Source organism: Dasypus novemcinctus, chromosome 14, assembly GCF_030445035.2.
Source record: "Dasypus novemcinctus isolate mDasNov1 chromosome 14, mDasNov1.1.hap2, whole genome shotgun sequence".
NCBI lineage: Eukaryota > Metazoa > Chordata > Mammalia > Cingulata > Dasypodidae > Dasypus > Dasypus novemcinctus.
This window is the reverse complement of record NC_080686.1, coordinates 15,233,876-15,305,964: the sequence shown is the minus strand read 5'-3', so window position 1 is coordinate 15,305,964 and position 72,089 is coordinate 15,233,876. Positions and strand designations below refer to the sequence as shown.

Below are 72,089 nucleotides of genomic sequence, written 5' to 3'. Positions count from 1 at the left end.
GAGCAAAAAACCAGAAGAGTTGGCTTTTGTGATAGGAACTTACTAGGGTAAAAGTATACAGTTCTGAGGCAGTGGAAATGTCCAAATCAAGGCATCATCAGAGCTGCTGTCTCATCAAGGTTGGCTCCTGGCGGTCGTGGACTTGCACCATGTGCAAGGCACAACAGTGGCGTTCAGTCTGGGTCTCTGGCCTCTCCTCCTGGCTTTCTCCCCAAGCTCAGCTGTGGGTGATCAAACACCTGGCAGGTTTGTCTCTTCAGCTTTGAGCTTCTCCGTGGATGCCTCAGGGGGACCTCTATCCATGCCTCTGTGCTTCACCGACTCCAGCCTCTGACCTCTGGGACCTCTCTCTCAGCTTCTTGGGGCTTCTTTGCCTTTCTGCCACTGCAGACAATTCTGGAGTCCTTTCTCACGTGGCAGGGTAAAAGTGGCAGCTGTTCTTCTCTCCATATGTTTCTGCTTTCAGTTCTCCACTTATATGAGTCTCCAGCAAGAGAGGGGAGACCCACCCTGGGTCACGCCTCACTGACTAGTCCAGCCAGGGGCCCTAAAATGACCTAATCAAAGTGATCTAATTCATGGGTCCCTGAACTGAATCCAACCCAAAGGCCCCATATTATAATAGGCTTCCATGTCAGGCATGGGTTCACTTAAGAACACAATTTTCTGGGGTCACAAAAGGACTCATACCTGGACCCCCCTGCGCCTTTCACCGAGTACCAGTACCTGTTCCTTGCAGAGTCTATTCTGCTCGGCATCTATTTTGCCATCTTCCAGAATGTAATTCTCTCATCTCGCCTGTTGGAATTCTGTCCTTTAAGACCCTCTTCCTCTATAATGTCTTTGAAACTGTTTCCTGTTCAAAAGATCTAAACCTTAAGTTCACACAGCAAGTATTCCCACAGTTTTGTGAAAACATAAAAAACATCCCTGACAAAATCAAATATTACTGCAACTTGTGTAATAAAGGAATTTTATCTGCACAACCCAAATTCTCTCTATTGAAAGCCTGTTACTATGCCATCTGCCCACTTAGTCAGCACTATGTGGTGAGTAGTAATTTCTTCCACATTATTTTAGTTTCCTAAGCTCCTGAAAACAGATACCAAGAAATGGGTTGGCTTAAACAATGAGAATTCATTAGCTTATGGATTAAGGCCAGGAAAGTGTCCAAATTGAGGCACCATCAAGGTGATGCTTTCTTCCCCAAAACCAGCTGCCAATGATCCTTGGCTCCTGTGTCACATGGCAAGGCACATGGTGGCATCTGCTGGTCTGTCTTCTCTCTTCCAGGTTTCACTGATTTGAGCTTCTCGCTTCCATGACTTCCCATCTCTCTCTGTATTCATTCCCGTTTATGAAAGTTCCAATAAAGAGGATTAAGTACCATCTTGAATGAGATGGGCCACACCTTAACTGAAATAGTCTCATCAAAAGATCCTGCTTCCAATGGGTTTGCATCCCCTGGAATGGATTAAGTTTAAGAACATGTTTTTCTAGGGTACATACAGCTTCAAACCACCACACACATGAATAATGAAGATAAGTTTTTGTTATTTTGCATATCACCACGGAAGGAGGGGGAACAGGCCACTACTGTTTAATATTTTCTTTGTAAAGTTACTTGAAGCCACTTTTTTTTTTACTGAAAATTGTTAGCATGGGAAGATGTCAGATGGAGAGGTTATATGGGATTTTTTTGCTATATATGATTTTGCTATCCTCTAGCAAGTAAAATCGCCATATGTTGGGCATAGTAGGTAACTGTTATCATCATAAATACACATACTGAGTGGCCAGAGCTAACTTTTTGACCATTCACAGTGTTTCTGGATAGTATATTGCTGCCAATTTGCAGATGCCCATTCGTCTAGCTGCTAAGTAAGAGAAATCCTATCCAAAAAGTTGACAGAACCACACACTGTCAGTTGCTCTCTTCTGCACTTTCTCTGCAATGGCACAATCTAGAGACTAATTGTCAATTGCATATCGGCTATGAAAACTAGGATTTTTAAACTTCCTTTCCGATGTTAATTTTTTTCTTTGGTCTTCAGTTTCATTGTTGGAAATGGTTTCTAAAGCATTTAAGAGCAGATTTCTAAGATCTTTACAGTAAGGAGAAGGAATTGTTGTTAATATTTACCCCCTCTCCCCCTAGATGGCTCCCTCATCTGTTTAGCTCCTTGTTGTTTCCTTTTGGTCATTGTTTGCACTCATTGTCGGCTTGTTGATTTTTTGTGCTTGTTGTCTGCTTCTTGTCTGTTTTTTCTTTAGGAGGCACCGGGAACTGAACCTGGGACCTTCTATGTGGGAAGCAGGCACCCAACTGCTTGAGCACATCTGCTCCCTATTGTTAATATTTTGACTAGACTATCTTATTCAGTAATGATTTATCTGTCCTTTGAACACTTTCTTCTCCTTTAGCATTCATCATATTGTAACTTGTATAAGGTTGATATTATATTGTCTGAATTTAAATCTTTCAAGTTGGAGGCCCAGAATTACTCAGTTTCCTGTACTCTATAGTTTGTCAAAGTCACTGTGCAGAGCCTATGATGAGGAAAAATTTTTCAAAACTGAATTTTTGATAAAGGAAATTTGAGGGTGCTTTAACATTTTTACTTTAAAAGTCAAAGAATTTGGATTTGGATTTGTCCCCAAAGCCAAACTACACCTATCATCCTATTATTCACTTCCTCCCATTCTGAGTCGGAGCTGATTTCTTAGCATTTGGTTATGTCTAGACAGCACAGTATTTGCTGTCCTACCTTCAAGAGCAGTGGTTCTTAAAATGCGGCTTCCAGGGCCTCAGAATCAAGTGGGTCACAAGTATAATTCCTGGCTTTTATCCTAGATACACCCAGTCTCTGTGGGTGGAGCCTGTGAATCTGAATTTCTAACAAGCTCTTTGTGGATTTTCATGTACATCATGGTTTGAGTGGGAGGAAAAAAGTGGCATAGCAGAATCTCCTGGAAAGCTTCTTCAAAATAGAGACAATTGCTGGCTGCCCTCTCCAACCCCAACCAAATTTCCAGCTTGTTAACTCTCTGTCCACCCTCTCCCCTTCTCTTACAGGTACCTCAGGTTTTACAGCTCTGGGACCCCATTTTCCAGTAGGTTTTGAAACAAGCACCCCTGGGTCTCTTAGGTTCAGGAACACGGCCCACAGAGGCCCTTCTAGGAGTACAACAAGCACTGTGAAGTCCTGCGGTAAAGTGAAGACGCAGCACCACTCAATCTTTAAAAAATCCAGCATCTACTTACGTCTCATAGAAAGAGCTATTTTTTTTAAAAGATTTATTTTATTTATTCCTCTCCCCCCTTGTTGTTTGCTGTTGCTGCCAGCTCTCTGTGTCCATTTACTGCGTGCTGTCTGGGTCTGCTCATCTTCTCTTTAGGAGGCACCAGGAACCAAACCCACAACCTCTCATGTGGAAGAGAGGTGCTCAGTTACCTGAGCCACCTCAGCTCCCTGGTTTATTGTGTCTCTCATTATCTTTCCTCTTTGTGTCTCTTTTTCTTGCATCATCTTGTGGTGTCAGCTCACTGCTTGCCTTCTCCAGGAGGCACTGGAAACCAAACCCAGGACCTCCCATGTAGTAGGCAGAAGCCCAATTGCTTGAGTCACATCTGCTTCCCAGAAACACTATTTTTTTTTTAATTTTTATTTTAATTTTTTTTTAAGGAATCCACTTTGAGAAGCTTTGTTTAAACAACTGCATGTAGCTTGGTGCTATCTCAACCTCCAGGAAACGTGCAGGGAAGAGACAGCCCAGCCTGACTAAACTAATGGAGAAAGGAGATAAGAGGAAGAAGAGCAGCAGGGTGGGGGTGTGCAGGAGAGGGGAAGCTCCCAAGAAACGGGGACACTCTAGGCAACTAACCTTCAAAAATGGGATTCAAATAAAAGACATACTACTGTTCAGTGCAAAAATAAATATTGAGAGATAAATCTGGTAAACGGCAAGCCATCCAGAATTTAACTGCTTTCCTGAAGAGTGTGTCAACTGTGAACGTTTTGTTCTGTTGTTAATAGTTGGTGTTGGTTTTTTTTTTTTTAATATATGAGTGCTCAATTTTGCTTTAATTTGACAGGATCCATAATTACTATTCACTTGTGCTACATGCCTACTTCGCTCTTGGAAGAATGTGTTTTCTTTATGGTAAATTATGCGAGTCTACTGTTAAAGAAAATATTTTACCATATTTATTAAGCAGTAGCTATTTGTAAGAAAACAAGAAAACAAAAATACTGAAGACATGTAAAGCTTGAAATCCCAATATTTCCTGCTGCCGGATTTGTAAAACGTTCATCCATAGTGTAACATTAGTTCCTGATCATTTTCACAGTGAAGGCTTGGGTAAAGCGCTGGTTTCTGGCTTGGTTCTGTCTTGAAGCTTGGACCTTGTGGGCCCTGGAACAGGCACCTCTGAGCTTCAGGTGACTCAGCTGGACAGTGGGGAGAGGAGCCACCACAGGGCTCTTGTGAAGATGGAAGGGGATGCTGTGTGTGAGGTACTCAGTGTGTCCCCAGCCCCCGGGGCTTGTGAATGTGTTGGCCTCTGGTTCTCCCAAAGCATTGCAGGTGGGTCAGAGCAATGAAGGGCCTGGCAAGGTGGATGCCTTTTCTCGAGTTCAGAACTTGGTTGAAGTTTTTTTTCTCCTGGGGTACTGGAGCCTAGAATTGAAACCGGGACCTCATATGTGGGAAGCAGGCACTCAACCGCTGAGCCACATTGGTTCCCCTGAGTTGTTGTTGTTTTTCTTTATTTGTTTGCTTGCTGTTTGTTTCTTTTTTGTTTTTTTAAGGAGGCACTGGGAATTGAACCCAGGACCTCCCATGTGGGAAGCAGGCGCTCAACTGCTTGAGCCACATCCCTTCCCTCGGTTGAATTTTGAGGGGACCCTCTGTTGCCAGATGATGTGCTTGCTCCTCAGATGGTAGAAGCACAATGCACACCGGGTTTGGAACGTTGCTGTGACTATCTTCTATGGTATGTAGTACATTTAAGAGCAAAGTCTTGTTTGAAAAAAACGTAGGATTTATAGTTTGAATTTTAAGTCGGAAAAATATAAATAAATTGCTCCTATGATTGATGAAGTGTTAAACTAGCCACTCTATGGAAAAAACTTCATAGCTCATGGTGAAATTAAAAGACACTTCAGATTCAGAAAAAAATATATAATTGTATATGTCAGGGTATGTGGACAATAAGTAGTAAACTTGCTTATCCCATATTTTGGTCAAGTTGGGCTCAGTTGTTTGACTGTATGACTGCAACCTCTCCCGTCCAGGTTTCTACACCTACATATATTTCATTCTTAGAAAAAATCTTTTCTGTGGGTGCTTATTCTATTTTAATATATAATTAAGTATTTTAAATTAGTTTGGTAAAAAATATTTAACATATATCTGGCAGTAATTATATATACATTTCAAAAATGTTCAGTGTAAGGTATTTTTAAATATACTGGAAAGCTCTTATTGTGCAAGGAATTCCTTCACCTCCTATAGGGAAGCAATATATTTAGAAAATGTTAGACTAAAATTATTATAGAGGACTACAGGGAGTGGAAAAAAGCTTTCTTGTAACTGTTCTTTGCCTTGCAGTCAGGTTATATAAGACAAATACAATTAGGACACCATTTCGTCCAGCATCTACCACCACCCACAGGACAAAAGCCAAACCCATAGCCAACTTCGCAAACCCAGACCACCCGCTGCCTGTCCCCACCACCGCCCAGCTGGGTCCAGCCCCGGGTCCCCGGGCACACTGCGCGGTACGCGCACCGTGCTGCGGAGGCGTCAAGGCGTCCTCCCCGAGAATGACTCCCCCCCCATCTGCCCAGCAGATCCCGCCACCGCGGGCTCAGGGCCCTTCTCTGCGCTCCCCCTCCCCCCATAGTACTATCCCCGCAGCCCCCGCAGCCCCCAGGACACACACCCTCCACCCCTGTTCTCTGGGGGTTAATCTCATCGTTGCCCGGCCCACACCCATCTTGTTTGGATGGCCCTACCGATGTCGAAACAAAACGCAGCTGTACCCCTTGTGTGTCTTAACTCGCCGGGGGATACGGTGGGCTCCTCCGCCCTGGGCGCTGATGTGTAGCAATCTGCAGCGCCGGGCCCTCCCGTTCAGGTAAGGGAAGCCAGGTGTCCTGAAAGCAGAACGGGCGCCTGTCAGCCGGCAGCCGCTGCTGGCCCAGGAAAGGCTCTTATGCAACCCTGGCGCCTCCCTACCCTCTATGTATGTATGTATGTATGTATTTATTTATTTATCTATCTATCTATTTATTTATTTATCCCCCCCCCCGCCCTGCTGTTTGTGCTGTCTGTGTTATCTTCTCTTCTCATTTTCTCCCCTCTAGGATTCACCGGGATTCGATCCTGAAGACCCTGATGGGGAGAGAGGTTCCCTGTCAATTGCGCCCCCTCAGTTCCTGGTCTCTGCTGCGCTGCACCTTGGCTCTCTCCTTGTCTCTCTTCTGACGGTCATCATCTTACTGCGTGACTCACTTGGCGCGGCACTGGCTCACCACGTGAGCATTTGGGCCAGCACTGGCTCACCATGCGGGCAGGGCTTTCTCTTCTTCTTTTTCACCAGGAGACCTCAGGAGTCGAACCCATATGGTGGGCGGAAGCTCTCTCACTGGAGCCACATCTGTTTTCCCCAACCCTCTTTTTACATTGAAGAGTTCGCTTTAGTACATTGGGTCATCATGCAGGAAAAAAGGAGAAAACAAAAAACACAACAAACTAAAAACTGCTGCTGCCGACCTCTCTGTATCCTTTTACATGATTCTGACATTTTCAGGATTATTCTTACTTTGTTCTTTTTCTCTGACCATTTCTTCTTTCTCACCACCTCTTCTTCAGGCACGCTTTAACTATTTTCATTCCCAGGGTTCCCTTCTTGATCTGTTGGTCGAGTTCAGGATCCTATGCATTTTCTTAATTTTAGATATTGCCTGATGCTACTGTCTTAGTTTGTCAGAGCTGCTGTGACAAATAGCACTCACTGCTTGGCTTAAACAACAAGAATTTACTGTCTCACCGTTTTGGAGACAAGAAGTCCAAAATCAAGCCATCAGCCAGACCATGGGTTCTTCCCAGTTTGTGGTTGTAGTGCTGGCTTGCTGCAGTCCCTGGGCTCTGGGGCTTGCATCTCCTCCTCCTGTCACATGGCCACCTCTCTCTCTCCTTGTGTCTGCTCTTCTGGCTTCCACTGGCTTCCAGCTTCTTCCTGAGTGACCTTTTCTAACTCACTTTATCCCAACTTCTTCTGATATATACGACTTCAGTAATGTGGATTAAGGTCCATCCTGATAATGGGCCAAAACCATATTCAAAAGAACATCTCCAAAAATTCCTATTCATGTATGAGTTCTCACCCACAAGAATGCTGGTTAGGATTAAGAGCATGGCTTTTGTTGGGGTACGTGATTCAACCTACCAAAGCTACTGATAATGAAATGTTTATCTCTTTTCCTTTTCTCTTCCTCGTTCCCTAAATTCACACATTCACTATTTGCTGAATAGCTCCACCCCAGGAATCTCAGACTTGACTTTTCCCCAACCCATCTTGGGCTTCTGACTTCAAACCTGCTACTTGTCCTTAATTTCTGATCTCAGTAAAGGCAGAGTTTTGCTTCTTAGAGACTATGCTTACAGGGTGGTGGGAATTTACTACTGAGTAAACAGCCTTCGTGGGTTTTCCAGTGGCTCAATTTGTTGCTACAGCTTCTGACTGCCTAATACAGTAAGAACATAGAGAGGGCTGGCTCCAAGTGTGGACTTCTGAACACCTATATGTTTTAAATATTTTCTGCTACTACTGTCCTAAAAAATCCCATTTGTCTTTTTTAGTGTCTGTGAAAATGATAATTTTTAAAAATCTGGGAAGGGAATTTTTCTAGAATAACCTGAGAGCTAAATAAATCATTTTCAGATCAGCCTTCATACAGAAGGGCAATTGAGCTGGGGTTTGAAACCAGAAAGAAATCTATTTTGCAAGATGATTTTTATATATTTTTTTCAAGTTCTCTGGACTCATTTAATATTTTGTTCTTGGGAAACATGTATTGTTAGTATATTGTTAGAATTTTGTCATAATATTTTATAACATAGGATGTGGGAGGGAGTTAACAGGTGATTTTGTTTGTCTACCTCAGATTGAAAAAAAAAAAAAAAGGAACTTGAAGCATACTTGGAAGGGTTTGGTTTGACAGAATTTTACCTTGACTGAAATGCCGAGCATGCCTGCTGAGTTTCAGGAGGGAATACAGTGTTCGGCTGGATTTGGAGTGTGATTCAGTATGGCTATATTTGAACTTAGAAAAATTAAAATAGTTTGCATGTGGCCTTTGTAATATCAGCAGTGACATATTAGAGGCACTGTATGTTCCAAAAATATGTTCTCTCAAGCTACAATACTCTTTTAGAATTCAAACACTGAGTGTATTAAAAATCATCACACACACACACACACACACACACACACACACACACTTGCTCTGTCAGCTGAGAGGGCCCAGAAGCAGCAACAACCCCTAGTGTCCCGATCTTGTTTTTAACACCATTCTACAACTAGGGGTCCTTGGAGAGATGTCTGATTCTAGGGCTGGACAGGAAATAGGCAAAAGGAGCCTGGAAGATTTTGTGGTTTGTAGTACCAAAAGTAAGGAATGCTCCAAAAAAAAAAGCAAGCAAATTCCACAGGGATAAGATATGTCAAAGAGGCTCAGGAGCCAAATGGCCAAAGCTAGAACAATTCGAACAATTTGAGCAACAAATAAACTAGTCTTAGATTATAAATCAAAATGTAGAATAAATATCCATGAGACCATGCTGGCATAAATACATACCATAATTGAATAAATGAAGTCAAGAGGTAGAGAAGAGATAAATCTCCCTTGCAGAAGAATTCCAAATAATTTATGTGGGTACTCTCCTCTCCAGGAAGTGGAGCATAACTCTCCTTCCAAGGAGTACAGTACGGAAAGGGGGAAAAGGAGTAACCTTACAGCAGTGAAACCTGTGGTGGTTTGGAGCTCTATATACCCAGAAAAACATATTCTTAAGCTTAAGCCATTCCTGTGGGTATGAACCTATTGTAAATAGGACACTTTGATAAGGCTACTTCTGTTAACGTGTGGCCAAGCCCAAGCAGGGAGGGTTGTCATCCTGTTACAGGAGTCCTTTATAAGCAGGGTGAAATTCAGACAGAATGAGGGAAAGCCACAAGGAGTAATGAGAAGTTGAAATTCAGTGGAACCCAGAAAAGAATGGAGAGGCCAGGAGGGACTGCCATAGGCATTGTCATGTGACAGAGGAGTCCAGGTCCAAGGGTGACTGGTTTCCAACCTCAGAATGCCACAGTCTTTGCAGAGGAAGCATCACCTTGAGGATGTCTTGATCTGGACAATATCCTGGCTTCAAAACCATGCACCACTGCTTGAGGCACTGTTTACTGTGGCATTCAATGAAATCCTCGTGAGATGTGTGTAAGCATAACTTCTGGAATGACCTCCTGACTTACTTTGAAATCTCATAGCCATGAAAACTCATTTGTAATTAATATTTCCCCTTTTGGGTCAAGGTCTTTTTCCAAATGCATTGCTAGTTGGCGCATGGTAATAATCTCTCAGTGCCAGGGAGGCTTATCCCCAAGAGTTATATCTCACATTGGGGTGAAGGCAGTGCATTTATATGCTGAGTTTGGCTTAGAGAGAGGCCACATTTGAACAAGAAGGAGGTTTTCAGGAGGTTACTGTTAGGCAATATAAGCTAAGTATCAATTTTGCCAAAACAAGGCTCATAAGTACAACCATTAATGCCCAGGATCTGGCATATTGATTTGTCCTCCTTCACTAGGCACTGCCCATGTACTCTAGGGATTCCTACCACTATATTAGAGAATATAGTAGGACTTCCCAGGTTGGGAATTCAATATTCTTTTGGTTATTGTATGGGTATCCACCCACTGAGACAATACCCCATGACCACTTGAACATATTCATATTCTGTATAGGCATGTCCCAGGTGCAGGGGTGCTCCTGAGGGCTCTCTAGACATCTAGACACTATAGGCAGGGCAGACAACCTCAGGAATTCAGCACTCTGTCAGTGGGTCTTACAGTAACAGAGTTAGACTCATTTATAATTTTCCTACACATGGCTCTTTGCCCCTTTTATTTGAAGCTATAATTATTACATATAATTATTACATATACATATATACATATGTATATGCCAGTTGAGCCCTGAATCTCAGCAGAGTTGTAATACCCACTCTCTAGTACATTGGACTTGCCCAGGACAACTAACAAAAGGATGATGATGGACAACACCCATCCCAAAAAGCATAGAGTATCTACAACTGTAAGCAAGATAATTCCATCCATCTGCCCCATGGGATCTAAACCCCCTCTCAACTGGAAGCACAATGGCATTACCATACTAAAATCCTCAAGATTGAAGAATGATCACACAAAAGGGGGGAATATAATTATGGACTAAAGTAGACTTAATAGTATTCTAGCAATGGAAGAACTTGTAACATTGATATAAAGGCAGTGGTCACCAGAGGTTCTGAGGGAAGGAAGAGGGAAGAAAAGATGTAGCATGGGGCATTTTGGAGGCTTTAGAATTGTTCTGAATGTCATTGCGATGACAGATACAAGCCATTATACATTTTGTCAAAACCTATAAAATTGTGCTGTGCAAAGTGTAAGCTATAATGTAAACTATTGACCATGGTTAGTTGCAGTGCTTCAATGTGTTCATCAATTGTCACAAATGTACCACATTAATCAAAAATGTTGTTAATGGGGAAATGTGTGAGAGGGGGTGGATATATGGGAATGATACATTTGATACATTTGTGATGTATCATTTATGTAATCTAAAATAAAAATAAAATTGAAAAAAATGCACTAATAAATTCCCATAGTTTGACTTGATCAATTTCCTGGTATTTTCTTGGGCACCCCAGTTAACTAATTCACTGACAAAGATGACCTCAGCTAGGTGATCAAAGTCAAAATTAATATTGATGATCATATTGATTGTAGGTTTCTTGATGTGATGTGGTGAAATGGCACTTTACCTCTGTGGTCTTCCTCCCACAGTACATCAGGTTAACCATGAGAAAAACACCAGGTAATCTCAGTTGAGGCACATTCTACAAAATACCTGACCAGTACCCCACAAAATTGCCAAGGACATTATATTAGTTTCCTGGCTGCTAATACAAATACCATACAAAGGATTGACTTAAATAACAGGGATTTATTGGCTCACACTTTTGTTTTTTGTTTTTATTGTTATTGTTTTTTTACCACATGGATAATAGTTTACTCTGTAGTTCACACTTTCCCCCAGTATATTCGATGGACTATGGCAGGCTATATAATGTCCAGCATCTGATCCTGCAGTATTATTTAGGACAACTCCAAAGTCCCCAAAGTACCCCCTCATCACATCTCTTCTTCCCTCTCCCTGCCCTCAGCAACTACTGTGGCCACTCTCTCATCAATGATACAATTTCTTCTATTAGTAGTCACAAAAGCTTTATAGTAGGATATCAGTAAGTCTACTCTAATCCATATTTTATTCCTCCATTCTGTGGGCCCTGGGAAGGTGATGTCCACTGCACCTTTATATTGGGAGGGGACTTAGATTCCACATGGATGATGGATGCAATTCTCCTGCTTGCAATTGTAGGCACTCTCAGTTCCCTGGTGTGGTGATTGACCATCTTCACCTCCCTGTTAACTGACCTGTGTAAGTCCAAATGAACCAGAGAGAAGGAGTTGCAACTCTGCTGAGGCTCAGGGCCCAGCTGGCACATGGACAGTGCAGAGATTCAAGTCTCCTGAATATACACCAATGCTAGCATCAACCAAAGGTTCATTAAAAGTGACAGAAGAGGCATGTGTAGAAAGGTCACATCTGAGTCTAGCTTCTTCACACTCAGAGACACAAATTCCAAAGTAGGGCCCACTGACATGGTACTGAGCTCTAGAGCTATCTGCTATGCCCATATCTCTGTGGGTCTCCATAGCCCTCAAGAGAACCAGTACCTGGGGTTGTATCCACTTTGACTGTTTCTGAGGTCCTCCTGAGGAGTACATAGGTGTGACCCCTCTGATGACCTCCTGACACTTTTTTGAAGACTCTTAGACATATAAACTCATTTGACTTTGCCATTTCCCCCTTTTATTCAAAGTCAAAAAGCAGTTTTTAATTCATGATCCTGCATGTGGGCTGAGATATTCTACTGGTCTAACTTGACTCTTTTATTCAAGGTCTTTTTCTATTTATGTCACCAGCTGGTGCTTGCTAGTAATCCCTTGGCACCAGGGAGGCTCATCCCTGGGAGTCATGTCCCATGCCAGGGGGAATGTAATATGTTTACATGCTGAGTTTGGCTTAGAGAGCGGCCACATCTGAGCAACATGGAGGTTTTCAGGGGTAACTCTTAGGCACCCTGCCGCTTTAGTTCATATTTCAGGCAGACAGACTCATAAGCATAGTCATCAGTATCAAGAGCTCATTGTGGGAAAATCCTTCATTGTTGGTCTTTGCCATTATACTTTGGGGATGGTTGCTGTTCCACTGGGGAATGTGACAGAGCTCCCCTGGCTAGGAACTTAGCACTCCCTCAGTTGTCATTTGTAACTTTTATTTAAACTTTTATGTCCCCTATATACATGGCCTGGAGAACTTCTTCCCAACCATGTGCCCCCCCATCAATAACACCCCACACCAATGTTCCTCCCCTGCCATAGTTGAACCTCTCTGTGGTCAAAAATGAAGCCTAATATATTGCCAAATTCAATTAATAAGAAAACGAAATATAGTGATGGATTTAAAGATTAGAAGTATACACACTAATTTAGAAATACCAAGATAAAGTAAAAATAAATTGGTGTATTACTAAAAATAAACAATATTATAAAGATTTGTTTTTAATGTTTTGCCTTTCATCACTGTAATAGGTGTTGCCCTGTATGTACAGTGGCAAGGCACTTTCTTTCATTTCTTTCTTAGTGCCTACATCCATTCCTTTTTAAATTTTTTTTTCTAATTTTTAATTTTGTCTTCAAAAAAGTTTTAGATCACAGTAATTCACATATACAATATAGGGGACTCCCATATATCCAATATCAAACCCTTTCCCCCTTCCGCATCAATGATCTTTTTACATGTGCATGTTATATTTACTGCAGCGGATGCACAGATTTTGAAACATGGCTTTCAAACATGCTTCCATTTTGGTTTCCATTATGGTTTATATTTTAGACTGTACAAATTTCTAAATTTTTAGTTTCCTGATGTTTTATATTATGGTTTACATTTTAGCTTATAAACTTGTATACATTTTTTATGTATGTTAACATGTCCTATATCCATTGTTACATGATCTTGTGGAACACTTCCATTACCCCTCAGTTGCCCTGCTTCCATTTATTCTTTACCTCTCTCCCCCTCCCCTTGAGACCCACAGTGACAATTAATCTTCACTACTTGAAGGACCAGATTTACAGATACTTGCAACAATGCTGAGGGCTTGACATACTAGACTGCCCTAACCCATTGGGAGCCACTGATTCTCTTGAGAGACACAATTCTCTCTGTTTGAGAACATCAAGTCTCCCCAGGATGTGGGTACAACTTCACACTCACGATTTAACACACTATGACAAACTGAGCACTCACACACTCCCTAGCAGCCTGCCTCCATGCCAATTGCACCCCCTTAAGCACCTTAAACATGTAATCCTTCCTTATTATATTTTCTAAAGAGTTTTCTCAACCTTATGGTTTCAACCATATTCCGGAGATTCTCCCATATTCAACTCTTCCCCCTGGTCCTCCCTGCAATTCCTTGGACCATCTGACCCATCCTCCCAACCCTAGTCCCCCTCAACCTCTCAAAGGCCCAACCAATTGTATCCCTATGCCCCCATCTTATCTCTTCCCTGTACAAATACTTACCTCCAGCTTATCATAGACTTCACCCATGTAGATGTCAGCTTGCAACCTTTTCCCCACCACCCCCAAATTCCTTTAAGCCTATCTTCCAGTCTCTAGTTCTCTGAGACAACTTGGTTTGCTTGTTTCATATCAGAGAGTCAAGTAGTATTTGTCCTTCAGTGCCTGGCTTGCTTCACTCAACATAAGGTCCTCAAGATTCATCCATGTTATCACATGTGTTTGTACTGTATTACTTCTCATAACTGAGTAATATTCCATTGTATGCATATACCACATTTTACTTATCCATTCATCTGTTAATGGGCATTTGGGTTGATTCCAACTTTTCACAGTAGTAAATAATGCTGCTATGAACATTGGTGTGCATGTATTGGTTTGTGTCCTTATTTTCAGTTCCTCTGGGTAAATACCCAGCAGTGGAATTGTTGGGTCATATGGCAAATCTATAGCTAACTTTTAGAGACACTGCTAAACTGTCCTCCAGAATGGCTGGATCCTTCTGCATTCCCACCAGCAGTGGATGAGTGTTCCCATTCCTCCACATCTTCTCCAGCACTTATAGTCTTCTGTTTTTTTTTGATAGCTTCCAGTCTTATGGGAGTAAAATGGTATCCCATTGTAGTTTTGATTTGAATTTCCCTAATAGCTAGGGATTTTGAGCATTTTTTCATGTGCTTTTAAGCCATTTGTATATCTTCTTTGGAGAAGCATCTGTTCAGGTCTTTTGCCAATTTTTCAAATGGGTTATTTGTCTTTTTATTTTTGAGATATAGTAGTTGTTTATATATGCAGGATATAAGTCCCCTATCAGATATATGGTTACCAAATATTTTCTCCCATTGGGTGGGCTCTCTTTTCACTTTCTTGACAAATTCCTTTGAAGTGCAGAAGGCTTTAATTTTAAGGAAGTCCCATTTATCTATTTGTTCTTTTGCTGCTCATGCTTTGGGTGTGAAGTTCATGAAGCCATTTCCTATTACAAGGTCCTGTAGATGCTTCCCTACATTATTTTCTAAGGTCTTTATGGTCTTGGCTCTTATATTTAGGTCTTTCAGCCATCTTGAGTTGATTTTTATATAAGATGTGAGATGGTAATCCTCTTTCCTTCTTTTGCATATGGATATCAAATTCTCTAGGCACCATTTGTTGAAGAGGCCATTCTCTCCAGTTGAATGGGTTTGATGGCCTTACTGAATATTAGATAACTGTATATATGAGGATCTATATCTTGAGGGACGAAACGGGGTCCCTGTTATGGGACGAGTGGGGTCCCTGTTGCGGGACGAGTGGGGTCCCGTTGTGGGATGAGAGGGGTCCCTGGTGTGGGGAAGAAAGCCTTGTACAGCCGCTGAGGCTTCCCTCAGGGGCTCCGAAGGTGTGGAGGGTGCATGACCCAGGAAGAAGTCGTGGAGACAGGCTGATGGCACAAGTCTGGTTTATTGCGGAAGGGGATGCAGATTTATAGGATTGGGGAGTGGTGTGGTGGGTTCTGATTGGCTAGGGCAAATGCTGTTTCCATATAAGGCAATGTTCTGGCATTGGGCTAGTGATTGGCCAGTAGAGTATGTGCTAACTCTTGATAGGCTGACACTGTTACTAAGCTGATAGGTGGTTGTAAGCTGTTGCTGGGCAAACAGCATACTAAGAGATTAGGTTTAAGGGAGGGGAGAGGGGAAGTGAGAGCTGGGCTAGGCGGGAGATAGGAAGGGGGAGGGTGGTGCCGGCTAGCCGTTAGCAGCAAAGGCCTAGTCAGGCGTGGTCACCTTGTCTAGGCCCAGTGGGCAGAGGCGGTGTCACCTCTTGCCGCACTGTTTGCCACTGAGGCAAGCCGGGTGCCCCTCCTCCCACAATATCTGAACTCTCAATTCAGTTCCATTGGTCAATGTGCCTATTCTTGTGCCAATACCATGCTGTTTTCACTACTGTAGCTTTGTAATATGTTTTGAAGTCAGGTAGTGTGATTCCTCTGATTTCGTTTTCTTTTTCAATATGTCTTTGGCTATTTGGGGCCTCTCTTTCCTTTCCAAATAAATTTCATAGGTAGTTTTTCTAGTTCATTAAAAAATTTGTTAATTTATATTGGAATTGCTTTGAATCTGTAGATCAGTTTTGGTAGGATAGACATCTTAATAATATTTAGTCTTCCTGTCCATGAACAGGGAATATTCTTCCATTTATTTAGGTCTTCTTTGATTTCCTTGAACAGTGTTGTGTAGATTTCTGTGTATAAGTCTTTTACATCTTTAGTTAAACTTATTACCAAGTATTTGATTACTTTATTACTATTGTAAATGGTATTTGTTTCTTGATTTCCTCCTCAGATTGCTTATCATCACTGTACAGAAATGCTACTGATTTTTGTGGATTATCTTATAACCTGTGACTTTACTGAACTCATATATGAGTTCTAGAAGCTTTCTTGTAGACCTCTCAGGGTTTTCTATGAATAGGATCATGTCATCTGCTAATAATGAAATTTTGACTTCTTCCTTTCCAATTTGGATCCCTTTTATATCTGACTCTTGCCTCAGTGCTTGGGCAAGTACTTCTAATACAATATTAAATAGATGGGGTGATAGTGGGCATCCTTGCCTTGTTCCTGATCTTAGAGGGAAAGATTTTAGTGTTTTACTATTGTAAATAATATTAGCTGTGGGTTTTTCATATATACCCTTTATCATGTTCAGAAAGTTTCCTTGTATTCTGATCTTTTGCAATGTTCTTATCAAGAAAGTGTGCTGTGTTTTATAGAATGCTTTTTCTGCATCTATAGATATGATCATGTGTTTTTTTCCTTCAATCTGTTTATGTGGTGTATTACATTGATTTTCTTATGTTGAACCATCCTGCATACCAGGAATGAAACCCACTATATCATAGTGTATAATTCATTTAATGTGTTGTGAATGTGATTAACAAATATTTTGTTGAGGATTTTCACATCTAGTTTCATTGGAGAGATTGGTCTGTAATTTTCCTTTCTTGTGGTGTCTTTGTTTGGCTTTAGTACTAGGGTAATGTTGGCATCATAGAATGAGTTAGGTAACGTTCCTTCTGTTTTGATTTTTTGGAAGAGTTTCAGCAAGACTGGTGTTAGTTCTTTCTGGAATGTTTTGTAGAATTCACCTGTGAAGCCATCTGGCCCAGGGCTCTTATTAGTTGGGATGTTTTTAATGACTGATTCAATTCCATTACTTGTGATTGGTTTGTTGAGATCATCAATTTCTTCTCTCATCAATATAGGCTGCTTATGTGTTTCTAGGAATTTGTCCATTTCCTCTGAATTGTCATTTTTGTTGGAATATAGTTTTTCAAAGTATTTACCTCTTACGATAGTCTTTATTTCTGTGGGGTCAGTGATGATATCTCCTTTCTCATTTCTTATTTTGTGTATTTGCATCTTCTCTCTTTTTTCCTTTGTTAGTCTAGCTAAGGATTTGTCAATTTTATTGATCTTCTCAAAGAACCAGCTCTTTGTTTTATTTTTTCAAGTGCTTTCTTATTTTCTATTTCATTTAGTTCTGTTCTGATGTTTGTTATTTCTTTCTCTTTCTTTGGGGTTAGTTTGCTGTTTTTTTTTTTTTTTTTTTTTTTTTTTTTACTAATCCCTCCAAATGTGCAGTTAGTTCTTCAATTTTTGCTCTTTCTTCTTTTTTGATGTATGAATTTATGGCTATAAATTTCCCTCTCAGTACTGCTTTTACTGCATCCCATAAGTTTTGGTATGTCATGTTATCATTTTCATTAGTTTCAAATTAGTTATTGATTTCTGTTGAGATTTCTTCCTTGATCCACTGTTTTTCTAAGAGTGTGTTGTATAACTTCCATATCTTGGTGCCAAATCTGGCCCTTGCAGATTTCCAGCTTCATTCCACTCTGGTCAGAGAAATTGTTTTGTATGAGTTCAATCTTTCTGAATTCATTGAGACTTTCTCTGTGGCTTAGCATGTGGTCTATCTTGGAGAATGATCCATGTGCACTTCAGAAAAATGTATATTCTGCTGCATTTGTGTGTAGTGTTCTTATATGTCTATGATGTCCAGATCCTCTAAGATATTGTTCAAAGTCTTTGTTTCTTTATTGATTGTCTTTTGAGATGTTCTGTCCAATGATGACAGTGGTGTGTTAAAGTCTCCCACTATAATTGTCAAGGCTTTTATTCCTTCCCTCAATTTTTGCAGTGTTTGCCTCACATATGTGGAGGCACCCTTTTTAGGGGCATAAATATTTATGATTGTTCTTTCTTCTTGAAAGATTATTCCTTTTACTAATATGTAGTGTCCATCTTTGTCTCTCAAAAGTTGTTTGCATTTAAAGTCTATATTGTCTGATATTAATATAGCTACTCCCGCCCTTTTTTTGGTTATTGTACCTGTAAGATTGTTTTCCAGCCATTCACTTTCAATCTCCTTAAATCCCTGGGTCTAAGATGTGTTTCTTGTAGACAACATATAGATTGGTCATATTTCCTTATCCAATTTTCCAGTCTGTGTCTCTTAGCAGGTGAGTTTAATCCATTGACATTCAGTGTTATTACTTTCAAGGAATTACTTATTTCAGCCATATTTTCTTTGGATTTGTGTTTGTCTTATGTCATTTAATTTTTTAAATCTCTTTTTGTTGTTTTAGTTGGTCTTACACTCTCCTTCAACTCTGTCTCTCATGTTGTTTTCTTTCCTCCTGCAGAACTCCCTTTAGTATTTCTTGAAGGGCAGGTTTCTTGTTAGAATACTCTCTATTTCTGTTTATCTGTGAATATTTTGAACTCTCCATCACTTTTGAATGCTAGTTTTGATGGATAGAGTATTCTTGGTTGGATGTTGGCCTCCGCTGCGGCACTGCAGGCGGGTCACTGCAGGCGAGTCGCTGCCGGGGATCGGGCCTACGCCACGGCCTGACCGGGGCGGCAGCGGGCGGCTCAAGGCTTGGTGGGGACGCACGGTTCGATGGAGGAAAAACCACGGAGACGAGGTCTATGCACAGGTCTGATTTTATTCGGGAAGTACATGGGGTTTTATAGTGTCATGGAGGCGGGGAGGTTGTGGGAGGGGCATGTCCGCGGGGCAGCTGAGGATTGGCTGCAGAGGCAAGGGCGGACCTGCGGTTTATGACGTAAGCCATTGATGGCAGAGGGGGCTGTTTCCGAGGTTGTGCCGGGGCGGATACGGGATGAGGGCGGTTGAAATGAGGTGGGGAGAACAGCGATCGGCTGGGAGGGGGAAGATAACAGTGGCTGGGAGGAGGGGCAGAGGGAGGCAGCAGCACAAACTGCTGCTGAGAAGGGCCATAATACAGGGAGGTTACGAGGAACAGGCGGGCAAAGTGTAAGGAAGCGAAAGGCAGGGTGGGAGCAGGGGACAGTTGGAAATTCTTTTCTTTTAGTAACTTGACTATGTCATACCACTGCCTTCTTGTCTCCATGGTTTCATATGAGAAATCAGCATTTAATCTTATGGAACCTCCTTTGTAAGTAATAGTTCTCTTTTCTCTTGCTGCTTTTAGTATTTTCTCTTTGCCTTGTGCTTTGGATAATTTGACAAGTTTGTGTCTTAGGGTAGGTCTGTTGGGATTTATGCTATTTGGGGGTGCATTGTGCTTCCTGGACATGTACATGTATCTCTCTTAGTAGGTTTGGGAAATTTTCAGCCATTATTTATTTCCTCCAACACCCCTTCTGTCCCCTTTCCCTTCTCTTCTCCTTCTGGGATGCCTATAATATGTATGTTTGCACATTTTGAATTGTCATTCAGGTCCCTGCTGGATTTTTTCTATCTTTTTATTAACCACTTTTACTATCTGTTTGATTTCTGATGTACTGTCTTCCACATCACTTAATCTCTCCTCTGCCTCTTCAAAGCTGTTATTTGCTGAGAGTGTATTTTTGATTTCTTGAATTGTGCTGTTCATCCCCATCATATCTGTTATCTTTTTGTGCATGATTACAATTTCTTCAGTATGCTCCCCAAATGTTTTCTTAATATCCTTAATCTCTTCCTCCATTTCATTAAATTGATCCATGATACATGTTTTGAGAGCTTTAATTAGTTGGTCAGTGTTCCACTCCTCTTCCTGGTTTTTAATTTGTTCATTGGATTGGGTCATGTTTTCCTGATTATTGGTATGGTCTATAATTTTTTGTTGCTGTCCTGTCATCATTGTATCTTGATGGGTTTATTTAGTTGGTTAGTTTTTTCACGTCAGGGTTCAATTAGTTGTTGTTTAGTCAGCCTCCAGAACCTTGGTGGGCCCAGAGTCCAGCTCGCACACGTACTCCTGCTGCAGGAGGACTGCAGGATGGGGGTCCCTGCTCCTAGCAGCCTGGCTCACTGACATTTTTGTTTTTTTAATGAACTTTTTTTATTAGAGGAATTTTTAAGTTTACAGATAAATAATGCATAAAATACTGAGTTTGCATACACCACCCTATCATTAGCATCTTGCATTAGTGAGATACATTTGTTGCAATTGATGAAATACCATTTTTATAATTGTACTATTAACTATAGTCTGTGGTTTAACTTATGGTTCACTGTTTTATACAGTTCTATTAATATTATCAAAAAATTTTACTCTAGTAGCATATATACAACCTAAAATTTCCCCTTTTAGTCACATTCAAATATACATTTCAGTGATATTAATTACATTCACAATGTTATGCCACCATCATCCCCATCCTTTACCAAAACTTTTCCATTGTTGCAAATAGGAACTCTATTCAACGTAATTATTAGCTTCCCATTCTCTATCCCCACCCTGTTTTTAGGTAACCTATATTATAGATTCTGACTCTATGAATTTATGTAATTATTACATATCAGCGAGATAATGCAATATTTGTCCTTTTGTGTCTGGCTTATTTCACCAACATGCTGTCTTCAAGGTTCACCCATGCAGTCACATGTACCAGAACTTCATACCTTTTTGCAGTTGAATAATATTCCACTGTGTGTATATACCACATTTTGATTATCCATTAGTTGGCTGATGGGCACTTGGGCTGCTTCCATCCTTTGGCAATTGTGAATGGTACTGCTATGAACATCTGTGTGCAAATATCTGTTCAAATCTCTGCTGTCATTTTTTTAGGGGGCAGGTATATACCTAGGAGTGGGATTACCAGGTCATATGATAATTTTATATTTAACCTTCTGAGGAACTGCCAAACTGTATTTCATAACAGCTGCATCATTTAACATTCCCACTAACATTGACTGAGTGTTCCTATTTCTCTTCAACACTTGTAATTTTCCAATTTTTGAATAATAGCTATTTTAGTGGGTATGAAATAGTAATTCATTTTGGTTTTGATTTATATTACCCTAATGGCTAATGTTGTTGAGCATCTCTTCCTATGCTTTTGGCCACTTTTATATCTTATTTGAAAAGATGTCTATGTAAGTCTTTTGCCCATTTTTAAATTGAGTTATTTGTCTTTTTGTTGTTGAATTGTAGGATTTTTAAATATATTCTGGATATGAAACTCTTATGAGATATGTGGTTTCCAGATATTTTCTCCCATTCTGTAGGCTGTCATTATACTTTAATGATAAAGTCCTTTGATGCAAAATGTTTTTAATTTTTATGAGGTCACATTTATCTATGTTTTCTTTCATTGCTTGTGTTTCAGGTGTAGAGTCTAAGAACCCATTGCCCAACACATTGTCCTGAGGATGTTTCCCTGTTTTTTCCTAGGAGTTTTATAGTTCTGGTTCTAATATTTTATATTTTTGATCCATTTTGAGATGATTTTTGTTTGTGGTGTGAGGTAGGGGTCCACTTACATTCTTTTGCATATGAACATGCAGTTTTACCAGCACCATTTATTGAAGAGGCTATTCTTTTCCCAATTAAGTGGACTTAGTAACCATGTCCAAAAGCAGTTGGTCATAAATGTGAGTGTTGATCCTTGAACTCTCAATTTAATTCCATTCGTCTCCAAGTCTGTCCAGGCTCATGGTTTTGAGGCCAGGAGACGTTCAAAATTGAGGTGTCAATAAGGTAATGCTTTTTCCTCAGAGACTGTGGTGTTTTGGGGCTGACTCCCTGTGATCCTTGGTCCATGGCTTTTCTGCCACACAGCGATGTATCTTCTTTCTCTTCTGGGTCCTTTTGACTTCCAGCTTCTTGCTCTTCCTGTGGCTTTCTCTATGTCTGAATTTCATTCTGCTTATAAGGGACTCCAGTAATCAGGATTACAGCCCAACCTCATTCAGTTGGGCCACACTTTACCTAAAAATAACATCTTCAGAGGTTTTATTTACAATGGGTTTGATTAAAATTAAGACCATTTATTCTTGGGTACACAATTCACTCCCCAACAGTAATCAAAAACGAGGGAAGTTTGAGAGACTTACAGCCAAGAAGAACCTAAGGAAACATGACGACTAAATGTAATGTAGTGTCCTGGATGGGATCTGGTCATTGGGTAAAAGCTGAGGAAATCTAAATAAAGTATAGACTTTAGTTGATAATAATGTATCAATATTGGTTCATTAATTGTAACAAATATACTGATGTAAGATAATTATAGGGGAAACAGAGTGGAGAGTATATGGTAACTTTCTATATTATTACAATTTTTCTGTACTTCTAAGACTATTCTAAAATAAAAAGTTTTTAAAAAAAATCATGTCACTCAAGAGCAGTTGAGATCTTATAAAAATTTTGATTTTATTTTTAGGATGTGAGTTTTGTAACCGTTTGTAAGAGTGAATAATTAAATAAGCAGTAATTTTGAAAGACAGTCATTTTATCAAAAGGTATTTAGATTATCAGAAAAAAATGTTTAACTAATACAATTACAACTATTTTCGGTAATGTAAATGAACTAGAGTGAAAGTTATTTTAAAAAGAGTTATATTTTGAGAAGTTTTTAAAATAGGTATATTCTTTGTAGGTTGGTCTTTATTATTTGTATTGCCCAAATTGACTAGGTGATTTCTTTTGTAAAGTGTTCTAACTGAACCTCACATTACAGAATATATTTACTTATGTAAAAATTATGAACACATAGAAATTTTGTAAATGAATAGTATTTAAAATATTCTTCAATAACTCATTTAAAATAATTCTGGATAAATTATTGTAAAAGTAATGAACTTTTATGATGCAAATAATCATTTCTAGTTTACTTATTCTATTGTGATTTCCTTAAGGCAGAACACTTCTGTATATATTGTTTATGCAGAGTGTAAGAAAGTAGTTAGCAACTGCTCAACTTTCTCCACCCCTCAAAAGCAGCAGCCATTGAACATATGTTGACAAGTGGGCTTGGCTGTGTTTCAATAAAACTTTATTTACAAAACAGGCCATAAGATTGTTCTCAGGGACTTTAGTTTGCAAAACTCTGCATAGAACAAGACTATCCACTGGAAGTGTGATTACTTTTCTGTAAATCTGTTAGCCTGGAAAAATTAATTCTTGGAAAATCCCGGCTGCAGATTCATTACCCAGACGATCAGGCCATCGGGCCCAGCACCCTTTATTAATATAATGACTGTTTAACAGTTTGGGCGGGAGCACGTGTGGCTTCTCCATCTCTAATACAAAACCCGAAAGGACAGGGGCTGTCCTGGAAGGGGGCTGCACCACCTGATCTTCAAAACTCTTAGATATTAAGGAATTTCCTTCAAACTGCATTTACATAAATTGTAGGTGCATGGATAGATTGTTCCTAAGACACCCAGTCACCTCTATCCCTTTGGAGGGTGGGAGTCCTGCTTGACCTTGGGTGGCGTAAAGGACAGAGGGGACAAGGAAAGGCCATGGTGCATCCCGGGGAATCTCAGGCATCAGGGGGTAATAGACATCAAGGAGTCACAGTTCCTGACTTTTATGACTGAGAAAAATGCTGTGGTCCAAGAACTTGTCTTAGCTTCTAATCATCACAAACTACGAACAAACAAAACTCATTAGTCAGTGCCAATGTTATAATGGATTGTTGATGAAGTTATTTAGTAACGAATCTTCAAATCTTATATCTTACCTGAAAGAGTCAGAGCAGTGCTTCTCAAACAGTGTGTGTAGACAGGTCACCTAGGACTCTTGCTAAAATGCAAATTCTGATTCTTAAAGGTCTGGGCCTGAAATCCTGCATTTTTAACAAGGTCCCAGGAGAGGCTGATGCTGCTGGACTATGGAACACTTTGAATAGCAAAATTTAGAAGATAGTAAGCAACCAGTTTGGCTGATGTGTGTGTATATGTAAATATGTGTGTGTGTGTGAGTGTGTGTGTGTGTATATTTAATCTTGAATTTGCTTTATTATCCTGTGTGGGAATCATGATTTAGATAGCATTAGGTCCCACCAAAGTTACACACAGAGAGAAAGACAATATCTATTCTGTTATATAGTTAATATTTTGTTGATCAAAAAACTATCATGAATGCTGTTAATTACCAAATACAAATTATAGCACTTTTATTGCAAAATTAGTATGGATACATTTTTAAAATTAAAATTTATTTTGATGTTAGAATTATGAAAGAAGAAAAATTGATCATTTTCTATCACTCCCAGAACCCTCTTCCCTTGTGTCTGTCTGCACACAGCACCAGTTTAGTTCAGTGAGAATCCTTCCAGAAATAGCCTGCATGTGTGTGTGGTATACTATAGACCAGGAATTGACAAACTTTTTATGTAACCATTTTAGGCTTTGAGCAGCATGCCATCTCTGCAACAACTACTCAGCTCTGCCATTGTAGCACAAAAGCAGTCATAGAAAATACATAAATAAGTGGGCATGGCTGCATTCCAATAAAACTTTATTTATAAAACAGGCACAAGTTTGAATTTAGCCCACGGGTGCCTCCTAAGGAGACAAACAAACAATGAGCATAACAAGTAGACAATGAGCAAAGACAATGTGCAGACAATGAGCAAAAACATCAAGCAGACGATTAACAAAAACAATGAGCCAGACAATAAGCAAAAACAAATAAGTGGGGAGTGGATGTGGCTCAAGCAGTAGAGTGCCTGCCTCCCACATGGTTTGGTACCCAGTGCCTCCTAAAGAAAAAAAAAGCAGACAATGGGCAGACAATAAGTGCAAACAATGAGCAAAACTAACAAGCAAACAGATGAGTGAGCCATTTGGGTAGAAGGATTTTTTAAAAAATTGAACATCATTTCCCTGTCTGAGTTGGATCAATCTGTTTTACTTTCCTATATGATATTTGTCCTTTGAAATTAAAATTCAAATATGTTCAAATTACGGTTTTCTTGGTGGTCTGTACTGAGCCCATAAAAGGCATTGATTGTTTCCATTTTAAACATAACTGACCTATTTGAGGGGTCAGCCTCTCACCTTCCAATTCCTAGAACATTTCCCAGATGCCCACTGACAGCAAAGCTCTGCTGTTACACTCTGCAGGTTATAACAGACAAACAAGATGTGTACTCTGTACTTAACAGTGCACAATATTGCCGTGGAAACACACCTGAAAGCAGTTAGCTATAATGCTAAACAGAATGTGATAATTGTTCTTTCAGAAGTTACAAAATGGATTATGAGGTGTATAGAAGAGGGAGTAATTTATTAAAAATATATGACTCTTTATACCTGGAAGTCAGCAGTGTGCCAGATTCTACAGATTCAAATTAGAGTCTATGATGCTTTTAGAAATGGAATGATTTAAGTCTTTGAGCATGTGTTAATCATAGGTCTTCTACTGCCCTCACATGTCCTTGATTTGGACATCTCATAGTCTCAGAATGATAAGCTTTTACCCCCAATAAAATTCCCATTATAAAAGCCAACCCATTTCTGGTATTTTGCATCGGCAGTCCTGTGGCAAACCAAGAAAAGAACACTAAAAGATTTATAGAAGGAAATAATTTCATTTTCACTTCTGCTTTACTTTTCTAGATTAGGTTTACTTGTTTGTAGAGTGTGAATATTAGTTGTCAAGTAGGAGGGGAGCACAGACCAATTTAAACTCTTGCTGCCTCTCACAACAGTACCCTTGGCTTATACAGGAGCTGCCTCTGCTGGGGAAAGTGTCTCCCATACCTCTCACTGGCTTCCAGGATGCAAAGGGCTATCAGAATTCCCCAGTCCTCATTTCCCAAGACTCTTACAAAGCATATTACATAAATCAATATGGCGGCTGAAACTAACTTAGGGGGAGGTGATCCAAATGTTTCCTTCTGCATCATAGTCATACTATGTTCCATGCACACAGGAGTCAGTCTATAATAAAGACATTCTCAATTTAAACGTTGTCATGGGTTAAGAAATCGGCCAACAAACATTGAAGCTCAAATATTTTATTAAAATTTAAGTTTTCTTTTCCTCTAAAAGAGTGCATATGCTCCCAAATTGCTTTCATGTATTGAATTTTCTGGATGGTGTATTTTTAGTGAGTGCAAAGTGATGTTTGAGATACAGTTAGATTTTTAATTTTGTTCTGCACACAAAGTCTTTTAAGTGGGAGAGTATTTAGCTCTGAAGTACATTTAAATTTGTTTACTCTGTTGCTGTGGGGAGAATGAATTACAGGGAGGAGAAAACTCATTAGAAGGGTGTTACAAAAGTATAGTAAAAACAATATGAAGACTTTGACTAGACTTATAATGATGTAAGGAGAAAGAAGTGAATGTATTTGGGTAATTTTTTGGTAGTGGAATATACAAGACTAACTAATGGATTGGATGTAGTGGTGAGGGCAAGAGGAAAGTCAAGTACAATTTCCTGAATTTTTAGCAAGGGACAGAGAGTGATGGCTTTTTTTTTTTTTTTTTTTTTTTTTTTTTGCATTTTTTGAGAATGGGGAAGAGAGGGAGAAATAGGCTTGAGGGCAGAAGGGAAATAAAAAGTTAAGTACAGGCCAGGCTTTATTTGAAAGGTCAGTGAAGGGTCCTAAAGAATGGTATAGCAAGCCAGTAGCATGTTTGGAGCTCTAGAGCCTGAGAGAATGGTCAGGGCTGCAGACAGAGATTTTGGAATCAGCTTCACACACTGCCACAAATCTGTGTAAGGTGCTTGTAATTGTAGCACGTTTATAAGCATTTTTAAAAATTTTATGGCAGGGATGCATTCAAGAAGTTCTAAAGGGTTTTTTCTTCTTTTCTTTCCAGAAATATCCCCAAGAGATTTGAACTTAAAGAACAAATTCATAAAGCATTTCACAGGTAAGCTTATCATTTTCCAGTAATTTAACTAAATAAAGATTATATGCCAATCCCTATGCTCGGCTCCATGGAAATCAAGATAAATGTCCATAAGAGGCTCACAGTCCAGTTCACAGACCAGTATAAAGCTCCAGGGAGATGGACAAATACCACCAACCCATATTAACTGTAATGGCAGCCAGATCTTGACACTTAGTAGAGGTATAAGCAAAGCTTTAGGGATCCATGGGAAATGAACCATTTTGCTAAGAACTGTCAGGAAAGGCTTGTAGAGGTCATGGTATTTAAGGAATGGGCCTTTCTAAGAGGGTGAATAGGGTCTCATTGGACAGGAGAGGAATTTTGGTGAGAAGGAATCCTTGGAACGAGATAGGAAAGGGTGTGGTGTGGCAGGTGGAAGGACAAGGTGGTACAATGTGATGGAGTTTGCCGTCAGTGAAGTGGGAGTGGGCAGTGCTGACGGGCAAAATTATGGTGGGAAAAATAGACTGGAGTCATGTTGTGAATAGTTCCATGGTATCATAAGGAATTTAGATGGTTTCCCACAGCCAGAGGGGCAACAGAAGTTCTTTGGACAGAGAAGAGACAGACACTCACATGCTACATAGTAAGCATAGATGAAACACTCCCTTATGACTCTATTTTGTTCTTATATCATATTGTGACTCATTTACAAGTCAATCTATGCTCCAAGTTCTAGCAAATCACTAAATTATTTTTACCCCACACCCTATATTTAGTATTGCTACTGCCTCTCAGTACTTAATCATCCAGCTCACCTTTTATTGTTTTATATATCAGGCATATAATCTGGGAAAGATGTGGGTTTCCCATTTAATCAAAGACAAGTATCTCATTTGTTAATTAATGTCAAAACCATGGTTGGTGGGAGGAGGATCACAGTGAGTTTCTCTTGGAGCATGGATGTGGGAGGAATTCCCCCATGTTGCTGGATGTTCTGTTAATAGTGTGGCTGTGGAATCTCTTACTCCCAAAACTTCCATAAAAAGCAGAGTCCAGATATAAGGTGGAAATTTAGGTGGGAGCCAACCATGGGATCAGAAAAGGAAGTCTCAAGACCCCGTCCACTTTGCAGTAGACTTTTAACCTATTAAGGCACAAATTGCTGTAATTAGAAAGTGGAATAAATGTCTGTGCATATCAACACTAATTCTGATGAAATAAAAACTGGGCAATAGAAAGTAGAAACCAAAATAAATGAGTATAAATATAATTCTATTTTAAAAAGTTCTTCATATCCACTTGCTTTGCTCAGTGCACATTTTTTTCCCCTGTCTAGGTCTTTTTCCTTCTTATTATTCTAAAGAGTTCTCCTGAAATTGAAGGTTCCATTATGTGAGATGTTGAGAATGTGGAATGAATTTGGATTTATTTTTTATAGATCACCATCCACTACCTCCCACAGTGTCTGGGTTAGAATGGCGCACAGTCTGGTTCTTTTAAGGGCATAGAAGGGTGTAAACTACAGTTATATTATCTCCATCTATAAATTGTTAGCAATTTTGTTTGGAAAACATTCCTATGTTTATAATGAACATTCTTTTCCTGTCCAATAGGGCCAGTCACATTTTCAGCTGAATGTAGCAAACATTTCCATCGATTATATCACAACACCAGGGATTGCTCGACACCAACTTGTAAGTAGTGTGGGGCAATTTTTTAAAAAATTCTTTATCCAACAACAATTGCATGCAATTTTAAACTTCAGTGCTATGTGGGTGGGAACTAATAGACTAAACATTGTATGAGGTGCTATTTATAAAACTGACAGTACTTAAAGTTTGAATGTGCTGTTGAAACTATAAGGAATGAAACCACATTCTAATTGGGAATACATCTAAATCTGAAAATAGCCAGATTTCCTTATGGGCCAAAATGTTTGTCAAGATTTAAACCTTTTATCTTTTTTCAAATTCCTTGGCAGAAATAAACAGCTCTCTCATAAATGAGAAAAAAAAAGATGAATATGAAGTTTAAGTAAAAGTTTCCTCATAAGTAAAGTAAATATTTTTGTATCACATTATTTATACAATGGGTGCTAGATTTTTCCTAATAATGATAGCATGTGTTTTAAAGGATGCCCTAATGACTTCTTCTGGATATGCAAGTTACTAAAATTAACAGTAATTCCAAACAGGATATTTAAATGCTGTCACTTAAAATCATTGTTATGTGTGGTAACTCAGTCACTGCTTAGAAATTACTTTCTAAATCTAATATTTCCTTTTAATTAAAATGCATATTAAGGTTTATTTTTCTTTTTAATTAGATTGGCGATCATGAGGGAATATTTAATCCTATTCAGAAGGTGAAGTCAGATTTGCTATACTTTTCAAAAACTATTTGAGTTTGAAGAAAGGGAAATGAATCACATTGAAATGAAGGCAAAATGGCTAACCAGTAACAGAGCACGTGGGGGAAAGTGCGGGCGTTGGAAGCAAATGGCTCAAACATGTTGAGACTGTTTCTTTATCTCTAAGAATGAAGATAAGCACTCCCCTCATTTTTTTTAATTAGGAGGATTAATGAGAAAATTCATTTTAGGTACTTGATATACCAGGTGCTTTATTAAGTTAGAGCTATTGTTATTGTGAACCAATGACAATAATTGACATGATTTCCCCCACAATTAGAGTAACTATATACATAATTTACTCCTTAATTTCCCCCCCTAGATTACAAAAGATGTGCTAGATTGCTGACAAGATTAGCAGTGAGTCCACTATGCACGCAGACCTAGAAAATTTAACTTGTGAGTATGTATTTATTTTCCCTCTTATTCTCTTTAATATCCTAACTTTCTTAAGAAACTTTGGACAATATAAAAAATCAGGATGCTGACCTTTGTAACACTTAGTGGACTTAATCTGTGGATTTTTAACTAAGTTTGATCTCAACACACAGACTGGTTTTATTGAATTAGAATGCCCCATCAATGATCGAACTAAGCATGGTTGGGCAGTTTACCAATTCTGAGTGATATTTTTAAAAATATTTCAGCATTTTGATATTATTTTATTGTTCTGCAGAAACATCATGCAGAGAGGAATTAGATGAACAAAAATATTTACAGGTCTATCCTTAAGAGGTACAAAGGCTATAGTCCAAAGTGAAACCAGGTTTTAAAATTTGGTTTATGTAACATAGGAAAGGAGCAGAGAGAAGGTATTAGCAAAGTAGAAGACAAATCAAAACATGAATAAGATAATGAGTATGTAATCATCCCCTGCTCTAGCCATTGCTTTGCCTGATTTATATGGCAGTCAGAATTTTCATTCTGTTTCAATTACTGCAGGAGGTCCAGGGCAATAAAGAATTTGTACAATAGTAAATACACTGACTATGAACATAACAAGTATTTGCAAAAATAGAATCTACACAAAAGACTGAAAGGTTGTCACTTCTTCACGAAGACCTTTCTACTCAGGAGTCCTTTGCCAGTGTAGTGCAAAGTTAATATTTTTGGTCAGAATTTCAGTACCAAGGATAGATCCCTTTGATGAAACCATGTTTTCTGGAAATGTTAGGGTGAAAATGAAGGTTGTGGAATAACTGTCATCTTGAAGTATTCAGAGATAACTTGAATTGCCCCAGAATACACAATTTATCCCAAATAACTAACCGCATGGGGATTTACTTAATCCATTTCACAGATAATCCTGATGATTTTTGTTGCTGTTCTTTAAAAAGCTATCATTATAATATGATAGTAATTAGCACTGTTAATTTTGAGTTTTTATGGTTGTTAAATTTAAAAATCCCTTTTGGGAGTGGATGTAGCTCAAGTGGTTAAGTTCCTTCTTCCTGTGTATGAGGTCTCGGGTTCGATCATCCATGCCTCCTAAAATAAAAAGACCAACTCTCTTTGGGGAGCAGATGTAGCTCAGTGGCTGAGCACCTGCTTCCCATGAAAGAGGTCTTGTGTTCATTCCCCAGTACCTCCAAAAGAAAATCCTTTTTATTTTAGACTAATAAAATGACCTAGATCATTTCACTGCTCAGTGGAAAGACACATAAAATTTTCAACCTATCTCAAAACTTTTGAATAGTGCAATACATGAATAAATCAAGAAAACTTATTTGCATGTTTAAATGACCTATATCGAACCACATTTTAAAATAAAGACACACGTTTTTCAAAGCAATTACATGCATTGCTTCATTCAACCTTCGTAAAAGATGACCAAATTAGTCATTGTAAGTGTATGTCTTAAATTTCTTTATTTTAATATATTTTATGTAAAATCTATTTGCTTTAATATATTTTATGTAATAAATGTCCAAAAAACAACATAATAATAGGAAAAGCTCCTCACCCCCCCCCAAGTGCTGTTTTATAATTTAAAATATTGTACTCAAACTTACATTCTCTTGGTACTAGATTCATAGAAAAGAAAGCTGATAAATATATTTAAAATTTTAGAGTTGAGAGTTTTAGTGATTTCTCCTATAGGAATTATCTTTAAAATATATGATTTAAATATCTAATTATTTATTTAGCACTATATTACAATCAAGATATTTAATTCCATTAACTTTTAGGGATAGTTTATGATATTTAGGCGATGAGCTTGTTTCTTTAGTACATCTAGGTGTCACAAAGCTAAAAGAATAGCATCATTTACAGTCTCTAAAGGTACCATTACTTCCGTCCCCCTGCTGGACACACATTAGTTTACATTCTCAGTATTAGACTGTAAATTGAGTTCACAGATTCCTTAAGCAAAATAAATTAAAATACAAATATATATTAACTTTATATTTTAAATATGTTAAAAGCCAGGTCAGAACTCTTATTTTCCTTCTCTCCCCCACTGCAGGCATTTCTCAAGGATGTTAATCTGACTTGAAGAAAAAGTGCCTGGAACTATATTAAATGCAAACAGAAATGAAACTTTAAATAAAAGGTGTAGTAAAATGAGTAAAATAAGAGACTTTCTAGAAATAACTGATTAATTCTGCCTTGTCATAAAATGGAGATGTTCCTGGTTTGGTTTAAATTTGCATATATTGTAATTAAAAAAAAAAGATGTTTGAATCAGAATATTGCAAATAGAATTTAAAAATTATGCCATTCTATATTATTTTTGCTAGATGTATTATTTTTTTATGGTTAACATTCCATCTATTTATAAATTAAACATTTAGTTATGTAACTTATGTCTGAGGGTGCCTATGAAAAGTGATTTTTTTTTTGTATAAGATTTTTAGTATGATATTTGTCATACTTAGTATATTTGTCATAGAATCATGCAGGAAGTCTGCTTTTATAATTCTTATTTAATGTTATTTAAATACATTCATTCAGTATTTTGTTGTTACGTGCATTAATTAGAAATGTGAATTACATTAAAACTGATACATGAAGAATCTGTCTTGTTCATTTTTGAATTGAAGATATTTTATCCCAGAGGCATTAATATTGAAATATAATTACTGTACCTGTGTATGTACAAAAAGCATATACTTCCTGAACTGATAATTAGATTCTAGTGACAATTTATGTCCTTTTTGAAGTTAGAACACATAGTTCTGCTCTCTTAAATAAAAGAATGGCAATTGCTCTTGGGCTGGAGAAGGAAGCATGGGTTGACTGGATGCTCTGTTTAGATGTAACGAAAGACCCTGATAACTTCAGCGAGTTTCATTTAAAAGCAACATTGAAAAAAGGAAACTTGCAACAAAACAATAGAAGAACTCACACATTTCAGCACTAGATAAACCATGAGCTGCTTAGCAAGGCGCAGACAGTACAATCATTGACCTCCCCTTCTCATCTGTTTATGTATGTGTCATGAAGACATACGTAACTATACTAGTCATCACTTCCATTTTTACCACCTTTGGTCTCTTTCATAATTGAGTTGAGTGTCTATAAACTTGCACACTCCTATGTCCATGAGGAAACAAGCTCAGAAATGCTCTTCGGCTTCAGTAGTATTATAAAGATACATTCTCAATTTTCCTTTTTATTTCTTTTGATCCTTGGGTAAAGATTTACAATGTATTTATGTTTATGAAAACGGGTGAGAATCTGGAATTTTGTGATAATGCTATGTAAAAACAGAATGAGAAGAATACATTTTTTTAGTTCATTGCAATTAACATAGTGATTATAGTATTTGCTATATTTGAAGAAAACAAAACAGTTTTGTTTATAACTATCTGGAGAGCTCAGAGGTCTTCTTGTAAAAGTGAAGAGGCTTTTGGATAATGATAAATAAGCATTTATTGGTGAGTCGTATTTGACTAGAACACAGAAGATAACTTAAAGGGGTTTAAATGAGGTAAATTATTTCAGTTGGAATTATATGAAATTATATTTTAAACATTCTTGAAGATTATTAATGGTGCCTCAGAAATGTATTCTATGCCATAAATTTAAAATCTGCAAACATCTCAAGTGGAAAAAGTGTTTATTTTACTGCATGGTATTTCTTTTTTCATAGATAGGTTGAGAAGATAATGAATAAAATGTAATTTTTTAAAGATTTATTTTATTTATTTCTCCCCTTTCCCTCATTGTTTGCACTTGCTGTCTGCTTTCTGTGTCTGTTAGTTGGGTGCTCATCTTTTTAGGAGGCACTGGAAACCAAACCTGGGACCTCCCATGTGGGAGGGAGGTACCCAAACACTTAAGCCACATCTGCTCCCTGCTTGTTGTGTCTACTCATTGTGTCATCTCCTTGCATCATCTTGTTGCATCAGCTCTCTGTCTTCCTTGTCTTCTTTAGGAGGCACTGGGAACTGGACCCAGGACCTCCCATGTGGCAGGCAGGGACCCAACTGCTTGAGCCACATCCACTTCCCTAAAATGTCATTTAAATTTGCCTTTGTAGAGAAAATTCTTGTAAATGTGCACACAGCTGATTGTTTTCTCAAGATTCACTTCTAGAAAAGAAAACTTAAAATTAAAGTACAAATGCTAAATAAGAAATATCAAAATATGTATTATATAAATACTGGAGGGAGAGTAAGTTTGGTCTGTGGTGTGACAGAACCGTGGCAGGGAAAGGACAGTTGATTAGTTGGTAGAGATGCAATTGTAGGCTTGTCTGGGACCTGGGTGGGCTGAAGACTTTGAATTTCTAGTGGCAGCAGTCTTCAGATTAATGATTTTCTTTATCAGAGCTCATGGGTTTGCATGGAATTTACCCTTGTTGGGATCTTCCAAGTGGGTTAGACAGAATATCAAGGGGGAAGGGAGTTGAAGATATTGGTACTATTAAGAACATTCTTATGTTACTGTATAATGAAGTGTAATTTGGAAAGGAAGGAAAAGACAGGTGTTGATTGCAAGAAAAAGTGTCAAGTCTTGCAGTGTCAAAGAAGTATACAATGAATAAGAGAATGGGGACAAAATTTTGAAATTATCATTAGAGAGAGGGAGAGGGAGAGAGGTTAGAACGATAGGTGGTTCAAAGGTTTCCTGGGGCAATGACTGTACAACTCTATGATGAAAGTGAGAGCCACTGAGTATACACTTTGGATGGATAGTACAAGGAACGGGTCTGTGTAAAACAGTGAACCATGTGGTGGAAGATGGACTGTGGTTAACAGTACAAATATGAGAGTGTCCTCTCATGAACTGTAACAAATGTACAATACCAATACAAACTGTTAATAAGAAGTGTATGGAAAAAAATATACCAAGTATATGCTCTGGACCATAGTTTGTGGCAACAGTGTGATGATGTTCTCTCATAATCTGTAACATGTTCCACAACAATGTATGCTGTTGTTGGAGGGGTGATGTACAGGAATTCTGCACGTTTTGCATGATTGTTTTGTAAGCCCACGATTTCTCTAATAAAACAAACAAACAAACAAACAAATAAGTAAGAGATTTAATAGGAGGAGTGTTCTCATGAGATGAGAAGGTCTCCATGTGTCCCCAGCAGTAGGTGACCAGAGGGAGTGGAAGTGCAGGTGCCTCAAGACAGCACACCAGGCCTCCAGGACTTTGGTCACGTCACATCACAGTCAAGACATCTGGGATAATGGCCGGACTTGGGGGTGAGTGGACGTCTGTGGGAGTGACTACCCACAGGTAAGGGGAGGTAGGGAGTATGCAGAAAGCTGCAGAGCCCAATAGATTAAACCCCAAAACATCAGGGTAAACAAATAATGGACTGGACAAGGCATCATGTGTGAGAACAATAACTCACTGGCCTGACTTGCAGATCACAACCCCCGTCAACTTTGTCTTAAGCTTGCATCTCCTTACAAATCCCCCCAGTTTGTGTGGTCCACCTCCTTTCAGCTCCAAGAGTCTTATACTTCCAGCTCACCTGATTCCACCCTCGGGTTCTCTTCTCCCATTAATGTCAAGTATCTTGAAAATATAACCTAAAACTCTCATGTCTGTATGCCGTTACACATCACGGCTGTATACAATTAGACCTGTATACCATACAACTTACAACTCTGTACCATTACACCCCACAACTGTATATGATTATACCACATACCTGTATACCATTAAGCCCCACAACTGTATACCATTAGACCCCAAAACTGTATGCCATTACATGCATGACACTATATCATCACACCCATGGCTATTATCATTTCACCCCTTGACTGTATACCATTACAACCCATGACTGTGAGCTCCATTGTTATCACGAGCCATTTCTGTTAGACCATGCAGGAATGACATTGGGCCAAGAAAAATCCAACAACTCAAGAAACCTATAGTTAGTTCTAACCCTTTTTTTAAAAAAGTGTTCAAAACTGAGAGATGAACTTGTCCTTGAAATGTCTCTTGTTATTATTAGTGATTTTATGGTGAAGGTAGCATTCAAACAATGGGTTGGTGAAGCAGCTCTGAAACATTGCCAGTTTTCTTTGAAAACAAACAAACAAACAAATAAAAAAGCAAATAATTTAATTTGTTTCGAATGGTTGTCTAGACCGAAAATGGTCATTTGGAAAATCCAGATTGGCTCTTTGCAGGAAATATATATCGCTAAAGCATGACTTTCTGGCATGGCTGAACCAGACTTAACCATGAGAAATGTGTGGATAGAGGCATTTCCAAAGAGAATATTGAACAGAAACCAAACATTTAAAGACAGCTTCTAAAAGCGTCTCTATTTTGATTGCTAAATATTCCCCTTTAGAAAATAAAAGTAAACTTCCTTCAGAATTCATTAGAGATTTATCATAACAATTTGATTTGATCATAGTGAACTTTCATTGATTTTTCTTTATGAATTTATGGCTATTTGGATGTTCCCCCCCTTGGCTATGAATTTCTTATCTTTTCTATCCTGGGAAGATGCTCTCCCCTCTCCCCACATTTGTCAGTCTTCACCCTCAACTAGATTGAAGCTCATATGGCAGATAAGTTTTCTGTAAGCTAACTATTCTTCAATTCTGAAAAAATTGATAATAAAAGACTATAAAAATCTAGATATTAATTTGAAGACCTCTAAGAATATTTTCTCAAAGTGTCGTGTGGCACAACCTATGTTTTATTTTGCCTGTTCTTAAAATTTAGAAACTTTTCTATAGATTGTGTTTTAAAACTTAATAACTTAAACACATTTCAGAACAATTTGTAAAATGGAAAAACCAAGAAAATTTATAGATAATTCCCTTTCCTCAATGTATTGATTTGCAGTTTTTCTGCATTTTTCAAATAACTGAATCCTTCTTTAGTTTAATTAATAGTATACCAAAGATAATTTATTTGGTTGTAATATGTTCTTTCTAGCCACATTAGAAAAGTGCCCTAATTTAATTAAACCTATTTTTTACTATGTAAGTTATTTCCAACATTTTATTTACAAAGAGTTCTGGGATGAATATCTTCATCATTACAGCCTTTATAGTGTTGTGCCAATTTACACCATACCAACACTGGATGGGAAAGAAAATAGCTTTGCACATTTTTGGAAAAAAGAGGGCTTTGGTTAGAGACCAAATAACGCATTTGGTTTATTTGTACTTATTTGAACATTTAAGAAAGTATACATCATTACTTGCATAATTTAAAAAATAATCACCATATGCTAACAAGCACCAGATGGTATCTCCATCGTAAAAAATAAATTTTAGGCAAGATAACATACCTAGAGAAGAGTACACAAAGCCTGGTTGTACAGAGCCATGAATTTTGCCCAGTGGACACACCCTCTTGACCAGCCCTAGATCAGGTAGGACTTGCGGAGACTCCCAGAAGGCACCAGGTCCTCACCCAGACACGACCTCATCCTGAGAGTAACCCCTTCCCTGACTCCCAGCACCAGAGAAACCTTCTAAAATGGAATCATACGGAATGTCCTGTCTTTTAAGCTCTTCACGAGGTGTCTGAGATTTACCCACAGTATTCCATGTGGTTTAGAAGGACAAAATGGAGGCTGCTCCTAGATGGAACATATCCCCACTTTTCATTTGTTGTATTTCATCTTATGTAAATTTTTTCTGTGCCCCCTTACGTAGATTTTATATCAATGTCATGGAAATTTTTCAGATAAAAGATTGGTATATAAACATATGAGGTATTTGTAAAGTTTGGAAATTTTAAAATATATTTTTAAAATTTTTAAATAAAAGGGAAACATCAGCTCCTAAAAGACCTCCATTAATGACGGCAGGTCAGGGACTGTCCCTCTCTGGACCTACCCCGGCGCGCTCCTCAGGTCCCACCTGGTGGCCTGGGGCTGATTTCCCATCGTGGCATCCTCTGATGACATCATCCTCCAGGCCAGCAGCCAGTCTCTTCCGGTGTCTTCTGTAGGAACCATCTTAGTTCCGGGCTGAGAGGTCATAGGTACTGCACAAAGGAGCAATGTCCAGAAGGAACTATGGGATAAGTCAGCAGTTCCCAATCCTGGATGTACATCAGAATCGTCCAGGAACACTTAAAAAAATCGATTCCAGAGGGGCAAAAAACCCGATTCTTCAGGGATGGGGCGTGGCAGCCGGCACAGGCAGATGCTGTTTTCTGAAAATGGCCGTCTCCACACATCCCCTCCCACAGGCTCCACTCTCAAGTGACGGCGACACATCTCCAGTCCAGTGCTGAGGTCTAGTCCTCTCCAATGGAACCCGTGCGAACTGCACCACTGCCCCAGTCGATAGACTGAGGCAGAAGTAGCCCTTGGGAACTCTTAGGCCAGATCTCAAAAGTTTCACAGATCTCATACTCTTCTGGCACTCATTCTTGGAATCCAGCCGTCATGGGAGGAAGCACAAAAAGTCACACGGAAAGGCCACGTGGACAAAAACAAAAACAAAAAGCTCCAAGGAGGCAGTTTGGAGAGTGGTTAAGAACATGGGCTAACTAAGTTAGATCTGAGTTCTGCCACTTTCCAGCCAGTTAGTTTTAAACAGTCTAATTATCCTCTCCAGACTTGAGTTTTTCAGTCTGTAAGTGGAATAATAATTCTTAACTCGTAATGTCTGTAAACAACTCAGCACAATGTCAAGCACACGTGAATACCTAGCAAATGAAGGCTCACATTACAAAGCCTTAGACTAGCTCTATTTTAGAAAGAAAACTTTGTCATGTCTGAATAAGTTTCAAACTGTTTTCAATGATAAGTTTATGTCCCTTATTTTTTTAAAAAAGAACCAACAATGAATATTCTGTTTGTTCGAAATAGGATTAGTTCTCCATTCTAAATTAAGCATAAGCTTAACAATTATGTGGTTTGCTTTTCACGAACTGGAAAAATTGAGCTGGAAACTTTTCTGCCCCCTAGTGGATTTTAATGCCAAAACAGATAAAACCAACGTCTAGTTTTTGCAGCAAAATCTTATGCAAATAAATGTTAGTTTTTAACTTATAAAAACTATTCCTGCACCTGGGGGAGAAAAAGCTCTATTCAAAATAACAGAAACAACTTCAGTTAAATTAAGCAAATTAAAAAAAGATGATTATGGAAGGATAGTAGTCCAACCTGCGGGTTCAAACTTTGACCTCTGGAGGTCAGGAATCAGAAAATTTCCTTGAACCTGCAGAGTAAGAATTTATGGAATTTCCCTCAACAATACTGCCATTAATACAATTCAGGTTTCAAAAACTAAATTTCTATGTTTTGCTATCCAATAGTTAAAGTTTTGGGGAAGAAGAATCTGATTGGCACAGGTAGAATTATGTGTTGCCGTTAAAAGAGTGAGTTATTCCTGGGACATAAGGCTGGCCTCCCTTTACCCATCCACTGGAGAGGGCAAGTAGCTTCCAGCCAATAGGGTCCACCACACCAAGTTGACTAGCTTTTTGGGATGAAGTTACTTCATGTTTTATAGCATAAATTATTGCTGTGGTCTTAGGGTATGGCCCTAGATGAAGACACTGGTTCAAAAAAACAACGCCTGCCTAAAGATACTTCAGAGTCTACTGAAAGGTTAAGATCCATGAGTGTAGGTATTTTTCACTGCTTTGACCCAAATTCTAGAAAAGTACCAGACATATAATAGGTATTCAACAAATATTTGTTGAGTGAATAGTTTTTCATACTTTTGATGATAATTATGCTTCTGAACCAATTAAATCTGCAAAGAGATTTTCTTAATTCTTTCAAAATTCTTGAGTGTTTTCAACCTCACTATTGATAATAAATATAGTCCAATTGCACTAAATTGTGTTAATGTAATGGATAATATAGAAAGAAGTGTTTGTATCAGCCTTGACTGGACAGGGAAACTGCACATTACTAAACCAGATAAGCTGAAATTAAGAACTACATTTGTGAAAAATCAGTTAATTTTTTGAGTCCATAAGACTTGGGAAAATGCTATTTAAATGCTATTTATTATATAGTGACTTTTTCACAGTCTTCCATATAGCTATAAATTTTTGCTGCTAGGTAACTAAGCCAGAATTTATTTTTTTCAGGTTCCAGTTTTCTTCTGATTATTTTGTCATCTTGAAGTTACATATTTCTAGCCCTCTGTCAAATCTTCTCACTTTTGTGAAATATTGAAGCTCTTTTTAGTCTTTTTGCTTCATTTAAATGACAAGATGAAAAACTGTAATGGGGCAAGAAGGAAGTTGAGTTCTATTTATTTTACTAATTCCACTGCATTGCTGATTTGTCATCAGTGTGCAGAAGAGTTTTAAGTGATTCATGAGATGTGCTTGGTTTGTTGTAAAGAATTTGAATCTCTCTCCATCTTCATTTGGAGTTATGTCATGCTTATTAAAGTAGCAGCTTCCAAAATTAGAATTTTTATTCAGCAAGTTCAAAGCATTTGCAGAATGACTTAAAACATAAAAATATCAATAGATAAAATAATTTCTGCCCTGTGTTCAAATAGAAACTATTTTATTATATTTATTCGAGTAAAACATAGGCAATGCCAATTCATTTTTTAAAGATTTATTATTTTTAAAAATTTATTTCTCATCCACTTTCATTGTTTGCACTTCCTGTCTGTTCATTGTATGCTTGTCTTCTTTTTTGGAGGCACCGGGAACTGAACCTGGGACCTCCCATGTGGTAGGTGTGCACTCAACTGCTCAAACAACATCTGCTTCCCCCAATTCATTTTTGAATGTTATCACATTTAAGTGTCCATCCTTCCTTTAACGTTGAAGAGACTGAAGCTAGAGAGTTTTAGTAACTTTTTCAAGTTTACACAGCTAACAAGGAACAGAGTTAAGATCTGACCTCAGGTTTTCTGATTCTAGGACTGATATTCTTTGGACTGTATTGTATTACCTTAAATAGTCTGGGTGCTTCCAGTGGGGTCTAAATGAGTCTTGCATCATCATCCATGGATGTAGGGCAGAGTTGCCTGAAAGAGGAGGTCCAAGCAGTCAGCCTAGACAGAGAGGGTGAGTTACCAGGAAAAAAAGGCAAAGTCATAACCAGAAAAGGCAAAAGTGTGCAGCAAATCTTGGGTGTGACCTAGGATGCAACAGGGACCTAGGATGCTCAGGGCTGGAAAAATGAAGAGAGAGCAGAGATTTGAGGAGGCTTGAGTTAAAATATTTGAGTAACAGTCCATGAATAGGAATAGATCAGACACATGCAAGAGTTCTGAACAGATTCATTGCTTAAATAAGCCGCACAAAACTGGTCTCCTCCTTTCGTCCTCTGCCCTGTGTCTTGCCAAACTGCACAGAACCAGGGTTTCTCTGGGGCTTTTCGGTGGAAGGCTTTATGTCTGGAAGCATCTGTGAACTGAGGTGGAGTGTCTCAGATGGGTGTCTCTTGCCTGCCACTGTTTTATTGGATCAGGTTCTGCAGCTATTTCTTGTGGTGCTTGGAGGTTGGGATCTCCTCTCCTGTGGATGCTGGTTATACTCCCTGACAATGGTATGTGTCCTGGGTTCAAGATAAGAAAATAAAGTGGTTTTAGGTGTGTTGGCTATAGCAAGATGTGGTAAAAATGGGTTGGATGTGTATTGAATGGGAAGTTCTAAGCTCTTGGCCGACAGGTATATGAATTTAGATACCTAGAATGCCCCCAAAAGTAGGTGCTCCTGATGACACCTAGCTGCCTCCCAGCCATCTCCAGCTAGACCCCATATAACATGCTGACTCATCCGCAGACCAGCGCATTCTTCCTAGCTTTTCTCAAATGGTGAAGCACTGCCACCTGGCTTCACCCATGCCAGGATCACATTGTTTTTGCAGAGATTAAGTAAATGAATCCCATTGCAACATTCCCCACCCATATCTCTGCCTATAGAGCCAGGGAGCTCTTCAACTGCATGGGTGCTGCCTGCCTTCAGCAACGTGCTTAGGTTTTTCTCTGGTGAAGGGAGTTTCTTGGGGCCTTTATAGGGATGGATAGTACTTTGCCCTAATAGAATTGTAGGAAGTACCCATTTAACAGAGTCTCCAGGCTCCTTTCTTTCTCTTCAGTATTCCAGGAATGTTCTGGCATTTTGACCTCATTAACTCAAGAGGGTCTCTGAATCCAAGCTTTAATTAGTCAACCTGAAAAACTATTAACGCCACTCACAAGGGCTCAAGTCAACTCAATAAATCCAGATTCTAGATTATTATACCCATGTCAGTGAATTCAGAAAAACAGATAGTCTACCATCTCCAGAACCCACTTTCCCATATGCTCCCAAGTTTCTGTCAATATAAGTTTGGCAAAGTCTTTTGAACTCTTTGTTGTATAAATTATCTCTTTCTAGAACAGACTTCATTTCTCGCCATCTGGAAAATTTGGAGTTCTAACTCATACTGGTCTGCAGGCAATGAAAGGTGTGGTGTTGTGTCCTGAGAAAAATCGTATCCCTTTATAGAGCAGCTTTTTACCTGTAGCTATTGAATGATCTGCTATATGCAGAGGAAGATTGATTTTTTTCAGGGTGGAGGTGGAGTGGAGAGAAGGGAACTACAGTGACTTTGGAAAATTAGATTTTCAACTTCATCCATTTCTGCCCAAATGTCCTCTTTCTATGGCTCAGGACAGTAATTGTTTCAAAACAGAGTCCTTATAAGAGCCCTGGAAAGGGTCAATCATTTGCTTTGTGCTGTGCTTTGCTAACATTCCACTAGACTCTGGGCATTTCAAGTGTCTATTCAGTGACTAAGGGTGGGGGGATCCATTCAAAGTTGCCATGGGGGCTTTCCAGTTCTCCATGATCATATTCAAAATTGAATTCCTGGTTGTACTTTTTAATCTCCTGGTATGTTCTCTGTGGCTCCACATCTTTGTTACCACCCCTGTGTTCACAGTGCATGAGTCCTGGAGCTGCTTGGTACTCCAACAACCTGTCCTCCTCCTGCATGTGACACAGTGCTGTCTACAGTGACGATCTGAGTAATCCTAATGTTATAGCACATGGTAGGTTAGCCATGTCCCATTTCTGCCTGGTAAGAAGCTTATCCCTGCATTCCTCAAATATATGATCAAGTTCCACCCAATTCTGGGATCCAATTGTGAGTTTCAGCTTTCCTGAAGGCTAGTCTTATGTGTCGAGTTGACTAGGGTAAAGTTCCCATTTATTCAATAAGCACTAAACTAGGTGTTTTCCAAAAGGCCAAGAGGCTATTTGGTGTTTTGTAGATGTGAGTAAATTAAAGATCTTCAGATGGGGAGATTATTCTGGATTATCTACATGACCCCAAATCATCATAAGCATCCTTAAACAAGAGGGAGCAGAAGGGTCAGGGTCAGCAGTAGATGTGAGGACAGCAGCAAGAGGCTGGAGCGATGTGAGGAAGGGGCCACCAGCCAAGGAATACAGAAGACTCTCAGAAGCTCAAAAAGCCAAGGAAATGGATTCTGCCTTAAAGCATCCAGGAGGAAAGTAGTCTGGCTATACCTTGATTTTAGACTTCTCATCCTCAGAACTGTAAGGTAATACATTTGTGTTGTTTTAAGCCACTAAATTAGTGGTAAATTGTTACAGCAGCAATAGGAAACTAAGATAGATTTTGGTACAGAAAGTGGATACTATTTCCAGTGCCTAGTACTGTATTTATCAGGATGCCAACAGGAAATAAAAAGGCACTAAAAATAGGATAATTTAAGGGGATTTATGTAGGGGTTGTTCACAAAGGTGTAGTTGTGGAAGAACATAAGTGATAACGCAGTAACCAGGGACCTAGTAGCTGTTGGACTTCAATTACATCTAGGCTGAAAAAATGAGGTGAGGGAGCGTTTATCAGATCCCAGAGGGAGAATGTTTTTAGAATGGGTTGCTTTTGGAAAATGGATGCTGTCAGCATGGAGAAAGCCCTCCTCGCCTGCTAGATCCCCCATTTTCTGTACCCTGTCAGAAACCACAGGTCATGGGCTACAGATAAGATCCTACACAGTAAACTCCTGGGACAGAGACAATGGTGGGCAAGGATGAAGGGTGCATCTGGAGGACAAAGAGATATCTAGGAAATCATGCAATGCTTTCGATACTTATTCCAAATTCAGGAATAATATATAAAAATTGAAACCAAGTTTTATGTTATAATTGTTCACGGAGTGGTTGAGCCAGTATTTGTACATATGTGTATGCAAGTGTATATTTTTCTGACCCCTAAAATGATTTGTAAGAATATTTATATTTTGATTGCACCTTGTGTTGATGGCTCTCAAAAAAATGAATGCCCATCAAAGCTGGATTATTTGAATTCTGAGCACAACCAGGGAAATAAGACTTTGGAATGTTATGAGCATCTTGGCAACCTGTTCCAACTAATTATGACAGCAAAGAGGACACCAGGATGATTTACTGTGCTATCTGTGCACAATATATCTATTCACTGTGCTATCACCTGCCTCAGTGACCTGCACAAACTTAGATGTGGACCGAAGTATAGGGACATTAACAGAAGCAATGTGATTCAAGAACATGAGATCTCAGCAACCATTGTGTGGTCTTTTCAAGCTGAAGACACAATACCAGTTATACATGGCCGACAGTCTTATATGTATTCAGCTTGTCTTGAATGTATGTTGATGAAGTGCCTGTAGCCCTTGCATACTCTGTTTCTTGGATCCGTTAAGAATACTTATCTCAAGTCATGGAAGTGTTCAGATCCCACCGGCCCCCATACCCTTAGATGGCTCCCTCATCTGTTTACTCATTGTTTTGCTTATTGTCTGCTCATTGCTTTTGCTCATTGTCTGCTCATTGTCTGTCTTCTTTTAGGAAGCACTGGGAACTGAACCCAGGACCTCCCATGTGGGAGGCGGACACTCAACTGCTTGAGCCACATCCTCTCCCCCAAGTGTTCAATTTTGATGTGCTTCTGAGAGATGTAGATTTGTCAACAGAAACTTAGAAGCAGAATGTATTGAGCAACCCACTCTCTCTGACCATGTCTCTTCAATGTCAGTAGGTTGGTCCAAACCATAGCCTTGACACATGTCTTTATCCCTATAATTCTCAAACTTTGCGCAGAGATTTCCCATCGACTTCTCAAGAAGGGGATCTTATAAAATCACAGGTTAGCTTAGTCCGGACAATGACCAGAGATCCTAATTTTTTTAATTTGACTTATGGAAATGTTTATTTTAAGAAAGCAATAACCTCTTCTTCACATGTTAGTGTAGTGAACAGAGAAATGAGCATTTTCAGCATGCAGGTAACTCATGGGTTTTGTAAAGAAAATAATACAAGATGAGATTCTGTTTTGATGTGAAAACTGAGTTTATTTGAGTGGAACAAAAACAATGAAGGGACAAAATAATTTACAAAAACAGAAGTCAGATTCACATTTTGCATCAAAGTTATGTTTGCTTAAAAATCTTTGCTCCTGAAATAAATATTTGTTAACCTTAGTGATTAGCAGTTAAAGCAATTTCAACAAAATAAGAAGTCATCAAAAATGGACCATTTATCTGAAAGAGCAGTACCTATATAACAAAGATTGAATTTCCTCGCTCATCACAACCATTTTCAAAATTTACTTATAAATTAAAGGAATTTCATTCTGTATCATAGAGTGACTCAAAACAAAACAAAAAATAAACCTTCATTCATAAATTTAGAATATTGTATTGTATAGCAATCCAAAACATTCAAAACAAATTAAGTAGCTTGACTTATTTGACAAGCAGACGAGCATTTCAAAATCTTAATGAAATCCAGTTATGTAATGCATAATGTTGAAAGAAACGGAATCTATCATGCAGGCATTTTCTAAATAACTACATATATAAACATGAGTACGATAAGTACAAACTAGTTCTGTAGAACCTTTTTGAAATCAAAGGTCTGAAGCACAATAAACTTTTCAGGTAGGCAAATTAGCCCCAAAACTTTTCACTTTATTTTCATCAGTTACTCTACTCATATCAACAACACATGTGATTTGTCAGGAAAAAATTTTCCAAAACCAAAATACAATTTAAGGTCCAGTACACATAAATATTTCACTCTCATTGGAAGTGCTATCAGTGTAGTCTTTGCAACCAGCCCAAAACATATATTTAAGATTTTATAAAGGGTTTGTGATGTTCATGTGTTTAATTCTTATGCCAAACTGTTTTCTGATGAAGACAGCATTGTACTTTATGTGGGAAGGGAAATCTCAAAATAATCACCATAAAGCTTCTAAGGCTTATGGGAGAATAAACTAGAAGGGTCCATATATATAAGATGAACTTCACAATGTGGGAATTATAAATGTTTAGAACGACCCAGACTAGAAAACAAGCCCAAGCCACCATTAGAAGACTGAAATATGACATGGTCCAAGACGGAGTCTTAAAATTTTTTATCAACCTCAGCCTGAGTATATGAGGACTGATCTTCAGTTCAGTCCAGCCAGCAGAAATTGACTGTGCAATTTTATGATTTATTTATTTATTGTACCGACTCTGCACTTCTAGAAGGTTCCTTCAGTATTATATTGTTTTACTTTTTGTCCCAGCAATTTGAGGATGTGCAAATTCTACAAAGTCATCAATTAAGAACAGGCCATGTTCATTCTTCATCATAATTAGACATGTCACCTGCCATCCTTATATGGAAGTCTAAAAGAAGATTCCAAGTATCTTTGGTATTGATTGCTTATGATGCTCCAACAAAAATTTATTCCATAAGTCTAAGAATTTAAATCTTCCATTAAGCACTAAATTCCAGTAGGCAAAGGCCATTTCTAGATATAAGTCCTTTTTGTCCTGGCTTCTTTGCAAAATTAAATGTAAATGTAAAAACCCTTAAATGGCTCTGGTTCTTTCAATTCTTGTTCCATCTTGGGTATCTGGATCTGAGTTTTCCTATGCTGACGTATCCTAATTCTGTCATGAACTTTTGCTTGGAGAACTTGCTCTAATGCTGGCAGGATCCAGTGCCCGGTCATCACAGAACTGCTGTATACCATCTATTCCAAATTTATTTTCATCTTGAGGATCTTTGTATCTATCAAATAGCTGTTCTAACTTCTTTCCATCTAAAGATTCTTTCATTCTGTTTCATGTGTAAAGTTCAGGATTTTGGAAAAAAATGTTGCTGCATCTAACTTCCAGTTATTTTGAGACTGGAAAACAACTTACTGCTACTTTTTCACTGGATTGTCTGAATATCATAAACCGATGAACCTGATCCTTCTGCGATGATTTCAGCTTGTTCACAGTGGTGTCCTCCAGGCCTCTTCCCTCCTCTTCCCACTCTTTAGGGAATGGGCGAGGCAGGTGGTGGCCGCGGTAGCCGCTCCTCTCCCAGGCTTGCTGGGCCCTGCGTATGCAGGGAGTCAGTATGGTTGTCCTAACTTGGCCAGGGGAGGTCAGCAATTTGATTAATAGTCTTCCTAGGCTAGGCATTAGTCAGTGGAAAGAAGGGAATTCTCCCAAAGGTAAGTGGGTTTCGAGGTCTATTATTTATTATTTTTTTCTACTTCTATTCATTTAATAAAAATGTGTATAAATATAAGCTTTACATATTATGTTTTAGAATGCTAACTTAAAATTTTTTTAATTAATTTTTTTATTTTAAAAGAAGCTTTAGATTAAATAAAGGTTACATAAAAAATTACAAGCGATTCTCATAAGGCCCACTCCCTCCTCCTCCCACAATTTCTGACATCAACAACATCTCTCGTTAGTGTGGTTTATTTGTTAAAATTGATGAATCCATATTGAAGCATTGTTACTAACCATTTACATTATAGTTCACACTCTGTCCTGCACAAATTTGTAGGTTATGACAAAATACACAATGGTCTGTATCTGTCATTGCAATGTCATGCAGGACAACTCCCGAAAATGCCTCAATATTATACCTCTTCTTCCCTTTCCCATCCCTCAGGACCTCTGGTGGCTACTGTCTTTATATCAATAATAAGAGTTCTTCCATTGGTAAAATAATAATAAGTCTACTGTAGTCCATTGTTCATTCCCCAATCTTGAGAATTCTGGGATGGTGATGCTCACTCTACTTCTAATTGAGAGGGAGCTTAGATTCCATGGGGCAGATGGATGGAACTATTTTGCTTTCAATTGCAGATATTCTCTGTTCCTTGGGATGGGTGTTGATCATCGTCATCTCCTTGTTAATTGTCCTGGGTGAGTCCAGTGAGCTGGAGAGCAGGTGTTGCAACTCTGCTGAAATCCAGGGCTCAACTGGCACATGAATGGATGAAAGATTTAAGTCCCAGGGATATGTATTTATCAAGTATAGTGCTAATTATAGGTTTAAATAAAAGGAGCAGAAGAGCCATGTCTAGAGAACCTATACATGAGTCTAACTCTATTACACTGGGGAGCAAAAATTCCAAAGTAAAGCCCACTGACAAGGTGCTGAATTCCTGAGCTGTCTGCTCTGCTTATAGTTTCTGGATGTCTCTAAAGCTCTCAGGAGCCCCCACTCTTTAAGGCACTGTTTACTGTGACAGTCAATGAGAACCTGCTGAGATGTGCATAAGCATAATCTCTGGAATGACCTCCCGACTCACTTTGAAATCTCTTAGCCATAAAAACTCATTTCTATTTACCATTTCCCCTCTCGGTCAAGGTCTTTTTCCAGATGCATTGCTAGTTGGCACTTGGTAATAATCCCTCAGTGCCAGGGAGGTTCATACCCAGGAGTCATGACCCAGTCCCATGGGAAGGTAGTGTGTTTATATGCTGAGTTTGGCTCAAAGAAAGGTCACATTTAAGTAACAAGGAGGCTTTCAAGAAGTAACTCAAAGGCAGCATATAAAACAGGCTAAGTTTCAATTTCACAAGAAAGAATTCAAAAGTACAATCATCAATATCAAGGGTCTAGAGTAATGGTCTGTCTTCCTTCATTAGGTACTGCTCTTGAACTCAGGGTATTCTTGTTGTCCTATTAGAGAATGTAGCAGAACTCCCCAGTATGAGAATGCAATACTCTTTCCATTATTGTGTGGATCGCCATGGGGTCATATTATTGCAAAATGACTAGTGGGAAGACAAAGGGCTTTAGGGAGAGTGAAAATGATGATGGCAATGACTTTGTTTCATGGAGGCAATTAGGAAAAGATACAGAAAAAGAATCAGCTTGACTACTTTTGGCAAAAACAAGCTGATCAATTGGGTTACTTTTATATCATCCTATAAAGAATATTTTTCACTAGGGAAGTCTGTTTTAGGTATTGCAACTCCTCAGATGTGAAATAGTGTAGATTTTCTGAGAACCCTGGTTTATGACTTTCTTTGTTTCAGCACAGAAGTAGAATTTCTCACAATGTACTCTACAGGTTTCTTTATTAAACAGATGGGCAAATCCAAGGAACCATTTGAATAAACTCTTGTCAGTCAAATCATATTTGAAAAAGGAGTGTGCTGTCTTAACTAAAACATATTTCTAATGTGTCTGTCTGCAGCATGGTGGTTTTCCTCAGAAGCCACAAGATTGCCTCGAGGAGGATTGCCTTCTGCCCTTTCCCTCCCCACACTTCAGGCGATAGCTTCACGTCCCTCACTGGGTGGTAAGGATGATTTGATACATTGATATTTGTATTGAAAAAACTCTGTCCCTCCTGGGTAGTGAGATTTGGCAGGTATGGAGTTCCAGTAACAAGAGAGGGTGATTAGGCATCCAATCTGATAAATCAACTGAATGTGAAATACAAATATTTGCCTCTAAGTTTTCAAATGTTCTGTTCACATGGGTGTTTCAGAAACTTAACCCAGTGGGTGACACAAAGCAGGTAAATATATATATATATATATTGATTGATTGATTGATTGATGGAACGAATTGCTGGCTTCATTCTCAAGGTAAGACCAATGACAAGCTATAAAGAAAGACAAAGAATTTGTATTTTTTTTAATTCATTTCTTAAATTTTTGTTTTTTTAAGAATTTGTATTTAAAGTGACATTAGTGGGTGCCTTTTTTTCCAGAGAGAGATTTAAAGGCTTCAAAGAGAACACCAAACATGAAGAAAGCAACAGATGGGGCTCAATTGCAATGAAATCTAAACATTTATCTGTACATAAACAGAAGGTAATTTCTTTTCCTACTTCAGACTCTGTGAATCAGAATCAGAATAATTTGGCTCAAAATTTTAGCCATTGGAAAATTAAGCAAATACCAGTTTTAGCCTCTGAACACAGCTTGAGCTGATTTCTGATGCTGCTGTACATTTTAAACTCCATGAGGGAGCAAAGCACTCTCAAATAGTCCTTAAACACACACACATGTTTATGCTGGCAAATTCACAAAAGTTGACATCATTATGACATTTGATTTATATGAGAAACAAGAGAGGTCTACCATATTAGATGTAATTCCCAGCAGTTGCAGCTGAGAAAAACAAAATATTTTTCATGTTGTATGGTTTTGTAGAAGGTAGACATTTTCAACAACACCTACAAAATATAGATAAAGGATCTCATACTGAACAGCACTTCATAAAAGGTAAATTAGAGACATACTGTTTTTTTTTCAATCATGATGTTGTGAATTACTTCCTTATATCATAGTTCTTTGTCTTTCTCCCCACCAAGACTGTAACTCTTTGGTCAAAGACTACTTCCGTGGTGTCAAGTGTGCATAACACTTATACCTGGGCACACAGTAGGCAATTAATATACATTTAGTGAATGAATAATCAAAATTAAAAAGGGAAACTTAGGCTAAACTTGTTTCTAACTTTGTCTTTTTACAATCTTTTGCGAATGCAAGTGAGCTAGAAACTTAAGGACATGTTTACTGTTTCCCTAAATACAGGAATATAGTTTGCTCTTTGTAATTCAGGTATTTTCATAAAAATAAATGTGAACGATTGTTACCAAGCTAATTTAATTCAATAGATATTTGGAAAGAGTAGATTTTGAGCAAGTAACTCCGGTAAGTGCTTTGGAGTATTAAGGTGAACAAATCATTGTCTGCTTTACAGAGGTTCAAATTATCCCAGTCATCTATCCCATTCAGTGTGCACCAAGAATCTCAGTCCTTTCCCACCCAACTCTCTCCATCAAGATTTTTTTTTTTAAAGAAGGTACTGGGATTGCACCTAGGACCTCACAGGTACTCAGCCACTGAGCTACCACTGAGCTGCCCCCACTCTCTTCTCCATCAAATTTTAACCAGCACAACACCTCGCTTTCATGCTGGTCCTCTTAGACCAGCCCAATGGAATATTACCTTGTGAGACTAGAGGTCTATCCTCTGTAATTAATTTTCCTTTCAAAAAACCCTTTTCTGATCACAGCATCATGGCATACGTGTAACAGAAAGCTGCCAGAGGCCATTCTCAGTTCAGATAGCTGCTCCAAGATTCAACTGAGCAATACTGCACTCACTGTCAAAATTTTCCCAAGAGATTGATTGATTTTCCTTTGCAACAACGTGGAAAATCTCTCCTTTTTAATCCTTCCTGGTTTTTTTCTGTAGTCCCCTAGGTGCATGATAATTTAAAAAAAAAATCCACCACCACCCCCTCTCTGAGATGGCTCCCTCATCTATCTGCTCATCTTCTTTAGGAGGCTCCTGGAACCAAACCTGGGACTTCCCATGTGGGAGGCAAGTGCCCAACTGCTTGTTGTGGCTTCTGCTGGTTGTGGCATCTGCTTGTGGTACATGATAATTTTTATACATATTTCAACTCAACACTTGGGTTCCCTGTTGCTGGTTCTATTTATCTTAACAAATGTTTCTATCTAGCTCATAATCCTGCCTTGTACTTTACATAGAAATCCTGACTTCAATTTTCCAGGTGTTTGGATACACTTCAGGTTGTCAGGCTCTCCGTTCTTGTGTTTTGTATGAATGTGTGTAGATTAATTCACACAGTAAATTTAATATTTTTATTTCAGCATATCATGATAAAGGACTAAATATAATAGTATTTCTTAATATTTAAGTTTTTCACCTGAAAAAATCTTTCAGTCTTTATATCTATACCTATTTAACCTATAGTCACTTATGATTTCATTTCATCTGCACCACTGGTTTATTACTTAAATTTCTTTTTTCTAAATGTTTTGAGTGGTTGCACTTAAAATTTACAAAATACAGCCTTAAGTAATCACAGTATCACTTCAAATATACTGCTTCTGGTGTGGTAAGAACCTTACACTAATATATTCTCTCCCTTCTTTTGTGTCATACATTTTATTCTTACATATGCTATAAATGTATAGTATGTTGCTATTATATAGGCAGAATCACTTTTACAGCAATTAGAAAAAGGAAAAAGAACTTTACAGTTATCTTTATTTTTACTGTTTTTAGCAGTCTTCATTTCTTTGTGTAAATTCAATTTTTTGTCTGGTCCTTCTACTGATGAATTTCCATTAAATTTACAATACAGGTTTGCCGGTAACCAATTCTTTCATTTTTTTTTCTCATATGAAAAACATTATTTCTCCTTCAACTTTGAAGGATATTTTCCCTGGACCAGAATTCTGAGTTGATAGCTATTTTCTTTCAATTTTAAAAAAAGGTGTCTTCTTTTCTCTTTTTTTTTTTTTAAGCAATTTTGTTTCAAGGAGGTACTGGGGAATGAACCGAGAACCTCATACACGGGAAGCAGGCGCTCAGCCATTTGGGCTACATCCACTCCCCTCTATTTGCTTTTCTTTTCTTTTTAACATATATTTTTTGTTGAAGTACATCATTCATACATGAACATAAATTAAGTAGTAAGTGTATCGTAAAAATTGTGAACTTAAAAAGAAATATGCATAACATCACACACAGGTCCCATACATCACCTGTCTACCAACACCTTGCATTGTTGTGATACATTTTTACAAACTATGCAAGAGCATCTTCAAAATATTATTACTATCTATGGTCTGCATCTTACATTTGGTGTATTTTCCCCCAACCCACTCTATTTTTTTAAGACAAATCAATTTTATTGATACATATTTATAAAGCATACAATTGATCCGAAGTGTACCATCAGTGGTATTTGGTATAATCACATAGTTGTGCATTCATCACTTCAATCATTGTTAAAGAATTTCAGTATTTCAGTAACAATAATAATAATAATAATTATTATGGACATAAAAACAGACAAGGAATTCCTCTCCTCTCAATCTCTCTATTTCCTTGCCGTACATAGCTGCTATTTCTGGCTATTGCACAATTTTTTATTTCTGTATTAAGAAGTTTTATTGAGGTATATTTGGATATGACATGATCTAGCCAAAGTGTATAATCAATGACTTTTTTTTAGTTGTTACATTGTAAAATTGTAAAATGAAATAGAAAAATATATTGAAAGAAATTACAAATTTTAAAAGAGAGTGTAGGGAAGCAGACTTGGCCCAGTGGTTAGGGCATCCATCTGCCACATGGGAGGTCCACGGTTCAAACCTGGGCCTCCTTGACCCATGTGGAACTGGTGCATGTGCAGTGCTGATGCACGCAAGGAGTGCCGTGCTACGCAGGGGCACCCCCAGAGTAGGGGAGCCCCATGAGCAAGGAGTGCACCCCATAAGGAGAGCCATCCAGCGTAAAAAAAGTGCTGCCTGGCCAGGAATGGCACAGCACACACGGAGAGCTGACACAACAAGATGATGCAACAAAAAGAAACACAGACTCCTGGTGCTGCTGACAACAACAAGAGTGGACAAAAAGAACATACAGCAAAATGGACACAGAGAACAGACAACTGGGGTGGGGAGGGGGAAGGGGAGAGAAATAAATTAAAAAATAAATCTTTAAAAAAAAAAGAAGAGTGTAAGGCTAGGTTAGATTTAATATAATCAATTATAAGAAATAGATAGTATAGCAACAAATATTTATAAATGTAAATAATAATGCTAATATAATAGAAATTAATTATAACATCATTCTAACTTTTGTATTACAGCTCTAACTATAGGATATACTAATCTCTAAGAATGAAATAAATTATTGGATTATTTACTTAATTTCCACTTAGGCCATAATTCTTTCTGGATAATCAAATTCCTATCTGAGAATCCTTCAGATCTTATTTGAATGAATTACCACAATATGCCAACTCATGATTTTTTGAAGCAGAAAAACTCAAAATCTTTTTCAATAGTAGTCATGCTAAATCATTATTGATCCAGATGGATTATATTAATTAACAAGTATGCATAATAAAGGACTGAAGAAAAATGAAGTATCCAGAAAAACATATCTTCCCCAGTCCACCTCAATTAAAAGCAGGTGTTTATTTTGTATGAAGAAAGAGAATACTGATCACAGGAACAATTTGCTAGTTGCACTGAGTAAATATTGTCCATATACTATAATGTTATTTTACATTTAACTGGTCTAGTCCATCTCTTTTTAGGTTACCATTTGCAAGGAATACCTTTTTCCAACCTTTCACTTTTAACCTGGTTGTGTCCTTAAGTCTGAGGTAGGTCTCTTATAGGCAATATATAGACAGTTCATATTTTTTAAAATTTTTTTATCCACTCTATCAGTCTATGTCTTTTGATTGGGGAATTTAATCCATTAACATTCAGTGTTATTACTATAAAAGCATTGCTTACTTCATCCATTTTGTTCTTCAGTTCTCTGTTGTCATACTGTTCTTTTGTCTGTCTTCTTATTCTTTAGTTTACCCTTCCTAATAATTTTCATTTCTAAACTTTTCTCCAAATCGCTCAACCTTGTTTTTCCCTTTCAGCCTGCAGCACTCCCTTTAGTACCTCTTATAATTCTGGTCTTTTGGTAACATATTCTATCAATTTTTGTTTGTCTGTGAGGACTTTGAACTCACCCTCATTTTTGAAAGACAGCTCTGTTGAATATAGAATTCTTGGCTGGCAGTTTTTCTCTTTCAGTACCTTAAATGCATCATACCACTTTCTTTTCTCCTCCATGGTTTCTGATAAGTCAGCACTTAATCTTACTGAGTTTCCCTTGTATGTGATGCTTTGGTTTTCTCTTGTTGCTTTCAGAATCCTCTCTTTATCTCTGATATTTGTCATTCTGAATACTAGGGGTTTGGGGATAGGTCACCTCGGTTTTATTCTGTTTGGGGCATTGTCCTTCTTGAATATTGATATTTATGTCTTCCATAGGCATTGGGAAGTCATTATTTCCTCAAATATATTTTCTGCCCATTTTACATTCTCTTCTCCTTTTGGGACAACAGTAATACAAATGTTTGTGCATTTCATGTTGCCATTCAATGCCTTAGAATCTGCTCCATTTTTTTCCATTCTCTTCTTTTTCTGTTCCCCTATCCTTTCCAGTTCAGATATTCTGCCTTTGAAGTCACTAATTCTGTCTTCAAGCAACTCAAACCTGCTCTTATGTTGCTTGTAATGTATTTTTAATCTCATTCGTCATGTCTTTCATTCCCATAAGATCTGTCACTTTTCTTTGCAGGCTTTCAAATTGTTCTTTATGCTCTCCCAGTGTTTTCTTAATATCCTTTATTCCTTTAGTCATATTTTCTATAAGTTTTTTGAAGTGATTTAGGAGAGTTGTGTGATTATCACTGATTGTCTTAAATCCTCTATCTTTTCAGAATATTTGGTTTGTTCTTTTGGCTGGGTCATCTCCTCCTGTTTCATAGTATAACTTGTAATTTTTACTGATGTCTAAGCATCTGAATATGTTGGTGAGCTTACTCTGATGGCCAATTCCTCTCTCACTTTTTTTTTTTAACAGCTCTTCTTTGATATTTGACTCAACTTATTCTTAGTCTTTAAAATTACCCAGCTTAAGTTTTTAAAATCAGGCCATGGACTCACTAGTGGGGCACAGATTTTTCTCTCAGGGGTTGGATACAGAAAGCATGAAGTTTTTATCCATGCGATTTCCAGACTGGCTGGCAGATGACACTAGTTAGTGTACCTTTCCACTGAGGTGTTTCAGTCTCAGCTATGTTGAATATCCAAAAAAGGGCTGCTGGTCAAAGAAAAGCACTCAACCACCCCTCCCTTTTCCCTTGAAACAGTGGACAGGAAGGAAGATGCCTGTTCCCATTTCAGTTGGCTGCTGCAAGCCAGGGGTTTTATCCCAGCTTAATGTCTTGGTGGGGGAGCCCTTCCCAGCTGCCACTGGGGCTTGGTAACTTGCGTTTGTCATTGCAGCTTCTTTGTCACCCTCCTGGGAGTTATGTAGCACTGTCCTGGTCTGCTGACCCCCAAAGCAGGCCCCTTGCACAGTTTTTGTTTTTATCTCCATTGTTTTTGTGAGAGCATTCAACTCTGCCTGGTGGTTCATTGTCATCTTCCCACAATCTTCTGTCATAGCCCTCTAATTTCTTTTGACTTACACAGCAGTATGATGGTAAATCTATTGTAATTCTTACCTTTGTTTCTCTAAAAGTAATGTCTTTTTAAATTCTGACTGCCTTTAAGAATTTCTCTTAACTTTGGTTTTCAGCAGTTTTCAAACCTTTGGTTGTGTATGTGTGTGAATGTATGTATGTCTGTGTGTTTATTTTGCTTGGCATTCTCTGAGTGTCTGGATCTGAGCTTCAATAACTTGTACTATTTTTGGAAAATAGCCATCATTTCTTTAAAAAGCTTTTTCTGCCCTGTTTTCTCTCTTTGTGGGATTCCAATCATATGTATGTTATTAGATTTTGTGCCACGGCTCTCAGATACTGTTATATTTTTATCCCCCCCTCCCTTTTTTGTCTGTGATTTATGTTCAGTAATTTCATTTACTGTCTTCATATTTGCTCAACTGTGTCAAATAATCTGATGAACTTATAAAAGGTTTTATGTGTTGCCTGATTTTAAAAATCATTGCATTTCCATTTGATTCTTTCTTATAGTTTTTGCTCTCTACTGAGTTTCACCATCTCTTCTTACATGCTGGCCACCTTTCTCAATAGAGCTTGTAACATATTAAATACAGTAAACCCACAAATCTGACACATGGGGTCTGTCCGACCAATCCTTTTGTCTCATGACAGTGGATTTTTTCCTTGCTTTTTGAGTGTCTCATAATTTTGTTTAAAGCTGAACATTCCATATAGGACAATGTGAGTGTAGTTTTTATACCTGGAATGAACATAACACTTTTCCTTATAAACCATTAGTGTGAGGGATTGAGTTAATCTAGCGAGTACTTGAACTGAGTTTGGGTTTGTTGCGCCACTGGCTTCCAACTCACCTAGCATTAAATTGTACTGAGGTGGTTTGCCAGAGAGTTTTCCTCAGCTTCAGACTTTCACCAAGAGTCTGCCTCTCAGAGCAGGTCTCTCTCCTTGCCCTTTACCCCGTTTGTGGAAGATTCCTGTTGCTTATTACTGATACAACAAGCCCCTGTTGAGGGGTGGAGTGGACCTCCTCTGTTGTCCTGGTTCAACTTCGTTCACAGGCAGGTTCTCCCTCCCTGGGTCTTGGTGTGGAGCACTCGTTGGGGAAGGAGATTTAAGCCTAGCTTCTTAGTGATCCTGATTCTTCCCCAAGAGCAGGGGATCTGTAATTGTCTGGGCCTAGGATGGTTTCCTGCTCCACTCCCAGGATTATAGGTTTCTGTTACCTTCTCCTAGCTCTGATGGGTCTGATAGCATTGTGAGTGACAGGGTTTCCTGCCCTTCTACTTGTGACTTGAGATTTTTGTCTTTCCTGCAGTGGTAGCTGCATCTTCCCCAGACATGCGCCACAATAGAGTCTTTCTCTGGTCTTCTTCCTTGTTCCAACACTTCTCATGAGCACCTGTGAGATCTGTGAAGATCTTGTAAGGGGATGCAAACTTCCATTGTATCTGTGATTCCAAGGGGCGCTATAGTCTTATGCTACCTGACACTTTGGAGGCAATTTTTAAAAAGTGTTAAAAAGTTGAGCTGATTTCTTCTAAGCAGATTGATGTCATAGTCTTCCTCTTGTGCTCCACCCTAGTAAACCAATGCTTATGTTCCATCTTTCCTTGGAGACACTTGTCTTTCCTTGGAGTAAAAGTTAGGTAATTGTTTGCAAACTTAGCTCTCTGATGGGGTCAAGAAAAGCTATGATTTGGTAAATTATCTACATTTTCCTTCTTGCCAGTGTGAGAGCAATGTTTTTTTCAATGCTCTTCATCCTAAACCAAAGTCGGAAAACTTGCAATCATTTTATTAATTTTTTTTTGCCATTTATAAATTATTTTTACAAACACTCACCCTGTTTCCCTCTCCCATCTCCACTTCCTCCAGTAATCTATAACCTGCTTTCTGTCTCTGTGAATTTGCTTATAGTCATCTATTATAAGTGATATTATACAATTTTTGTCCTTATATGCCTGGTTTGTGTCAACGAACAAAATGCTTTCAAGATTCTTCTATGTTGCAACTTATCGCATAACTTCATTTTTAATTATGGCCAAATAATATTCTATTACATACATAAACATGTTTTGTTTATCCATTCATTTACTGATGAACATTTGGGTTGCTTCCAGCTTTAGGTTATCGTTAATAATGCTGAATATATATAGATATACAATATCATATATACCCTTTTTTCACATTTTCTGTAGGTATATACTTAGAAGTGGGATTTCTGGGTGAAATGGTAATTCTATATTCAACTTTTTGAAGGATCACCATATATTTTCTCACTCTGGTTACACCTTTTTACATTATAACTAACAATTCACTAGACTTCCAGTTTCTTCTTATCTCCTCCAACATTTGTTAATTTCCATTTTTAAAGTAAGAGCCTTTTAAAAAATTTTTGGTGTAAAATGGTATCTCACTGTGGCTTTAATTTCCCTAATGTCTAAAGATGTTGATCATATTTTCATGTATTTATGGGTCATTTATATATCTTCTTTGGAGAAGTGTCTATTGAAGTCATTCGTGCATTTTTAAAAATTTGTATTGTTTTTCTTTTTGTTGCTACATCCTAAAATTTGCTGTAGATTCTGCATATTAAAGCCTCATCTGATACATGGTTTTAAACCATTGTCTCCCATTTTATAGGTTATTTTTCACTTTTTTGATAATTTCCTTTGATGCACAAAAGTTTTTTAGGAATCAAAATTATCTATTGTTTTACTTGCTTGTACTTTTGATGTTATCTAAGGATCCATTGCTGAATCTCAGATCATTGAAGATTTTCCAGTATGTTACTTCTAAAAGTTTTATAGTTTTAGCCTTATATTTATGTATTTGACCCATTTTTTAGTTGATTTTTGTATTTGAGTGTGAATTAGGGGTCTAACATCAGTTTTGTTCCTCTGGATGTGGATATCCAATTTTCCTAACACCACTAACTGACGAGAAAATTCTTTCCCCATGTACTTTGAATCCTTGTCCAAAATCCACCAGCCATATATGTGTGGGTCTATTTCTGGACTTTATTCTGTTCCACTGATCTATCTTTGTGTCAGTACTATACTGTTTTGATGACTGTCACTTTATAATACAATCTGAAATCTGGAAGTGTGAGTCCTCCAACTCCGTTTTTCTCTTTCAAGATTGTTTTGGCTGTTAGGTGCCCCTTGCCTTTCCATATAAATTTGAGAATTGGCTTTTACATTTCTACAAAAAATGTTCCTGGAATTTTAATAAGGTTTGTTTTGGGTAATATTGACATATTAAAAATGTTAACTCTTCCAATCAATGAACATGGGATGTCTTGCCATTTATTTAGGTCTTCTCTAATTTCTTTCAACAGTGTTTTGTAACATTTAGTGTACACATTTTTGCATCCTTAGTTAAATTTATTCCTGAATAGTGCCTTCTTTTAGATGTTATTGTAAATGGAACTCTTTTCTTAATTTCCTTTTTGCATTATTCACTGTAATGAATATCAGTGGTTTTTTTTTTTTGTCTGTTGATCTTGTACCCTGCCACTTTGCTGAATTCATTTCTTATTTCTTATAGCTTTCTTGTGGATTCCTTTGGGTTTCATACATATATATATATATATATGTGTGTGTGTGTGTATCATGTGGTCTGCAAATGGAGATGGCTTTGCTTCTTCCTATCCAATTTGAATAACTTTTATTTCTTGTAATTTCCTGTTAACAACCTCTAGTACAATATTTAAAAGCAGTGGTAAAAACAGGAATCCTTTTTTTCATTCTTGATCTTAGGGGGAAAGCTTTAAATCATTCATCATTGAGTAAGTTAGTTGTAGGTTTTTGATACTTGCTCTTTATCATGTATAAGAAAGTTCCTGTATTCTTACTTTTTTGAGTGCGTTTATTAAGAAAGAGTGCTGGATTTTTTCAAATGTCTTTTCTGCATCTATTGAGATAATTAAGTGGTTTATCTCCATTATTCTCTTTATGTAGTTTACTACATTGAGTTTCATATGTCAAACCCCCCTTTCATTCCTGGGATAAATCCATGTTTTAAAAACTTTCTTAGGACATATTTGTTAAACTTATTTCCAGTTGTAAGGTTAACATTTTTCTCTTTTAAAATTTTTAAATAATTTCAAATTACAAGACAGTTGCATAAATAATACAAAACACATCCAGAGAACAATTCTCCCCAGATGCACCAATTTTAACATTTTTCACTTTTGCCCTATACTCCACTTATCTATATACCTATCATCTATCTTCTTAACATTTGAGAGCATGTTGCACACATAATGCTCCTTGAACACATATTTTCATGTACATTTCCTATGAACAATAATGCTAACTTATGTAATCACCTTAAGTACAGTAATCAAGTTCAAGGAATTTAACAGTGATATAACTTACATTATATTTTCCAATTTTTTCTTATGTCTCAATAAAGTCCTTTTGAGTTTTTTCTTCTCCACTCTTAGAACATATCCAATATTATGCATTTCATTTAATTGTCATAAGGTAATAGTTTATCTTTATCTCTCTTTCTTAAAACTGTGGGAACATATAGCATATGTCTTCCTATCCCAACTCATCTAAAGCATACCATCAGTGGAATTAATCACATTCACAATGTTAATTGTAGCATCCTCACCACCCACCATTGATCACTGACTTTCTTTTCACCCCAAACTGATCCCCTGCTCTCATTGTTCATTAGCTCCCCATTACACCTGCTCCCCACCCCTTCCCTCCTGCTACCCCACCTTTTCTCTAGTATCTGTATCTATGAGTTGAATATTCTGATTTTTTCTTTTTGGTTACCAAAGGGCTTAAATTTAATATCTTAAATCTGTAACAGCTTCATTTGCTTTGATAACAACTACATAAACTATGTTCTTATACTGCTGTTTCCCCACCTTCATTTGGTTCTTGTCACAAATTATATATTTATACATTATGAGTAAAATATCATTGATTTATCATTACATTTTATGCATTTACCTTCTAGATCACATAGGAGGTGAAAAGTAGATTTATAAAACAAAAATACATTAGTACTGGTATTTACATTAACCCATGTCATTATTTTTCTTGGGGATTTTTATTCCTTCATGTGGCTTCAGTCAATTGTCAGGTGTCCTTTCCTTTCAATCTGCATAACTCCCTTTAGCATTTCTTATAGGGCCAGTCTACTGGTGATGAAGTCCTGCAGTTTTTGTTTATCTGGGAATGTCTTAATCTCTTTCTGTTTTGTGAAATATAGTTTTTCTGGATATAGACTTCTTTGTAGGCAATATTTTTTTTTTCTTTCAGTACTTCAAATAAATCTTCCCATTGCCTTCTTGCCTCCATGGTGTCTGATGAGAAATTAGCATTTAATCTTATCAAGGCTCCCTTGTATGTGACAGATTGCTTCTCTCTTATGACATTCATAATTCTTTCTATATTATTGGCATTTAATGGTATGAATATAACATGGTGCAGTGTAGATTTAATTTGGGTATATCTTTTTTGGAGTTCACTGAGCATCTTGGATATGTATATTCACTTCTTTTTTTAAATTTGGGAAATTTTCAGCCATTTATTTCTTTGAATATTTTCTCTTTCTTTTCATTCCGTGGCATCCACAATGTGTATATTAAATGTACACTTGACAGTGTACCATAAGTTCCTCAGGCTCTGTCCACTTTTCTTCATTTTTTTCTTCCTTCTCCTCCTCAAACTGGATGATTTCAGTCATGTTATCTTCAAATTCATTGATTCTTTATTCTGCCAGCTCCAATCTTCTGTTAAACTTCTCTAGGAATTTTTAATTTCTGTTATTGTGTCTTCAGCTTTTTGTTTGTTTGTTTCTTCTAGTGGTATTTTATTTGTGTTCACCTATCATTTTATGTGATTTCCTTTAGTTCTTTGTCCGTGTTTTCCTTTAGCTCTTTCAGTATATTTAGGACCATTTTGTTTTTTTGAGGAGGAAGAGGCACCGGGGATTGAACCCAGGCTCTTGTACGTAGGAAGCAGGCTCTCAGCCATTGAACTACACCCATTCCCCAAGGACCATTTTTTAAAAGACTTTATCCGCAATGTCTCAGGTCTGATCCTCCTTAATGATGGTTTCTATAGTCTTCTCCTTTGCCTGAACCATCACTCCTGTTTCTTTTTTGTTTTGTAATCTTTTGTTGAAACCTGGACAGTTTTATATTTTAAATTCCAATGTTAGTACTGGAATTTATACTCTGAGGTATCTGCTCCTTAAGCTTGTGTCCAGACAGTGTCATGGCAGAGCTTTCCTTAAATACCAGGAGGAAGACTAAGAATAAGAATATGAATAAGAATAAGAAGAAGAAGAATAAGAAGAAGAAAAAGAAAATACTTTTCTCAGTCTTTGCAGATTGACCTGTATGAGTGTCCTCGTTTAGAGATTATCTGTGCAAGCAGTTTAGAAAATAGCTCCAGGCCAAAGGGTAAGGGTCTCTCTGGTCCTTCCTGTGAATGCTTCTTATTTTGGCCATATGCATTTGACCTTAGAAATTTCCATTTACACACCCAAATGTCCCGTCTTATCCAGGAAACAGTTTCCTCATGATTCCACCGCACTGCGTGTCCTGTAGTCAGCAGACCCTTGCCCCAGGCAGCTAGTTGCCTGCTCTCTGACAGTCTTCTAGAAGTAGGAGAGTTCTGTGAGCTGCCTTCTACACACAGAGCACATTCTGGGACAGTAAGTCCCTCAGTTTACCATCAGACAGATTGGGCCAGACAGGCATGGTCCTACTGTGTGCACAGTGGTTACTCTGCTCCCTCCAGAACTGGGATCTGGAATCCACCCTGGGAAGAGGGGCTCCTCTCACCAGAGCTGGTGAGAGGAAGGGGAGTGGCCAGGGATTTTCCCACCACCTCCCCTCCACATGCATACCACTTCCACACATATGTAATTTTTCCAGATTTCCTTCTGTTATTGATTTTTTAACTTCATTTAATTATGGCTACTTTTTATGATTTCAATATTTTTTACTTTATTGAGATTTCTTTTGTGCTCTTGTGCCCTCATGTATGATCTATCCTAGAGAGTGATTTGTGTGCACTTTAAAAAAATGTATAGGGAGCTGATGTGGCTCAGAGGTTGAGTGCAGCTTCCCACATACAAGGTTCTGGGTTCATTCCCTGGCCCCAGTACCTCAAAAAAAGAATGTGTTTTGTGTATTATGTTGCTTTTGGGTGAAGTGTTCTATATATGTATATATGCTGGTTAAATCTAGTTGGTTCATAGTCATTTTCAGGCCTCCTATTTCCTTTTTGATCTTGTGTTTAGATGTTCTATCTAGTATTGAAAGTGATATATTGAAATCTCCAACAAGTGTTGTAGAACTGTCTATATCTCCTTTAAATTATGGCAATGTTTGCTTGATAAATTTTGGTGCTCTGCTCTTATGTGCATATACATTTAAAATTATTGATTTCTCTTGTCAAAGTGACCTTTTTATTGGTATATAATGTTCTTTGTCTCTTATAATGGGTTTTAGACTTAAAGTCCATTTTGTCCAGTATTGATATGGTCACCCTCCTCTCTTTTGATTACTATGTGCATGAAATACTCCTGCAGCCATTTAAGTAAAGGCCTTTTAGGATATTAGCTTATTCCTCTTTAGAATTGCAGAGCATAAGGTCCAGAGAGATACTATAGATCATTGACTTCAAACTATAATTTTATAAATGAGGATTTTTGAAGCAGACAAGTGATATTAACTTTAAAATAAAATATAACTAGACTTTTCCTACTAATAATACAATTTATACATTTTCATTGTACAATATTTGAAAAATATATAGAAGCAAAAAAGATCAATAAAGAGCAATGAACATATAAATTCAATAAGTATTATATACTTTGACTCAAATGCAAATATAATATAGTATGTGTGGTGGATTGAAGCTGTACATACCCCAGAAAAACAGGTTCTTAAATTTAATCCATTCCTGTGGGTAGTACAGGACCTCATGATGAGGCTACTTCAGTTAAGGTATGACCCACCTCATTCAGGATGGGACTTAAACCTATTACTGGAGTCCTTTATAACTGGGATAAATCAGAACAGAGAGGAAAAAAGCCACAGAAGCAAGAAGCTGAAAGCAATGGAACCTGGAAAATAAGGGAGAGACCAGCAGATGCTTCCATGCATGCCATGTGGCTGAGGAGGCGAGGATCACTGGCAGCGGGTCTTGGGAAAGAAGGCATCACTCTGATGATGCTTTGATTTGGACATTTACCTGGCCTCAAAACTGTGAGCTAATAAATTTCCATTGTTTAAGGCCAATCCATTTCATGGCATTTTCTTTAAGCAGCTTAGGAAACTAAAACAATATACTTTAACATTATTGGCCTGTGGAGCAGATGTAGCTCAGTGGTCCAGAGTTCAATTCCCAGTACCTCCTAGAAAGCGAAAAACAAAACAAAACAAAAAACAATATTGGCCTAAGTAATCTTTTTAATTTTATTTTTTTAAAGGTTTATTTCTCCCTTCCCTTCCCCCCTCCCCCCACCCTGCTGTTTTTGCTGTCTGTGTCCATTTGCTGTGTGAGTTTCTGTATCTATTTCTCTTTTTGCCTTCTCTTCTCATTTTTTCTCCTCTAGGATTCACCGGGATTCCATCGTGGGCGCCTCCGATGTGGGGAGAGGTTCCTAGTCAGCTGCATCACCTCAGTCCCTGGTCTCTGCTGTGCTTCACCTTGGCTCTCCCCTTCGTCTCTCTTCTGTTGCGTCATCATCATGCTGTGTGGCTCACTTGCGCGGGCACTGGCTCACACGTGGGCACTCGGCTTGCCACACTGGCACTTGCATGGGCACTTGGCTCACCACGCAGCACTGGCTTGCTGCACAGGCACGCTTTCTCTTCTTTTTCACCAGGAGGCCCCAGGATCAAACCCAGGTCCTCCCATGTGGTAGGCAGAGGCCCTATCACTTGAGCCACATCCGCTTCCCATCTCCTCAGTTTTTTGATGATTTAGATCAGGAATCAATAAACTTTTTTCTGTGTAGGGCCTGACAGTAAATATTTCAGGTTTTGTGGGTCATACAGTCTCTGTCCTAGATACTCATCTCTGCCATTGTAGTGAAAAAGTAGCTAGAGAAAGTACATAAACAATTGAGCTTAGGTGTTTTCTAATAAAACTTTATTTACATAAATAGGCCATAAGCAGAGTTTGGCTTGCAGGCCATAGTTTGCTAACCCTTGATTTAGATAAAAGTTACTAAAAGAATATTCCTTCAAAATAATTTTTATAAGAAGTGATAATAAAATATGGTTAATATCAGCATTATCAATAAAACATCATTTTACCATTTAAATTTAGTTAGCACCAACTACTAAACATCTATGTCCAATAGAACTACGATAAAGAGAAACCTAGCTTCAGGTAATATCTAAAGATGATTAGGACAAACAAGTAAAAGGATGGAAATGTCCAAATTCAAGACATTCTTAGTGAATGTTGCTTCAAAGATAAAGATTCCCTTGAATCTAGCATTTCTGTTGAACTCTTCGTATCGGATTACTACAAAGATGCCATAAAATCTATTTTGATATAAATTTCATTAATATCAATAAGTGTCATATGCTTGGGAATTGAGTTGTGAAAGTGGTTGTCAATTTTCTAATTTTCTTCTTTACAGAATTCCTTTTGATGGAGTTTGGGATGGTGTGTGAAAGTTCAAGTGATGAGGTCAAACACAGATAGCCAGCCAACCAAGAATGCACGAAAGGACAGCTTTGTTGGAGGAAAGGCTCAGGAGAGGAGCGGGGAGAATGAAGAGGCGGAGGGGCCTCCTGGCCTTACCTAACCTGGGCTCCTGCAGGGGTCTAAGGAGGAGGCAAGGAAGAAGACTGCAGGGGCTCCTGGCCCTTGCCTTTACTGTGACTCAGAGGGGAGGGGTAGGGCTTTTCCATGGAAACTGGGGATTGGAAGTTTCAAATTGTATGACATGAAAGGGAGAAGTGGCAGGGCTGTTTGGAAAACCTGAAAGCAGCTTCTTATCAGCCAAGCCAAATGGAAGTACTTGCCCTGCTAGTAAATTATGTGGCAGGAAAGGGCAGATGCAGCAAGAGCCTTTTGGAGGAGCTAGAGTGGCTCTTATCATCCCAACCACACACAGCACATGCCTTGCTAGTCATGGTTATATCCAGGATAGGTCTAACTGGCGTGTTCACTCAAAAAGGAAACTTAAGAGTGGACCAGGCAGGATGACTAGGCACTGAAAATAATTTCTTTTATGCCATTAAAGATGGGAATGATGAGAAATCCTTTTTTTTAAGAGAGCACGAAGCTGCAGGAGGGAGCAGAACTGAGGATCGCTGGTGACTGTCTTTTCCTCTAAATTGAAGCCTTGCTAAAATCATGTTAATGAGCAAGCAATGGAAAGAGAGAAACAGCCCATAGGGAAACCAGAATCCTAATCCAATAACAGCCTCTCTTTAAATCCCACTGCTTGTAAGGCAACCCTTCCTTAGCACCTTTGCAAGAGTCCTAAATACAAGTGCCCTTTCTGCACATCAACAATCTCAATTATTGCCCAATATATTTCCCAAAATGTAAACGTTAAGTATGATCATGAACTTGGGCTAAACCAATTTAAGTACATTTAGAATTTTGCCTCAATTGTCAAAGCCTTACAATCATTAATAGTATATAATAGCTTTCACTGTAATGCACATATTTTATAGGTATAAAGTACATCATGTGTAATAGTTTATAAAAGTAATAGGAGATGAATGGAACTTAAAGACAGGAAAGCTCATTACTTATCATAGTGCCAGGGATATAATAAGCATTTAAAAGTATTTCTTGGAGAGCAGATGTAGCTCAAGTGGTTGAGCATCTGCTTCCCATTTACAAGGTCCTGGGTTCAATCCCCAGTACTTCCTGAAAACAAACAAACAAACAAAAAAACTCTCATTGGGGAGTGGACGTAGCTCAGTGGTTAAGCACCTGCTTCCCAAGCATGAGGTCCTAGGTTCACTCCCTAGTACCTCCTAAAAAAAGTATTTGTTGAATAATTAGCACTTCTGCAATATCAGTTATTTTATGGGCTTCTAATTTAGCTTATGCGTTTACTTCTCACCAACTGAAACATGTTCTAAATAGACCATCTCAATATTTGATCACTGTGATATAAAATATTTTGCTTTTATTGGTCAGGGTTCTTGGTTACAGATACCTACATCCTCTCTGGCTAATATCAGCTGAAAAGGAATTTGATAAGAGGATTTTGGGTGGATCGCTGAATCAATAGGTAACCTGGGAAATAGCCTGGAGGACCTGTCTCCGTTAAGAACATGTGAGTCCAAGCTGCAGTACTGGTTTAGGAAAACCTTTCCTCTCACTGCCTCTGCCCAGGACAAAGGCTGCATTTTCCTGTGCTATCAGGGACACTGCTTTCGGGCTGCTGGTCCTGAGCCAGCAGCAGTGCCTCTTCTGTGTTAGATTCTCAGTCTGGTGGGCACCCCCACCAAAGAAGCCACCATTGGAGTCGAGGCAGCAAATGCACGTCCTGCGCCAAGCCACTTTCCTCATTTGCCCTCTTCCAAATTTTGCATGGTTTTATATGACTGGCACTTTCACTTGCCTGAATCAAAACTCTAAAGGAAGATGGGAAACTTTAACACAGGGGAGATGGGACTCAAAATGTGAGGAGTTTCCCCAAATATATTAATAGAAGACTCTTCGCAACCACAACAGCCCAACGCATATACATATGCTAGGGTTTTTCATTTCTGGAGGCCTCAGTTAAGAGGGAAGGTCCCTGGCATGGTGGGAAGAAAACTGGACTGAGGAAGAATAAGAACCAGCCAGGGCCACTAGGAAGCTGTGAGATCCTGAGAAGTCATCAACCTCTCAACCTCCATTTCTTCATCTTTAGTAGGCACTGGTGGGACTAATTTATATGTAAGGTTCCTTTAAGATTTATCCCTGTGGTAACAAAGCAATCTGGTTCTAAGTTTTGTTTTCTTCCATTTCATCTCTGAAGAACATGCCATTTCATTCCCACCCTACAGACTCATTTAGGAGCAAGTCTTACATAAGAGGAAGGAAGGAAGGAAGGAAGGAAGGGAGGGAGGGAGGGAGGGAGGAAGGGAGGGAGGAAGCTGTATTAATTAGTGTTCTCTAGGGAAGCAGAAATGACAGGAGATATCTGTAAATAATATGAGATTTCATAAAATTGTCTCCTGTAACTGTAGGGATACACAAGTCCAAATTCCACAGGGCAGGCTGCAAACCTGGGTCCCTGATGAAGGTCCTTGATGAGTTCCCAGGAGACACTGTCTGTCTGAAGTAGAGATGGGAGTTTTCTCTCTGAATGCTGAAAGTGAATATTATTATCACCAATTCTCAGGTGAGAGGCTGAGGCTTGGGACTCCCTGGCCCTGGCTGTGGAGGTAGGACTCCTCTTCCTCCTCAGCATCACAGCTGCCTTCCTACTCCTACCCTCCCCGACTCTCCTCTCACTATCAAACTGTTTATGAGTGTGGGAGAACTGACCCACTGTGCCTTTCTGTGGCAGTCCCTTAAGAACTTCCCCGAGTACTGGATTGCTTAGCAAGTGTTTGTTGAATCACCACTGTCAGGCACAGTGCTGATGCTGGGGACACACTCAAACAGGCCTGGCCCTCGTCTTCATCCATGGATGTAGACTGCACTAGCTGAGTGCCTGGGACTCTTGGTCCAAGTCACAGAACTCCTCTGCAGTTAGCATGACAGCAAAGAGGGATTGTTTGCAATCAGCAATCCAAGGACAGGAGAGTCTGTTAACCAGGACTTGGAGATCTGTGAGGACTCCCTTTCCACACTTGGTCCTGCTTCTTTTAGCTGCTGCACTTCCTCCCTTCCTCTCTGCAGATTGGCTCTGCTTCTCTAGACTTCACGAAGGGAAGCATGGCTTTCCCACTCCATTGGAATACCCAAAGCAGCCACATGAAGAAACTGACGTTCTCACAGTCCTGGGGAAGGGCTGTGGGCTAAATGCTATTCATTATACAGACCAGGTTGTAGTGCTCGTAGTTGTGAAGCAGAGAAGCAAATTGATTATTATAATATTTTTCAGTAAAGCATTAGGATGGGTTTGTGTGTAGAGTCTTTAAAAATCTCAGAAAAGGGTATGCAAAACAAACAATGGAATCAGAGGAACTCCTTGGAGTAAGTGATTCTTGAGCTGAATTTGGAAGGGTGACTGGTGGCTGCTGAAGGAATGGGGGAGGTGGTTTAGGTACCCAGAGCAAATGGGGAGGGGGACAGACAGAGGAGAACATGAAACTTTAGAGCCCTCACTTCTAGCCTTGTTTGAAAGTGACTCACAGCAACACACACTTTATGTTGCAATTTAGTGCATGTATACATACACACTCACACATACATAGCTATATTTGAAGCTGTCTATCCATCCAATCATCCATCCATCTATCCATCCATCTTCTTCATAATTATCTATCTATCCATCCATCCATCATTTATCCTCCTATCCTAGCTATGTCTAACTGAAATATGAGTTCTATGTGATATGCGTTCATATTTTTTATTATATTCTATTTCAATAATAAAAGTTGGTATGAGCCATGGGTTGAGATCCACAGTTTGAAAAACTACTCTAGAAGAATTAAAAACAGGCTCACGGGAAGTGGACTTGGCCCAGTGGTTAGGGCATCCACCAACCACATGGGAGGTCCGCGGTTCAAACCCCGGGCCTCCTTGACCGGTATGGAGCTGGCCCATGTGCAGTGCAGATGCGCGCAAGGAGTACCCTGGCACACAGTAGTGGCCCCTGCGTAGGGAACCCCCACACACAAGGAGTGCACCCCGTAAGGAGAGCTGCCCAGTGCAAAAGAAAGTGCAGCCTGCCTAAGAATGGTGCTGCACACATGGAGAATTGACACAACAAGATGACGCAACAAAAAGAAACACAGATTCCCGGTGCCGCTGCTAAGGATAGAAGCAGTCACAGAGGAACACACAGCGAATGGACACAGAGAGCAGACAACTGGGGGGTGGGGCATAAATAAAAAAATAAATCTAAAAAAAAACAGGCTCTCTGTGGCTGGAGTAAGGGGAATTTTAGAATGGGAGTGAGAGATGTAGTTAGAGAGAGGGGCAGCAGGCAGATCATGAAAGTCATTATGTTGTGAGGTCTTTAGGATAACTGGGGAAGGGGTGAATTGAATGGTATGAACAGGGGAGGGAGGGGCCTATCAGGTTTGCATTTGGACAGGCCACCCTGGGAGAAGAGAGACTGGAGGAGTCTTAAGGGTTTCAATCAGTGACACCAGCTAGAAGAGTTTTGTGCAATTTTAGACAAAACCATGACTATGCCACCTGAGGCAATGGCAGTGGTGGAGATGTGGAGACCTATTTGAGGAACACGAGGCAGGAAGCCTTTGCAGAGTTTAGTTATGACTTTAGTTATGGAGAATGCGTGAGAAGGGGTAACCAGGAATTATTCCTAGGTTTCTGGCTTTAGACTCCTTGACAGACAGTGGGACAATTTGCTGAACTAGGAAATACAGCCACAGAGAGGTGTTGAGGGGAAAATTTAGGAGTTCAGATTTGGATATGTTGAATTTATTGTCTAAGCAGAGATGACTAGTGTTCTAGTTTGCCAGGCTGCAGAAAGGAATATACCAGAAAAGGGTTGGTTTTTACAATGGAGCTTTATTAGGTTACAAGCTTACAGTTTTGAGGCCATAAAAATGTCCAAATCAAGGTATTATTGGGAGATGCTTTCTCTCCTAAGACCAGCTGCTGGTAAACCTGGACTCCTCTGTCACTTGGCAAGGCATGTGGTGGCATCTCTTTTGGGTTTCATTGCTTCCAGCTTCTTGCTTCCATGGCTTTCTCTCTCTTTGTCTGAATTTCATTCTTTTATAAAAGATTCCAGTAAGCAGATTAAGACTTACTCTGAATGAGATGAGTCACATCTCAAGTTAAGATCCTGTTCACCAGAAGATCCTACTTATAATGGGTCCATACCCACAGGAATGGATTAACTCTAAGAACATTCTTTTCTGGGGGTCCATACATCACAGCTGATTTTATATATATGCCATTAAATATACAGGGCAAAAACTCAGAAGAGCATTTTTGACCAGAGGTATAGATTTGGCAATTAGGAGCTTACAGGTGGTGATGAGGTAACCTGGAAATCACGCAGGTTGAACCACCTGAAATTGCTGTATTCACGTGGTTTTGAATTATAAGTGGATATTTCATATGGTTTGACCTAATGTAGAGATACAACTGTTGCTTATGATGGGAGTGGCTCCCCTGGAGTTGTTCAAGGCTGGGGCCATGGCTTCCAAGTCTGGAACCTGGGGATGCTGATGTCTAAGGGGCCAGTTCAAGAGAGGAGCCCTCAAAGGAGAACCAAAATGGCGGCTTGCCTGGGGCGGGGAACTCCCATGGCCTCAGAAGTCAAAGGCTGAAGACTTTCCAAAAGGGTGGGCATGCTTGTACAGAGTGTGTCAAAGAAGGATGGACCAAGGGGCACCTGGTAGGATGAGGGGCAAGCAGGTGAGAGACACACCTGTTACTAAAAGAAAAAAGAAAGAGGAAAGGGTGCAGATCTAGCAGGATAGGATTTATATTTAGCTCAGGAGGAAAACTGTTGAAGTTAAGGTTTTCAGAGATTTAGTAGGCAAGGGAAGTCATAGATTTGCAGGGACTGAGAAGGCCTTCTCTTGCTGCTGCAAGGGGAAATGGGTGGGTATTGGACCCAGGCTAGGAGCTGTCAACCACATGTCTTACAGGATACCTGGGAAAGTCAAATGTTTTCTCTTCTTGGCTGTGTAGTTTCATGGGCACAAGTACAGGGTGGGGCCAAGCTCAGGGCCCTCAAACCACGTGCAGTAAATACAATGTCATGA

General features: G+C 38.6%; 1 pseudogene; it reads right to left on the bottom strand.

The window, feature by feature from the left end:
- Positions 1–46,431: 46,431 nt before the first annotated feature.
- Positions 46,432–47,154, bottom strand: LOC101436873 (DCN1-like protein 1 pseudogene; annotated as a pseudogene).
- Between the last annotated feature and the right edge of the window lie 24,935 nt (positions 47,155–72,089).